The sequence below is a fragment of the Zea mays genome, chromosome 9, assembly GCF_902167145.1.
Source record: "Zea mays cultivar B73 chromosome 9, Zm-B73-REFERENCE-NAM-5.0, whole genome shotgun sequence".
Classification (NCBI taxonomy): domain Eukaryota; kingdom Viridiplantae; phylum Streptophyta; class Magnoliopsida; order Poales; family Poaceae; genus Zea; species Zea mays.
The window spans coordinates 2,463,046-2,535,134 of record NC_050104.1 but is presented as its reverse complement, the minus strand read 5'-3'; the positions used below and the strand labels follow the sequence as shown (position 1 = coordinate 2,535,134).

The following is a 72,089-nucleotide window of genomic DNA, read 5'->3' as shown; positions in this document are numbered from 1 at the left end:
CGGCAGAAGAGCTTCCGAGCGTGAAGACTTGTTCGGTCCGCGGAATCACTTATCCGAACGTGAGTTACTTATCGCAGAAGGTGATGAGTGAAGTATCCGTATCCCGGAGGCGTAGGAGTCCCTCGGCTCGGTCAGCCTTGGCTGCTTACGCGTACTCCGTCGTTCTCAGGATCCACTTTCGAAGTAGTCAAAAAGCACAAAAGACATTCTGGCAGAAAAGATCTTTTTTCGAGGAAAAAATTTCGACGCAGAGGGGGTTCCCCCCTTTTAGCCCCCGAGGGAGGGTCGGACTTTGCTGAGGCAAGGTTGACCCTTCCTTGATGACTAAACTTTGCGTAGGAGCGAGGTATATGAACAACTTGAAAACATCTTAAGGGTAGAAGCGACGTAGCTGTTGGATGTTCCAAGCGTTGCCGTAGACTTCGCCTTGACTGTTGGCCAGCTTGTACGTTCCGGGCTTCAGAACCTTGGCGATGACGAACGGCCCCTCCCAGGGGGGGCGTGAGCTTGTGCCGCCCTCGGGCATCTTGTCGCAGCCGAAGCACCAGGTCGCCCACCTGGAGGTCTCGGGACTGGACCCCTCGGGCGTGGTAGCGTCGCAGGGACTGTTGGTACCGTGCCGAGTGTAGTAAGGCCCTGTCCCGAGCCTCTTCCAGCTGGTCCAGCGAGTCTTCTCGACTAGCTTGGTTGCTTTGGCTGGCATAGGCCCTTGTCCTCGGGGAGCCGTATTCCAGGTCTGTGGGCAAGATGGCCTCGGCCCCGTAGACTAGAAAGAACGGCGTGAAGCCCGTGGCTCGGCTCGGTGTTGTCCTCAGGCTCCTGACCACCGAGGGGAGTTCCTTCATCCATCGCTTGCCGAACTTGTTGAGGTCGTTGTAGATCCGAGGCTTGAGTCCTTGTATAATCATGCCGTTGGCACGCTCTACTTGCCCATTTGACATGGGGTGAGCTACGGCGGCCCAGTCCACCCGGATGTGGTGATCCTCGCAGAAGTCCAGGAACTTTCTGCCGGTGAACTGGGTGCCGTTGTCAGTGATGATGGAGTTCGGGACCCCGAAACGATGGATGATGTTGGTGAAGAACGCCACCGCCTGCTCGGACCTGATGCTGTTTAGGGGTCGGACCTCGATCCACTTGGAGAATTTGTTGATGGCGACCAACAGATGCGTGTAGCCCCCGGGTGCCTTCTGCAAGGGGCCGACGAGGTCCAGACCCCACACAACAAAAGGCCAGGTGATGGGTATCGTCTGCAGAGCCTGAGCGGGCAGGTGGGTCTGCCTTGCGTAGAACTGACACCCTTCGCAGGTGCGGACAATTCTAGTGCCGTCGGCCAGTAGAAACCTTGTCGGAAAGCATTTCCGACAAGGGCTCGAGGTGCTGCGTGATGGCCGCAAGCCCCCGAGTGTATCTCTCGAAGGAGTTCCTGACCTTCGGTGATGGAGATGCATCGCTGGAGGATGCCTGAGGGGCTGCGGTGGTAGAGCTCCTTCCCATCTCCCAGCAAGACGAACGACTTGGCGCGCCGCGCCAACCGCCGAGCTTCGGCTCGATCGAGGGGTAGCTCTCCTTGGTGGAGATATTGCAGGTACGTGGTCTGCCAGTTTTGATCAGGCGTGACCCCGCTTTGCTCCCCTCGACGTGCAGCCTCTCGCCCTCGGGGGCCGAGGGTACCTCGGGCTGAACCGAGGGCGCCTCGGGCCGAGCCGAGGGTGCCTCGGACTGAGCCGAGGGTACCTCGGGCTGGGCTGAGGGTGCCTCGGGCTCGGGCGTGTCGTCGATCTTGACGGAGGGTTGATGCAGGTCTCGGGAGAAGACGTCCGAGGGAACTGCTGTTCGCCCCGAGGCTATTTTAGCCAGCTCGTCCGCAGTCTCGTTGTAGCGCCGGGCGATGTGGTTGAGCTCGAGCCCGTAGAACTTGTCTTCCAGGCGCCGAACCTCATCGCAATAGGCCTCCATCTTCGGGTCGCGGCAGTGGGAGTTCTTCATGACTTGGTCAATGACGAGCTGCGAGTCACCGCGAGCGTCGAGGCGTCGGACCCCTAGCTCGATGGCGATCCGCAACCCGTTGACCAGAGCCTCATACTCGACCACATTGTTGGACGCCGGGAAATGGAGGCGCAGCACATAGCGTATGTGCTTCCTGAGGGGCGAGATGAAGAGTAGGCCTGCGCCGGCTCCTGTCTTCATCAGCGACCCGTCAAAGAACATGGTCCAGAGCTCCGGCTGGATCGGAGCTGTTGGGAGCTGAGTGTCGACCCATTCAGCTACGAAGTCCACCAAGACCTAGGACTTGATGGCCTTCCGAGGGGCGAACGAGATTGTCTCGCCCATGATTTCCACCGCCCACTTTGCAATCCTACTCGAAGTAGTGTCGCAACTTCCGTCGTGTCAGGATCACCGCATACAGCAGCTTCTGAACTTGTGGGTAGTGGATCTTGGTTTCGGACAGTACCTCGCTGACGAAGTAGACTGGCCTCTGAACGGGCAATGCATGCCCCTCTTCTTGCCTCTCGACCACAATCGCGGCGCTAACCACCTGGGTGGTCGTGGCGACGTAGATCAAGAGGGCTTCTCCGGCAGCCGGGGGCACCAAGATAGGCGCCTTCGTGAGAAGCGCCTTCAGGTTCCCGAGAGCTTCCTCGGCCTCAGGGGTCCAAGTGAAGCACTCGGCTTTCCTTAAGAGGCGGTAAAGAGGCAGGCCTCTTTCGCCGAGGCGTGAGATGAAGCGGCTCAGAGCCGCAAGACATCCCATGACCCTCTGTACGCCTTTCAAGTCCTTGATGGGCCCCATGCTGGTGATGGCTGCGATCTTTTCCGGGTTGGCTTCGATGCCTCGCTCGGAGACGATAAACCCCAAGAGCATGCCTCGGAGCACCCCGAAGACACACTTTTTGGGATTGATCTTGACGCCTTTCGCCTTGAGACATCGGAATGTCACTTCAAGGTCGGAAAGGAGGTCGGAGGCTTTCCTCGTCTTGACTATGATGTCATCGACGTAGGCCTCGATCGTCCGGCCAATGTGTTGGCCGAACACATGGTTCATGCACCGCTGGTACGTCGCACCTGCATTCCTCAAGCCGAACGGCATGGTGACATAGCAGTACATGCCGAAGGGCGTGATGAAAGAAGTCGCGAGCTGGTCGGACTCCTTCATCCTGATTTGGTGATACCCTGAGTAGGCATCGAGGAAAGACAGGGTTTCGCACCCAGCAGTGGAATCCACGATTTGATCGATGCGAGGCAGAGGGTAGGGAACCTTCGGACATGCTTTGTTCAGACCAGTGTAGTCTACACACATCCGCCATTTCCCCCCTTTCTTTCTCACAAGCACAGGGTTGGCAAGCCATTCGGGATGGAATACCTCTTTGATGAACCCTGCCGCCATTAGCTTGTGGATCTCCTCGCCTATGGCTCTGCGCTTTTCTTCGTCGAATCGGCGCAGAGGCTGCTTGACGGGTCGGGCTCCGGCTCGGATGTCCAGCGAGTGCTCAGCGACATCCCTCGGTATGCCGGGCATGTCCGAGGGACTCCACGCGAAGACGTTGGCGTTCGCACGGAGAAAGTCGACGAGCACTGCTTCCTATTTGGGACCAAGCTCGGAGCCGATCCGGATCTGCTTGGAGGCGTCGCCGCTGGGGTCGAGGGGGACGGACTTAACCGTCTCCGCGGGCTCGAAGTTGCCGGCATGACGTTTTACGTCTGGCACCTCCTTAGAGAGGCTCTCTAGGTCGGCGATGAGGGCCTCGGACTCGGCGAGGGCCTCGGCGTACTCCACGCACTCCACGTCGCATTCGAACGCGTGTTTGTACGTGGGGCCGACGGTGATGACCCCGTTGGGGCCCGACATCTTGAGCTTCAGGTAGGTGTAGTTGGGGACGGCCATGAACTTCGCGTAGCATGGCCTCCCCAGTACCGCGTGGTAGGTTCCTCGGAACCCGACCACCTCAAACGTCAGGGTCTCCCTTCGGAAGTTGGAGGGTGTTCCGAAGCAGACGGGAAGGTCGAGTTGTCCAAGGGGCTGGACGCGCTTCCCGGGGATGATCCCATGGAAAGGCGCAGCGCCTGCCCGGACCAAGGACAAATCGACACGCAGGAGCCCGAGGGTCTCAGCGTAGATGATGTTGAGGCTGCTGCCTCCGTCCATGAGGACCTTGGTGAGCCTGACGTCACCGATGATGGGGTCGACGACGAGCGGGTATTTCCCCGGGCTCGGCACATGGTCGGGGTGGTCAGCTTGGTCGAAGGTGATGGGCTTGTCGGACCAGTCTAGGTAGACTGGCGCCGCCACCTTCACCGAACAGACCTCCCGGCGCTCTTACTTGCGGTGCCAAGCCGAGGCGTTTGCCGCTTGCCCACTGTAGATCATGAAGCAGTCGCAGACCTCGGGGAACTCTCCTGCCTGGTGATCTTCCTTCTTGTCATCGTCGCGGGCCCTGCCACCCTCCGCGGGTGGCCCGGCCCTGTGGAAGTGGCGCTGAAGCATGACGCACTCCTCAAGGGTGTGCTTGACGGGCCCCTGGTGATAGGGGCACGACTCCTTGAGCATCTTGTCGAAGAGGTTGGCACCTCCGGGGGGTTTCCGAGGGTTCTTGTACTCCGCGGCGGCGACAAGGTCCGCGTCGGCGGCGTCGCGTTTCGCTTGCGACTTCTCCTTGCCCTTCTTCTTGGCGCCGCGCTGAGCTGACGCCTCGTGGGCATCTTCCGATGGCCGGCCCTGGGGCTGCTTGTCCTTCCGGAAGATAGCCTCGACCACCTCCTGGCCGGAGGCAAACTTGGTGGCGATGTCCATCAGCTCGCTCGCCCTGGTGGGCGTCTTGCGACCCAGCTTGCTCACCAGGTCGCGGCAGGTGGTGCCAGCGAGGAACGCGCCGATCACATCCGAGTCGGTGATGTTGGGCAGCTCGGTGCGCTGCTTCGAGAATCGTCGGATGTAGTCCCGGAGAGACTCTCCCGGCTGCTGTCGGCAGCTTCGGAGGTCCCAGGAATTCCCGGGGCGCACGTACGTGCCCTGGAAATTGCCGGCGAAAGCTTGGACTAGGTCGTCCCAGTTGGAGATCTGCCCCAGAGGCAGGTGCTCCAACCAGGCGCGGGCGGTGTCGGAGAGAAACAGGGGGAGGTTGCGGATGATGATGTTGTCGTCGTCCGTTCCACCCAGTTGGCAGGCTAGACGGTAGTCCACGAGCCACAGTTCCGGTCTCGTCTCCCCCGATTACTTTGTGATAGTAGTCGGGGGTCGGAACCGGGTCGGGAACGGTGCCCGTCGTATGGCCCGGCTGAAGGCCTGCGGACCGGGTGGTTCGGGCGAGGGACTCTGATCCTCCCCGCTGTCGTAGCGTCCCCCACGCCTGGGGTGGTAGCCTTGGTGCACCCTCTCGTCGAGGTGGGCCCGACGGTCGTGGGGATGGTGCTCGTTGCCGAGGCGACCCGGGGCCGCAGGCGCTGTGTTGCGCGTGCGCCCGGTGTAGACCGAGGCTTCCCGCATGAATCGGGAAGTCGCGACATGAGGTTCCGAGGGGTACCCCTGCCTTCGGGAGGCGGAGCTCTCGGCCCGTAGGACCGTGGCGCCTTCCAGGAGATTCTTGAGCTCTCCCTGGATTCGCCGCCCCTCGGTGGTTGATGGCTCCGGCATCGCGCGGAGGAGCATTGCTGCTGCAGCCAGGTTTTGGCCAACCCCACTGGATGCGGGTGGCGGCCTGACCCTGACATCGCCGGCGATGCGGTGCTGGAAGCCCTGGGGTAGATGACGTATTTCTCCGGCCGGAGGCTGGCCCGCCCATTCCTGCCCGACGTCCCGGCGGATCGGCTCAAGCGCTCCTGCTCCCTCGTCGAGCCTGGCCTGCACCCCGCGGATTTGCTCGAGCTGTGGGTCATGGCCCCCCGCCTGAACGGGGACCACAGCTAGCTCCCGTGGGATGTCAACGCGAGGCACCGGCCTAGGGAGGTCACCGTCCTCCGGCATGCCGAGATGGTTGCCTTCGGAGGGACCCCCTAGATCGACGTGGAAACATTCGCGGCTTGGGCCGCAGTCCTCGTCACCGAGGCTGCGGCTACCGTCGGAACAGTCGGAAAGGCAGTAATCGCATGCGGTCATGAAGTCCCGCATGGCATTGGGGTTGCCAAGTCCAGAGAAATCCCAACAGAAGTTGGGCTCGTCATCTTCCTCTGACCCAGAGGGCCCGTAGGTCGAGACGTCCGTCAGCCGGTCCCAAGGTGACCGCATACGAAACCCCAGAGGGTTCGGACTCGCCTCTACGAGAGTGTCCGCCAAAGTGAAGCCGCTAGGCGGGTCGAGGCTGAATCCGAAAGGCGTGGGATGGGAATCAGTCGGTACCTCTTGGTCGACAGGCGGTGATGAAGTCACGTCGGGGACTGACTGCACCGTCGTCTCAGGTACGAGGGTGACGTCCAGCAAGCCTTTCGCGAGCGTGCCGACGTCGTCCGTTTGCTCGGAGTTGTCGTGTCGCGGGGAGACGGCGCTCGCCTTCGTCTCAAACGCGAGGTCGATGCCTGACGCGCCCCCCGTTGGGGCACTGGGGCCGTCGACTCGCTCGACAGCCGACGAGGCGCTGCCTCCCGCTCGGCCTTGGTTGCCCCGCCTCCTCCTCCGTTGGCGGGGGAGAGGACGGGGCGAGCTCGAATGTTGTTCTTCCACCACGCGGGGAAGACGTCGTCGATTCCGCCGCCGGCGGGCGGGCTGTCGGACGCCATTATCGCGGTCGTCCAGCGGTGGAAGGAGTATCATGTCGTAGCCGCCGTCGAGGGACATGAACTCAAGGCTCCCGAAACGGAGCACCGCCCCGGGTCGGAGAGGTTGCTGGAGACTGCCCATCTGGAGCTTGACGAGAAGCTGTTCGTCAACACGCAGTAGGCCCCTACCTGGCGCGCCAACTGTCTGTGTTTCGAGACCGGGGGGGACCCTAAGCCAACGAGTGAAATGTCGCCGCGTGCCCCAGCCCAGATGGGTCGGTGCGAGGCCGAGCGCGGAGGGGGGAAGTGAGGTGGCCGGAGATGGGTGTGAGAGAGGTGGAAATCCCGCGGCCTTCGTGTTCGTCCCGCGCCCAGGTCGGGTGCGCTTGCAGTAGGGGGTTACAAGCGTCCACGCGGGAGAGGGAGCGAGCGGTCTCACGCGAGCGCCTGTCTCGTCCTCGTCCCCGCGCGGCCAACCCTCTCTAAGAGGGCCCTGGTCCTTCCTTTTATAGGCGTAAGGAGAGGATCCAGATGTACAATGGGGGGTGTAGCAGAGTGCTACGTGTCTAGCGGAGGAGAGCTAGCGCCCTAAGTACATGCCGTTGTGGCAGCCGAAGAGATTTTGGCACCCAGCTGGTGTGATGTCGTGGCCGTCGGAGGAGCGCTGGAGCCTGGCGGAGGGACAGCTATCGGAGCTGTTGAGTCCTTGCTGACGTCCTCTTGCTTCCGTAAGGGGGCTGAGAGCCGCCATCGTCACAGAGTATGCGGGGTGCCATCATTGCCTATCTGGCGGAGCGAGCCAGATGGGACGCCGGTGTTGTTCCCCGTGGCCCGAGTCAGCTTGGGGTAGGGTGATGATGGCGCCTCCTGTTGACGTGGCTGGTCTGCGCCCTAGGTTGGGCGATGTGGAAGCTCCTCCGAAGCTGAGGTCGAGTCTGTCTTCCGTGGCCGAGGTCGAGTCCGAGCCCCTGGGTCAGGCGAGGCGGAGACCGTCGGCTGAGGCTAGGGCGGAGTCCGAGCCCTGGGGTCGGGTGAAGCGAAGTTCGTCGTCTTCTGGGGCTGAGCCCAAGTCCGAGCCCTGGGTCGGGCGGAGCAGAGTTCGCCGTCTTCTAGGGCTGAGCCCAAGTCCGAGCCCTGGGTCGGACGGAGCGGAGTTTGCCGTCTTCCGGGACTTAGCCCGAGTCCGAGCCCTGGGTCGGGCGGAGCGGAGTTCGCCGTCTTCCGGGACTTAGCCCGAGTCCGAGCCCTGGGTCGGGCGGAGCGGAGTTCTCCGTCTTCCGGGACTTAGCCCGAGTCCGAGCCCTGGGTCGGGCGGAGTGGAGTTCGCCGTCTTCCGGGACTTAGCCCGAGTCCGAGCCCTGGGTCGGGCGGAGCGGAGCTTCCTATGGTGCCTGTGGCCGGGCCTGACTGCCTGTCAGCCTCACTCTGTCAAGTGGCACTGCAGTCGGAGCGGCGCAGGCGGTGCTGTCTTTCTGTCAGGCCGGTCAGTGGAGCGGCGAAGTGACGGCGGTACTTCAGATCTGTCGGCTGAAGGGCGCGCGTCAGGATAAAGGCGTCAGGCCACCTTTGCATTAAATGCTCCTGCGATTTGGTCGGTCGGCGCGGCGATTTGGTCAGGGTTGCTTCTTGGCGAAGACAGGACCTCGGGCGAGCCGGAAATACGTTAGCCGCTGGAGGGGGGCCTCAGGCGAGGCGGAGATCCTCCGTGGTCGGCTGCCCTTGTCCGAGGCTAGGCTGAGGCGTGATCGAGTCCCTCGAATGGACCGATCCCTGACTTAATCGCACCCATCAGGCCTTTGCAGCTTTATGCTGATGGGGGTACCAGCTGAGAATTAGGAGCCTTGAGGGTACCCCTAATTATGGTCCCCGACAAAAAGTATAATCATGAATAAGGTATCTTCATACCCAAAACCACATAAAGCACTAGCAAGTACTACCCAAAAAGTTCAGTGGTAAACAAGGTATAAAGATAATCAAACTAGGGTAACCTATTGGGTCCCATCAAAATTAACCTATCCAGATCATTATGATTAATTAGAACATGAGTGGGTAAAAAGAAGTGATCAAGGGCACAACTTGCCTGACACTTGAGATTCCAGGTACCAACTTGCTCTTCACGTGACACGTGTCCTCACCGCTAGTCGTAGCAATACAAACAAATAGTGTATAGGCAAAATTAACATTACACCAAACATATATGCAGAATATGTTAATAATCTACATATTGAAATAAGATCACAGGAACATGAATTATTAATTTTTGGAGTTATAGAATTTAAGTTATGAATTTTCAAAGGTTACGCGAGTTTTAATCTCGGCCGTGCGCCAATGATCCGAGGGCGCATGGTCATCGCCCCAACTGGGCAGACGCGCATGGCGGCGTCGCTCGGGCCAACGGCGGCGTTCTCACCGGAGATCGGCCAATCGGCGCTGCAGAGGTCCATTTCTTACCCCGACTAGTGCTACGCGCAGTATATAACACGACGAACTACATGGGTAGCCACTTACCGAAGTTAGGGCCGCCCACGCGGGTAGTCACGGCGATGGCGGATCCGTGGTGTAGGAGTTGCCGACGACGAGAGATTCCGGGGCGTCCTGGTCGCTCACGCGCACGGAGAAGCCACGAAATCACTCCGCGCAGCTCCCTTGATTACCCCCACGCACTATCGGGTCGAGATCGCACGGCGCAGAGAGGGGTAGTCGCGGCGGCGGCGATTTGGTATGCGGCAGCAACACACGCGAGAGGGAGAAGCAGGGAAGACGAAGGAATCACGGTTTAAGCTGCCCTATAACAGCTAGGCGAGTCCGTTGGGGTGCGGATCCACGGGATGGAGTACGGGGGCAGCAGCAACGGAAGCCCGAAGCTTACGGCGCTGCGGCGGGCGCGGAGATAGTTGGTGCGCGGGGAAGACGGAGATGTGGTGGTTGAGGGACTGACCAGTGGGTCCCGCGGAGCAGTGGCACCCGCGAAGACGCGTGCGAGACCCTGGCGCTGTCCACCGGGTCCCACAAGTCAGCGTAGAAGGGAGCGGCAGGTCGCCGCGCGCGCGAGGTAAGAGCGGCTGACAAGCGGGGCCTACATGTCGGCGCCGCGGATAGTTAGTGGGCTGCGCAGATCAAAAGGAAATTGGGCCGAATTGGTTGGCTTAGGCCCAATCGAGCACAACACTGTTTTTCTTTTATATTTTCATTTTCCTTTCTCTTTCCTCTTATTTTTGAATCTAAATTTGTGATGAACTTGTACTCAAATTTTTGAGTATATGATTTGAATAAATTATTGTGGAATAAATTTATCTATTTATAAGTTTATTTTTGTATTGCATAGTATTTTCTTTCTTTCTTTCCAAATTCTAGAATTTCTTTTAGATTTTAAATTCCCATTTGGGTCTTAAATATATTTCTTTTCACACTATTCTATGTTGTCACAAAATGCACACAAAATAAAAATACTAGCATGATGCATAATTTGTTTGAGTGCCTTTTATTACTTATTCATTTGTATAAGTGAGGTGTCCACATGAAATGATAAGTAGAGTCAACACACACATAAATTATAGGAAATGTCTTTTCTCCTCTTTTATTATATATATTACAAACTGGGTGTTACAGTTAGGTATAAGAGGAGAATTTAGAGGGAACCGGTGCGCGAGAGAAAAAAGTAGGGGTGAAATCTTGGTGACGTGGTGTGGAGAGAAAGTTAGGGAGAACAATTGTACACTTAATGATCTAGGTATTTGTTTTTTTTTTTGAAAACTGGCAAGAGAATTGCCTGTTATATTAAAAAGAAGGTGAGAGCCAGCGAGGGCTAAAATATACAAGTACATCACACTAGGGAAGGAGACATTAAGTATGGTGACACAAATGTCCCAAAACCAACCCCTCTCCTTCCCCAAAACCTACACCAGCCTTGCTAAGTGTTTTGCTCCTTCTAGAATCCACAGGCGGATTTGCTCCTTAATCATCGCTATAGTCTGTGTCACGGTCTTCTCTTTGTGCTCAAAGATTTGCGAGTTTCTCTCACACCAAATTGTCCAAGACACGAGGATGATGAGGGTTCGCAATCCCTTCACGCTTCTCACTGCGGATGTTGCAAGATTCGACCACCATTGGTGCACCGAATCTACAGGTTGCCAAGAAGAATGGTGGATCTCCGTAATTGCAGCCCAAATACTCAAATCAGCCCAAATATGTCTGGTGAAGCAACATTCAGCAAACAGATGTAGTCCAGATTCTGGGCATGAGGCGCATAGGACACAACGCGGATTATGAGGCCATCCCCTTCTTGCCAACCTGTCTGCTGTCCAAACTCTATTTTGAACAGCAAGCCAACTGAAGAATTTGCACTTTGGTGGCGCCCAAGCTCTCCAAATTATACTATTAAAATTCCTGCATGTGGAGCCATAAAATTGCGCTTGGTAGGCTGACTGAGTTGTGTACTGGGCACTCATAGTAAACTTCCACTTGATAAGGTCGGGGGTATTGTGCATTAAGCGAAGCTGATTTACCTCGCACCATAATTGACAATATTCATGTATGTGCGCGGCAGAAAAATCATTGTGATTAAAATGAAGGTCCTGAATCCATCGGTTGTTTGAGAGAGCCTCATGGATGGATCTATTTTTGTCGTTAGAAATGGAGTAGGTCAAAGGGAAGGTGTCTCTAGGTGTCATACCCCTTAGCCAGACACTTTCCCAGAACAAAGAAGACTTACCATCCCCCACCCTGACTGAGGTTGCTGCTGCAAACAGTCTCCTGTCCAACATATTGCAAGGTATATCTTTCGCCATCCTCTGAGTATTTAACAGTTTGGCCTCCTGCCACAACCATCTGAGGCGTAAGGCCCGCGAGAAAAAACCAAGGTGCAGAATGCCTAAACCACCGTATTGTTCTGGTCTTGCTGCACAGACCCAGTTGACTTTGCATTTACCGCCGGTTAATCTCTCTGAACCAGCCCAAAGAAATTGCTTACGTTTTGAGTCAATGAAATCCAACACCCTTTGGGGCGGTTTTAGGGCTAGGAGCAGATAGGTGACCTGCGAGGTTAGCACTGCATTGACTAGTGTGAGTCGGCCAGCCGCCGAAAGGTTTTTCCCGCTCCATGTACTCAGCTTTGCAGAGACTTTGTCAATCCATGGCTGGAAGTCCACCCGTTTGAGTCTGTTCATGGACAAAGGTAGTCCAAGGTATTTGAGGGGGAAGGAAGTCCTCGAGGCCGGTAGACCAGATAGAACGTCAGAGAGGTTGATGTTGTTACACTGGATTGGCACTACTGTGGACTTGTGGAAATTTGTTTTTAGGCCTGTGGTTTCACCAAAAAGTTCCAGAATCCTTGCGAGCATAGATACCTCACCTTTTGTGGGCGTGACAAATATGACCGCATCATCCGCAAACATCGATATGCGCAGGTCGGGCGAGCGACCACGGAGCTTGGTGAGCATTCCGAATTCAGTTGCTACTTCGAGGAGTCTTTGCAGGGGATCTATTGCAATGACAAAAAGAAGCGGAGATAGGGGGTCGCCTTGCCTTAGGCCTCGCCCGTGCCAGATAGGGGGGTTTGGTACGCCGTTAAGGATGACTCTTGAGGTTGAGGTGGAGAGAATTGCCGCAATCCATTCCCGCCATCTTATAGGGAAGCCTAGGTGCTCAAGGAGGGTGAGGATATACTCCCAACGTATCGAATCAAAGGCTTTTGCTATGTCCAATTTGAACAAGAGTGTTGGGGTCTTGTTTGTATGAAAACAACGTGCCGCAGTACGCACTGCCAAGAAGTTATCATGTATGCTCCTATTCTTGATGAAGGCGCTTTGACAAGTGGAGACGATCGCGTCCATATGGGGCTGAAGTCGTAATGCCAGTATCTTGGAAATAAGCTTTATGAAGGAATGTATTAAGCTTATCGGTCTAAAATCACCCACTTCTTCGGCCCCTTCTTTTTTGGGATTAGGATTACATTAGCGGTGTTGATGAGTGATAAGCTGCCACAACGTAGAGCATGGAAAGCGTTGGTCGCCCTTATGACATCCCCTTTTATTATGCTCCAGCACGTCTTAAAAAATAACCCAGTGAAACCATCAGGTCCCGGCGCCTTGTCAATGGGCAACAGATCAATGGCTCTTTTGATCTCCTCCTCTGAGAATGGAGCAACTAAAGAAGAGAGATCATGGTGTCGTAATCCAAGCGTCGCCCAGTTGAAGTCTATTCTCGGAGCGGGTGGACGACTCAACATATTTTCAAAGTGAGATTGTATTTTCGCGGCCTTGCATTCATGTGTTGTTGTCGAGCCATTTTGGTCTTTGAGGCAATGAATGAAATTTTTTCGACGCCTAGAAGTGATCCTTCGATGAAAAAATCTAGTGTTAGCATCCCCAAATTTTATCAAATTTAGACGGGCAGCCTGTTTTTTCCGCGCACGTTCGATGACCGCAAGGCCCAGAATTCTTTTCTTAAGTCTGCATCTTAGGAGCTCCTCTCCAGGAGAGAGAGCTCTCAGCTCCTGTGCTATGTCAAATCTATGGATTATCTCCAAAGCCATATGAAGTTGCAGCTTAGCATCCGAGATAGTGTTGAAGCTCCACTGTCTGAGGGCCCTTGCTGTAGCCTGCAGTTTGTGATAGAGTTTGTGGAAAGGTTCCTGGTGTGTGCAGTGAGCACACCAGGACCTCGACACCACTTCCATGAATCCTGGGAGCATGGCCCAAAAATTCTCAAATTTAAAAGAGCGCGGGCGTCGGGGGCCAGTTTGGTTAGAGAGCAGCAGTGGACAGTGATCCGAGAGCGAAGAAGATAGGCCGTGCAGCACGTGGCTATGAAAAGCTTGGTCCCATTCAGCATTTGCAAAGACCCTGTCAAGCTTAATAAGGGTTGGGTTTGTACGCTCGTTGCTCCAAGTGAATCTTCTATTTTGCAGGTTAATTTCCTTCAGGTCACAACAGTCTAGCATATCACTGAAACGGCTCATTAGGCTAAGGTTTAGACGCCTCTTATTCTTGTCACTAGCTTTGTAAATTAGATTAAAATCTCCCAAAAGCAGCCACTTAATTCCGGATTGCGGTTTCAGATCTTGAATTTCTTGGAGAAAGGCTGTCTTCATGCTATTGCTTGTAGGCCCATAAACCACAGTTAATAGGAAGGCAGTATGGGACGTTGTTAGCTTGACCTTTCCAGAAATATGGAAATCACCAACTGTAAAATCAGTCAGCTCCACATGGTTGGTATCCCATAGCAATGCAATCCCTCCCCGTGTGCCGCTGGGGCCTCCAGCCGGTTTGCAGAAGAATTTGTCTAGGTGGTGGCCTCCAAGGTGCCAGGCTGTTGTTTGGTCGAAGGAAGACAATTTAGTTTCTTGCAAACAAGCTAAGTGACACCTCGATGAAGTAAGTGTCTCTCGGACCGTGTCCTTCCGAGCCTGGGAATTGAGACCCCTCACATTCCAGCAAAAAACCTTAAGGTCTAAGTCTGTCATTGGAAAAAAAAGAGGTACCCCTTGAATCATAGTTTCCTGCTCTCTCAGCACAGTGACAAGACAGTGTGCATGGAAACCACATATCTGGTGAATGAGGTGCGTCGAGACATTGATGGTGCAGGGAATGCAAAAGGACCATACAAGAGGTGTTCACGCCATACAACAAACACATGCAGTCTGAAGCCTCCGCACACAAGCGAGGTAGGAATTCAAGGCCTAAAGTTAACATGATAGAAGCAAAAGACCCTTAAGCACAGATCACTGGCTCATGCTGCTGACTGCAGCTCCTCAACGCGCAGACTCCCGATGCCATCTTGCAAGTCTGCAACTCCGTCCCCCATCATTGCAATCATAGCATCCTCGAAGCTCTTCTCTGTCGACCCTTCGAGGTTGAAGGCGGACGTTAGGGCTGCAAGTGTCTCCTGTGGCAGAGTCCCCTGGAACATGGTTAGGAATTTTTGTAAGGCGGTCTCAAAGTTATTTGATTCGTCATTTAGCAGCCCGAGCTTTCTACAAAGGTTTCGTTGGGCACGCTGGATTACATGCATAGGACGAGATTTTGCGAGTCGGACGCTGCGTCGTACCATGGTCGTGCTGGCAGGATGAAGTCGACGACGCAGTGCCGGGGTTGCCTTGCTTGCTTCTACTTCAGTGGTTACTGTCTTCCTTGTCTCTTGTATGCCTGCAGTAGTCGTGCTGGGCAGAATCGCCCGCGCGGGCGTCCTAAAAAGGCGCTGCAATATCTTGTCCGCTGCCAGGTCAACAGAACGATGCTCACCATGATCAGTTGCAACATCCAGTAACGGCAATGGAGGGCGGGCATCAGGATGCTGCTGCTGTACGCCTTCTGCACCCCTCTCCAGACTCCTAGGATCAGTTGGAAGAGAGAGGCGCTGCAATATCTTGTCTGCTGCCAGGTCAACAGAACGGCGCTCACCATGATCAGTTGCAGCATCCAGCAACGACGATGGAGGGCGGGCATCAGGGTGCTGCTGCTGTACGCCTTCTGCACCCCTCTCCATACTCCTAGAATCTGTTGGAAAAGAGGTCCAAATTGATTTGAACACATCTTGTATTGGAATCCAGCACCTACCAGCAGAATCATTGTAGCAATTCTCTTTCCTAGATGGGTCAGGGCGCACATCACTCAAATCATTTGCAGGTAAATGCATACCAAGGTTATTTTCGACGTGCTGCGCGGAAGCCTCTTGCAGTTGTGTGGTGCTCACCATTTCTGTGCACAACTTTGGGTCAGCACGCATCCTTGGAGGTTGTGGAGAGGGGTGGTGGCTGTCACCCGTGCCTTCGCTGCTCCCCGGGGCAGTTCGGGTCAAACGACTGGCGCGCATAGGGGATTTAGAACGGCGCTCCACACGTCTCCAGAGGCGACGTACGCGGCTGCGGCCTCGTACCCTGGAGGTGCTGGCAGCAAGCGTCGAAGTCGCGGCATCGCAGCGACCTTCCCGAGCTCGGCGACGACCTGGGTGCTCGACGTCGCGGCGGCGACCATGGCGCGATGACGAGCGGCATCGCTCACTAGGAGCGCGTGAGAGGCTCCTGAAAAACCTGGCGCTCCAGGTGTCCTCCTTGCGGCTCCTACGACCGCGACGTTCACTATCATAGTCATCACCATCCTCATCATCTCGACGGTGGTTGTTGAGGCGACTTGATGGGGGTGGATCGTTGCGGTCCCGTTGTGAACTTTCACCATCCACGATGCCATACTTCCATTCGAAGCGACGAGGAGCGCGCATGCGCCCATCACAACTGGGCTGCTCCTCCACCAGGTCCAGGTGCACAAGGACCCTAAAAGTCAGGCCACGTCGGGGAGCAGGGGCCATGCCATCGCGCGAAGACGCAGATCTGCATGTCAATGTCAACCAGGTTACCTTGGGTATGCGTTGAGGGTCTGTGGTCCAGGCCCACATGTTTAGTGTCCTCGCATCACGACGTTGAAGGGAGTCAGCGTCGATGTAGTGGAGGTCGCAGGAGCTTGCCACCACGCGCTTGGCGATGCTTTCATTCCAAGCGTGAAGTGGAATTCCTTCAAGGCACAAACGGACATGGTACTTGAGGTCGTCGTGGTCACCATGTATTGGCAGTTGCCACTGCCTGACTCAGATGTCGAGATTGCCATGCTGAAAATCTCTACACGCCACTGCTGCATCTCTGTGGTGACGATGGACGAAGGTGATGAAGAAGTCTTCTGGGTAGTGTCTGGCCACCGTGATGTCAATCGGCAGTACAGCAAATCTAGAGCAGAAAGCTTTCTTGATGACGTCGATGCCGATCGCCGGTCTGTCTCGCCCCAGCCATGCCCAGACAGCATGAGAGGCCAGATGATCCAACTCAATGTCCATGTCGCCGCAAGAGTGCGCCACAGCGAAAGACTCCTCTGGGCGTATTGCGGTGCTGCTTCTGAAGGCCATCGTCCAATTGCCAAGAGGCGGGAAGTTGGAATGATCCAAGGGAGGAGGTGCTTGTGGCTGTACTGAGGGTGGTTGTGGAGTTGTGGTCTTGGACGCCTTGGAGTTCTGAGGGCAGTGCCAGCTTTTATGGCCCGAACGGCCACACTTGAAGCATTTCACTGGGTCCCTACACTCAGCTGCACGGTGACCCCGAGCAAGGCAACGAAAGCATTTATCCTGCATGCTTGCCAGTAGCCCGCTGGTTGCTCGAGGGATTTTAAGAGAGGCGCTGGTTGTTGGGCGTCTTGAATGTACCTTTGAATTTGATGTAGGTAATGCTTCACCCGCCGGACGGAGTCTGCGCTAGTAATGAACAGTTGTCCACCTAGAACCGGATTGGTCGGGCAGAGTGGAGGGAATTGAATCCCCGGGAGTAGCAGCGGTATGGTCAGCGTCGTTCACTGCAGGAACATCCTGTCGCCCATATCTGAGGCAGGATTTGGCCGGTGGCGGGGAGTGAATGCTTGCAGGAGAGGATCCCCTTCCTCTGATGAGATCAGCAAAGCGCACGCGCTTGATTGACGACTGTTGATTTGTCGAGCGCAGGATTGTTGCCATCGAAGCAGCCGAACCATTCGTGGCGTGACAAAGGGAGGTGCTGTAGGCGGCTAGGCTATGATGCTCCACGCTGTGAGCATCAGGGTTCAGATCTGCTGAAACGGAGCCTACAAGAAGTTGTAGATCCGCGACGGGACCGCTGTCTGGAAGAGGTGTGGGTTGGCTACCTTGCTTGGATCTTGACTTGCTCACCGCCGGAACAGAGTGGAATACGAGGGACGGAGACGGGGGCAGCTTAGCGGGTGGTGGATGCGGGGTCCTCTTACATACCTGCTCGCCGGGGAGGAAGTCCCGTTTGCTGATGGCGGAGTGGTCGCCAGTGCCGCCGCCGGTAGCAAGCGCCGCCATCCTCTTAGATTAGATTGGAATCTTGACTGGTTGTTCCATAATTCTATCGCTGCCACCGTCGCCCTCGATGTATCTAGGTATTTGTTTGACAGGTCAAACTTCACCGCTGCAAGACACAGTATATTCCTATATAAATACGATATTTGTAATCTATCTCTTCAGGTTGATTATAAACATACCTGGAGATGTTGATGACAATGCGGGAATCCTTTTTCTTGGAATATGTTTCTCCCCAGGTCTCCCAATCCCCTTATCCCTTTTCAGCTATTGCAGAACTTTGAGGTTTTTATATTGATACCCTTTACTTGTACCCTAGTACTCAAATCTACCCTTAGTTTTCATTGTCGATCAGTTTTACCCACATCTCACTTGGTATGCTCAGAAAAATGCCCGCACGCCGTCTCCGTCCCTTTGTCGTTCCTGACAGCTCGGCCCTCGCATGCCGTCTCCGTTCTTTTGCCTGATAGCTCGGCCCGAGTTTGCTGCAAACCATGAGCCGCGGCCAACAATAGTGCAAAAAAGTGTGTTCTGCAACAAAAAGTGCCAAAAACCACGGTCAACAGGCACTGATACAGCGACCTCAAGCTACTGGCAGATGAGATATACCACTAGGCCACAAACAAGTTAGTGAAAAAAGAAACACTAACACACACTATCTATAGGTATAAGACATTGCCCAAACATTTTAAAAGTATATCATTTGTTCATCATACTATTACAGACTTAGGCGTGTTTAAAAGTCATTTACAAGTATTAAATATAGTCTTAATATAAAACTAATTACACAGCTAAATACTAATCACAAGGCAAAAAATTAAGAAAATAACAAATGAGATAAAAAATAGTGAAACTTGGCATGAAGTCATAACTTGGTCCTAGTTGCTTGTGGTAAAACTTTCAGAAGATTATACAAAAGTGAGAATATAGGTGCTTCACAAATGGACAATTCTCGCTATGTTTGGTACCATTCAACTATAACTTCACAGTTTGAACTATATTTCTTACTTTTGTTTAATTTTTTCTTCAAAAGTGTACCATTTGTTCAACTATCTTTTACAAACTAACTTCATGTGAAGATGCCACTTTTTGGTATTATTTACTAATTTCTATGGATTAAATACCTTTCCAAGTGGAAAACATAAATAAATAGCAGATGTGGTCAGAAAATAGTGAAACTTGGCTTGGAGTCACAATGTTGTCCTAGTTGCTTGACATAAAAATCTAGAATATTATACAAAATCATGAATATAGGTGATTTACAAATGGACACATCTTTCACTACGTTTTGTAACATTCAACTATAACTTCACAGTTTGAGCTATATTTCTTACTTTTGTTTACTTTTATGCTTTAAAAGTGTACCATTTATCCATCTAGCCGTTACAAACTTACTTCATGTAAACATGTCCAGTTTTTGGATTATTTACTAATTTCCATACTTTAAATGCCTTCTTAGACTGAATAAATAAATAAATGCCAAATATGGTCAAAAAATAGTGAAACTTGGCATGGAGTCATAATCCGGGCCTAGTTGCTTGGGATAAAAATTTCAGAGGATTATACAAAAGTATGAATATACTAGCTGGATGCCCGTGCGTTGCAACGGGAATATATAATATCAGTATACTACGATAACTTATATACAAAATCTGTGTTATATTGTTATGAGAAAATGTTTCATAATCAATTTGTGATCCTAGCCATACATAAATTTTGTTTTTTAATCTAGTTATTTCACCACTACATTGCAACCATCAGTATCATGCAGACTTCGATATATGCCACGATTTGTAGGGTCTCATCATTGGAGAGCACGAGCACGTTCCACACATGCCGGAAAAATTCCCTCGTACATCGTTAGTCATCAGACACGCACCACCATATGCTCTTGCTTAAACAAAAAGGTAAGTGTGTATGTGTTTGCGAAGAGAATTAAAGGCAGGCCGGCACAAAAGCTACCCTGACGGTGGCGAGGATGACGAACTGGTCACTGTTGTCGATCCTCCTCTGTGTCACCTTCGGCGCCAAGATGACGCCACAATCCTCGATATAGTAGTCGTCGAACGCACGCGACATGACGAGTACTGATGACTCTTGGTTAGGCTGCCAAACGAAGTGCACCCCAGGCTCATCAGCGAGGTAGTACCCCTGGTCGTTGCACCACCGAATGCGCTATTCCACTATATACATCATGTTCGAGGACACTCACACAACGTCAGCAACGTCCATCGTCCTAGCGCACAAGAATTCATGTCCGGCCAGTAGCGACTTACGTGGCAGGTTGGGCTTCAGGTGGACGATGAGCTGGACGGCGTGATGGCGTCGTCGTCGGATGCGGTGTCCAGAACAACCCGAGAGTCGTCGACGTTGGCGACAACCATGAGGCCCCCCTGCTTAACGATGGACAGCGCGGTGCAGCTGCTCTGGACCGCGTCCAAGCGGCGGCTTCGCGGGAGCTTGCCGTACACAGCGGCGCATGCGACCACGTAAGACTGCTTTTAGAGGTCGAACTGACAGTCGTCAAGCTTCTTCTCGTCATCGATGAGCGACGACAACGCGAATGCCTCCTGCTCATGGAGTTTGTTCGGGGTTTGAAGTAGGAAACATGGATTCATGCTTGGCGTTGGTTTATGAAAATGACTCACAAGTCTGATCCATGGAAAAAAATATTACGAAGAAAAAATTTCACACATGCAAAAAAGGGAATTTAAGTATAATGCATTATTCAAACAAAAGAAATAGCATGCAAAGCTCTTCTTTAAATAATATTACCTCCATCCAAAAATATAATTCAAGAATATCGGTGATACTTATCTACTACTACGCATTGTGCAATGGTAGTAAGTGAGCTTGGAGAGAGATGTAGTAGATGTGTTTCCTGTCATAGATGTAGACATAAACACATATAGGTGGGTGCCCGTGCGTTGCAACGGAAACATTTAATATCATGATAACTTATGAACAAATGTGTGTTATACTGTTATGTGAAAATGTTTCGTAATTAATTTGTGATCCTAGCCATACATAAATTTTGTTATTTCAATCTAACTATTTCATCACTACATTGCAACCAACAGTACCGTGCAGACTTCTATACATGATAGTTGAATGCCCGTGCGTTGCAACGGGAATATATAATACCAGTATACTACGATAACTTATATACAAAATATGTGTTATACCGTTATGAGAAAATTTTTCATAATCAATTTGTGATTCTGGCCATACATAAATTTTGTTATTTATAATCTATCTGTTTCACCACTACATTGCAACCATCAGTATCATGCAGACTTTGATATATATCACGATTTGTATGGTCTCATTATTGGAGAGCACGTTTCACACATACCGGAAGAAATTCTCTCGTACATCGTTAGTCATTGGACACGTACCACCATACACTTTTGCTTAAACAAAAAGGTGTGTGTTTGCAAGACTAATGGTCAAACATCGTATAACCACAAAGTTAGAATACTATATTAATATATTAAATAAATTAATCCAATAGACATAGATTAACCCAATTAACATATGATAAATAAATATCTAATTATAAAGTATGAAACATGGTATAATCAATGTTGTTACTGCGTAGTAAATATTCATACGAGACTAACACAACTGGAACGATTCAATTTGGAATTAAAATGGGGAAGTTACGAATTTTCAAAGTTTCTATGTATTTGATATAGGATTAATTAGGAAATCAATTTTATTGTTGTTTTCATGACAAAACAGAGGTATTATGTGATAAAAATAATATTATAGAATTATAGAAATTGGAATGAACTCATTTAGATTTAATATAAAATTTCCATGAATTAAATGGGTTTCTGCAATTATTTGTAAACTAAAAATCAATTTCTAAACTCCTTTTCCCTACTTTCTTTATTTCCTGGACTGTGTCCCAAATTCTAGAAAGATCAGGGGCCAAGATATAAATATTTTTCTAAACTCAGTGAGCATACAGAGTGGACGGTGGGTTAAACACAAAAGACGTTTTATTTGAAGTTGTACACAATTCAACATGAGTCATGTTGGCTAGAGGGTGGAAGGCTAGACATTCTGCTCAATAGATCTAAGGTTCGATCCCTAAGCAGTGGACGGCTGAGATCGCAGAATGGCAGAACACAAAAAGACAGACTACTATTGCTAACTTAATAAGTAGTAGATATATATATATATATATATATATATATATATATATATATATATATGTTATTTATCACCTTAGGTGATGATCATCCACCCACCTTTAAATGGCTTATAAAAATCACGAATGGCTAATAAATATTTGTTAAATTATTCTAGAGTGGGTGATCATCAACTGGGAGGACGAATAGCATTATGGATTTGTAAAGTGACCATACCATTTGGGCAATGGATTTGAATTGCGGTGGCGAGCATATACGTACGTGCTAGCGACGAGATGGAGGAAGACGACAGATCGGCGGGCGATGATTATTTGATGGATGCACAATATTTTGACCAGATGCATGGCTCCATGGAATGTATCACCGGGAGGCGCGCGTGTCGGCCGTCGTCGGCCCTTGCACTTGCACCGTGTGTCCGTGTGTGCGGCGGCGCGCCGTCCGTCCGCCGGTCCGGGCAACCAGCAGCAAAGGCTGCAACCTGCAGAGAAGCAAAGAGGAGGTCGATCGATCTCGCTGTACCCTTGTGGCGGACGTCCAGTGCAAGTGCAGGTCGACGCAAGGGTGAGAAGTGAGATCGATCGAGGAGGTCGACGCACAGACGCCTGCAAAGATCCGATTCCAATCATTGGGTCAGGATGGCGTTGATGTGATCGGCCAGTGATCCCCACAGGCTAGGTTGGGCCAGTGCAATCATTGATCCATGATATCCTAGTCGGCACGGACGTACTTGTGGGTCCAGGTGATGAGCTGCCTGATGCCGTACGTAGCTTTGAGACTGACTGACTGACAGATCTCAGTTACACGCAGAAAGGACCGGCCGTACGTGTGGATATGAGCCCTGATCGAACCCGTGCAACGACAACGGGAGATTCGATCTCGATCGAACGATAGGATGGAATGGATAGGTATAGCTTCCATTGCTCAAGTGGCAAGAGGCAGATCTTGTATGTTGCCGACACCTGATGCCGCTATTCTGTGGAGTACATTGGTCCTAGTAAGGTACTACAATATATAGTTGAACCAAATGTATATCTATACTAGCTGAGTGCCCGTGCGTTGCAACTTAATACATTTGGTATCCTATCCATACATAAATTGTATAGACAAACCAAGTCGCATCAACCCAAATCTAGAAGTACCCAGGAAATCCGATGCCATTTTCTAGTCATTAGAGTAACACCAATATCATTAAGCATGCAAAAATCAAAATACAGAAAGTCATCAGCACAAGGAGTAACTTGATAATGTTACAGGTGTCCCAGATTAATGACTCTAAATAGAAATTATTAACAAGGGGAAAAGGATGGTTCAAGAATATATCTGGAGATCAGAACAAGAACCAACAAAATACAATCCTATGTCCACACTAATTGTCTCATTTCATGAGATTTTAAAAAAAAACTGAATGTGGACATAGCAAAGAAAAACCATATACAATGCACATATTAATAGATCAGACATGTGAGGTAGTTATGTTAAGTATTAGCAATACATAAAACAACTCATTACTGTAGTATGGACAGTATCACATTGCCTACATATTAAATCAAATATTCAGCTATATCAGTGAGACCGAACGCTTCATAGAAGGTCGGTTGTAGTTAACATGCCAAGATTAAAGTCGGTACGTAAGCCGCTGTTGCTGGACAACGACCGGACCATACATATGCCAGGTATGGAATGAAACCTCTATATAATCTAGATTGTAATCCAGAGCCATATATATACACCTGTACGAAAGCACCATGGGTATCAACGATGTAGCGATAGAGCTCACCGTTACGGGCCCTGTTTGTCTGGGCAGAGATCCAGCGGAACTGCCTGAACAATTTGTGGGTCTTGATGAGTTCATGCATCTTCTCTATCTCCGCGATCTCTTCCCTGTCCTTGGACTTCTTGACATCATTGTACCCGGCAACGACAACAAGGTTTGCCAGCTCCCTCAGCTTAGCGCACTTAGCAAAAGCTTCGACCAGCCCTGTTATGTCCTTCACCCTGTCGAGTCTTGCCATGGAGAAGAGGATGGGCTTTGACCGGTCATCCAGATGCCCACTGCGAATTAGTGATAACAATATCATCAGCAGAAATTTCCAAGCTCGAATCGAATTAGAAGAGAATACTGCGAAGGACGTCCATGTCACAACCCAAAAGGCCTCAAAGGACCAGGCAGGATAGCAGAAAGTACTCACATGTGTTCATCGTTTTGCTCCGGGTCATAAATCAAATTTTCGATTGAACCATGGAGAGGTGAGTCGCTTGGCCTTCTCGGTATGTGGAAAGTATATGGACATGTCAGCTCCAGGAGAGACTATATTGAACTTTGGATCGAAGACATCGATCCCATGGACAACTCGGAGTAAAGGCAATATGACTCTCATACTGTCCAACAATATTTTTGCTGAGAAAAAAATTAGAATAAGTATATATATGAGCGTCTTGTAGAAAATTAAGAATAGCTATTATCCATATGTGATCACAGTCCATGCAAGATTAATGCATGAAAAAGCATGGATTGCATGTTACCATAATTACAATCAATACAGTAACTTAACATCAGAACAGTATATGCATGAGCGAGGTAAACATGATTCAGTGTGCATGCAAATTAATTGGTGAATGCTAAGTCCCAGAAGAAATCTACAGTGGCCAACAAGACGGAAACAGAATAAAAACCTTCCAGCAATTTCTTGGTATGTGCTGGTGATGATAAAATCAGCATTGTTCATAGCAATTATATCAGTAGTGAACTGACAGGAGAAATGGTACTTCTCATCAAAATTCTTCCAAAATATGTCTGAATCTGGATACTTAGTCTTTTCCAGAGCATGAGCAATGTTGCACTGCAAGGACCATGCATATATGGTTAGTAACGAAACAAATGTAAGACCTCAAGTATGATTAACAGGGCATACATGGGTAATTCCCATCTTGTAAGATAGCAACGATGCCACAAGATTTCCATCACTGTAGTTTCCAATTATGAAGTCTGGAGTACCTTGTAATTCAGCAGCAATTTCACCAGCAGCATCCTATATAAAAAAGGAAAATACAGCTTTTGTCAAATGGGGAAGACCATTGAAGTAGAAAATGTCATATAAAAAAAGAACCGGTACACAGAAAATTTGCATATAAGAAATCAACACTTGCAAAGGCAGAAATGTTGCTTTTTCATGCAACTCTACTGGAAATAATTTGGATTCTTACCTTTTGAGTGTTGGACCTTTTCTTAATATGTACTCTCTCCATTACAAGTTGTAAGTTGTCTTGCTTTCTAGGTATATAATTTTCACTGAGTTACATAGTAAAACTACAAATCTAGAAAAAAAAACTGAATTACAATTTGAAATTGAGGGGGTATCAAATATCGTCTCCTAACTAACTATTCACAGATTTTACATTGTACCATGAAGTCATAAGGTACTTTCCTCAGATTTTTTTCATTAAAAGAAGCTCAGCAAATGTTTCCAGATATGGCCACACATCAAATCTTGATATCCATTTCTTAAGTATCCCGTTTTCATTTCTGAAGGGAACTCGTAAAATGTAAGTATGTTGTGTTCCACTAATTCTCTCAAGCCGTTGATTGCATGATGTTCCTTTTGCATCTGGTATCAGCCGAGTAACCTAAAACAAATAAGTAAATAATTAAATGAGCCTTGCTAGGGTCTGATACCCCATAAAAAGTAATATCTCGAACAAATCGTGGCCATTGATTTTTGAAAATTATGAACCAAAATAACTAAGAGACCACAAAAGCAAATACCAATAAAATAAAAACAAATCCCCTAATTTTAGGTGGACGGCATCCCATCTCACTGGAAACCTAGGCCAGTTTGTGCACGCGCTTCCATGCATGTGACCAGAAAAGAACATCGTCTGTGCAACTACTCTGCTTGTTAGCTGGTGTTTGGTTCCCTAGACTGAAGTTTAGTTGATGTCATATCAAATGTTTGAATATTAATTTTATATATTAAATATATGTTTAATAAATATGTCTTCTATTTTAGTCTTCATCTGTGTAATTAGATTTATAATCAGACTGGAGTTTAGTTCGTGTCATATCAAATTACCGACACTTAGGTTTAGATATATGCTATTTCAAGATATAAATTGAAAATACCAATAAATTGAAAATTGTTAATAGCGGTTAACCAGGGTGTTTCGGATTCGCAGTACCATGTGATGTACACATCAAAATAGATAAAGGTAACCCCATAATTAAACTTACCATGCAATCGCTCGAATAGTGATCCATTTGAAACATACTCGAAGACCATCATCCAGATGAAGGGTTTTCATCTTCACAATAACCCACAAGGTTCATAAGATTTTTATGGTTTACACTCGATAAGGCTTCAACCTAGAAAGCAAGGCATAACCATCCTGAAAACTCAATATCTTACAGACTGGAAATAGAATGAAATAGAATGATCAATTTTATACCTTATTCATGAAATGTGCTTCAGCTATAACGAACCACAATGCACAGCTCATCTAGCAGTTCAGGAGCTGGTTTGATTTGTGCCCAAAAGAAGTACGTACATGAAAATCTAAGAAAAATAAACATTATATAGACTGGAACACATACTTTTAGTTCTTCAAAGTCCCTATTTGCTTCCATCAAGCCCTCTAAGGCTTTGATTGCTTTTGTAAGCTCCTACCACCAGTCTCCTCTTGCAATTTGTCCAAGTTAGTTACATATTTCAGGTCTTCTGACTTACCATTTGCTTCTCGTGATATGTAAACCATGGCCCTTTCCATTACCTCATTAAATATCCACTAACTGACTTCCTTTAACAGATGAAGATATTTGGAGATCAACCGAACAATATCCTCCATGTGTGCTACATTATACTAAAATAATTGTAGCATAAAAGGCGTAAGTAATATCAAAGTGTCTCCAATGAAAATGGTTATGCTAGCTCAACTAAGATAATATGGATCAAACCTGACCATCACCAGCATCAGTGAGCCTCATGCTTGCTGAGAAAAAAAATACTCATTATTGCCATTGCTCTCTCTAGCATTAAGTTAACGACCCATCCTATAGTAGTTAGATTAGATATGTTACAGGTTGACGAGTAAAGGATGACATGACTATACTCGAGTAGATAAGGTTAGCAAAATCATAAGTACAACAACCATTTGTGGAAGTAAACTTACCTAGTTCCTTTATAATATGGAAGATGGACCCCTCGCCTTCATGTCCAATTAGGTGACTTAGATAATGTCAAGGACCAATTGTGTAAAACTGGATGCTAGGTGTAATTGACCATATAATTCTTAGATAGCCCCCTTCTTTTTTTGACATAAGATGGTCCCCTTCTTCTATTAGCAGTGCTTTGACAAGATGTATAGCAAGTAGATATGAGAAATCACCCACATTTGCCTCTGACAAATAGAACTGCCAAATGCGCTGGTAAATAGAACCATTAAGCAGTCCATCCTCTACCTGCAAATGTTCCCCTGAAAGAGGATGACTTGGACATTTGAAGCTTCTCTGATCAATGCTTTTTTGTCACTAAACATACGCTCAACCAAGCCCTGAATGTAAAGAACAACAATATTTCCAAACAATCAAATATAACCAAAATAATTAATATTCCATAATGCCCCTATATTGATTATACCCAATGTAAAGAATTGCTTAGCATATTGAGCCATCAGTTGTTTATGTATAGCTTGGGTTTGACAGTGCAGAATTCAGGAACCAAAAACTGCAAAGGAGAGAAAACGGGGAAGGACCTGAGAGGACCTGCAGACGGGGCAGGACGCGCTCCGGCTCAGCCAGGCGTCGAGGCACGCGACGTGGAAGCCGTGCCTGCACTCGGGCATCACGCGCAGCGTCTCGCCGTCCCTGTACTCGCTGAGGCAGATGGAGCACATGGCGTCAGCCTCGGCGGCCTTGCTGGAGAAGGCGACCTTGGGGTAGGAAGCGATGGCGGCCGCGTCGAGCCCGACGGGGGAGCAGGCCGCGGCGGCGGAGGAGGAGGGGTAAGCGTCGTCTTCGGGGGACTCGGACCCCTCCGCGACGAAGAGCACGCGCGGGACGGTGATGGAGAGGTGGCCAGAGCTGGACGCCGTGGTGACTGCTTCCCCGGCCCAGTAGTCCCCGCCGCGGCCGAAGCAGAAGTAGAAAGCCAGCAGGAAGGAGGCAAACAGGATGAGGAAGCCGAGCGCGATGGCGATGGAGTAGCCGAGGCCCAGGTTGGAGAGCTGAGGTCGTGCCGTCGTGGAGCTGACCGAGGGGCGGCCGGAACGGACGGTTGAGCGCTCCATCGTGCGGACGGAGGAAGAAACGACTGCTGTGCGCGCGACCATGGGCCGCCCAAACCTAATTGGAGTATGGGCCGCACCAAAAAAGCAGCCCAAAACGCCTGCACTGCTGTATTGTTGTATTGTCTTGCAAAACTTTAGTACCATATTGGCTAGTAAAGGAGACATGGAGCGGCTTATAAGCTTTGGCGCGGTGGCTGAACTGATTAGTTTCAAATGGTGGCTGAACTGGTGGTCAGTTTCAACTCGCGCATGCATAAGAATTTTTGCTGGACACCTGCGTGTACGACCTGTGGGGGCAGAACCAGAGCCATGGCAGAACAGGTCAAAGGCAGAACAAGTCAATGGCAGACTACTATTGCTTACTTAATAAGTAGTAGAGATGTGCTTTGCAAATGGACACACTTCTCGCTAAATTTCATAGCATTCAACTATAACTTCATAGTTTTTTGGTTCAAAATTGTACTATATGTTCATCACGTTGTTACAAACTTACTTCATGTGAAGATGCCACATTTTGGTGTAGTCACGATTTAGTCCTAGATGATTGAGATAAAAAATTTAGTCGAATATGCAGTAAAAGATGAGGCAAAAAATTCTAGTTTTTTACACGTTGTAAAAAAAGATGTATCACATGACGGTGACAGAAATCGAACCCAGCAACCTCACTGTCACTTTTCCTCAAATTAAAACACACCATTACACTACATAATAGCTATAGAATATCGAAGCGACTTGTGTTTTTTAACAAGAAACTTCTGTTGAACGAGTTCGAACTCTGCGCCTTCTCAGTTCCCTGATGCAGAGTCACAGGCTCACAGCTAGCTCGATGATACAATTGTAGAAACAAGTATCCAGCAAGCTTCAGTCATAGTGGTGCTCCAAGTCAATTCTGATGCATTGTGCTAAGAACCATTACGACAAGCAGTCAATATTACAAGGTAGAAACACATTGTCTTGTTTCAGATAGCATTTGCTGATGAATTTATCGTCAGATACAGAGGAGGACCAAATCGGCACGGATTGGCACTCAATTGAACTCACTGCCACTCAAGCTAGGACATGGGGGCTCCCAGGGATGAACGTGCAGTCGAAGACATCTCCAGGAAGGCACCGCGACAGCGACGATAAACGTCGCGCACCTGGCTTTGGGACGGAAGCAGGCGACGAGGATGGCCGACGATGTCAGCAACTCAGAGTACCGGTATGCTGATGGATCTTACAGAAATGGAGAAAATGGAGGGGTAGAACGAAGAAGAATAATAAGGGTTAGTTTGGATACTCTAGTAATAAGAGGGGTTCAAGTGGATTGAGATGTATTGCAGAAGTTTTTAACTTATTAGGGATTTATACACTTTCTAATCCCTCCAAACCACTTCAATACTAAGTGTAGAAGAGTGTAAATTGATGTATTGATAGGAGATGGGGTACACATATTTATAGGGACTCAACCCTAACCCTAACCCTAACCCTAATGGGCCGGCAGCCCAACAGTGGTGTCGGCCCACACACTCTCACACACACACTGTCTAACATTCCCCCCGCAGTCGCAACGGGGGCACCACACACGATGAGACTGGAGTAGAGGCCGAAGGTAGGAGCCAACGGGTTGAAATCCCCCCGCAGTCACAGCGTCGTGATGGTGCGAATGTTGCGGCTAGAGTAGAGACCGTTGTATGCTCCAAGAAGACGGTAGCCCCTAGATGCCGAGGTAGCCGAAGTTGAGGTGGTCGCGGTCGGAAGACGCGCAGCAAAAGCCTGATGTTCGGGAGGGGTCGACGTTCGAGCGTCAACGATCGGTAGGGCGACACAGCAAAAGGGCACCGGCAGGCCGACCTTTCTGCGTCTTCGATCATCCGGGCCTCAACGAGCCCCGCTAGGGAGGTCGACGGCAGTGCACGCGTCTGCGCCGGTCATGGTGTCCGCGCCCACGGCAGAAAAGAAGGGGAATGTCGGATCCGATCGGGAAGGCCACGACAGCGACGGATCCGGACGGGAAGACGCGATCCAGCCAAAGGGACGGCGGATCGAGCCGGAAAGGTCGCAGCAACGTGGATCTAGCCGGGATGGCCGCGGCAGCGACGGATCCAACGAAGGCGATGAAGGGGTGGGCGGCGGGGCGGGTCCAGCCGGGCAGGGGCCTGCGCCGGACCTGGCAAGGGGTGTTGGCAGCACCGGCGACGGGAGAAGTTCGAAGGGTGGTGCTACATGGTGCTGCTGGTCGAGGTGATCGTCACTAGGGAGAGAACACCGGCGCGTGCCGGCAGGCTCGCGAATCTAGCGACGCAGACACAGGGACGCGCGGATCCGGTGGCGGCGGCTTGGGAGGCCGGGGAAGGGGAGGGTCGCGCCCACGGCAGTGAGGCGGCATGCGTGCAGCCACGGCAGGCCTGCAGCCAGGGAAGGGGAGGGGCTGGCCGAAAGGGGAGGGCCTGGCCGACATGAGGGAAAGGGGAGGGCAGCGGACCGACGGCGGCGGCTTGGGGGGCGCCACGCCAGGGAGGGTCGCCGGCAGGGGCCGCGTAGCAGGGGGCACCGAGCCAGGGAGGGTGTGGGCGGCTCCGGCGACCGACGGTGGAAGAAGGAGCGCTCCCCGTCGGCGGCGGCTCCGGATCCCCTTAGTGCGGCGGCGGCGGTCGCGTAGGAGAGGTGGTCGGCGTCCATGGGGGCAGGAGCTCGCCGGCGGGAGGAGGTGAGGGGAGAGAACAGAGGGGCTGCTCTGGCGCGCCATGGGGAAGACCGCGCCCATTGGGGAAGGCCGCGCTGTCGTCGGATCCACGGATCCACGCGACGGCTCGACGCGCCTGCACCGCGCCCAGGTGAGGGGCCGCCAGTGCCTGATCCAGCGAGGAGGGCGGGGGAGCACGTGCTTGCGCCGCCGAGCCACGCCTCTAGGGGCAGGGTGCTTGCGCCCTTGCCGCCGCCGCCTAGAGATTGAAGGCGGACGGGGTGGGGGTGCGGCTGCCTGCCCAGCGAGACAGCAGTGGCGGCTGGGAGGAAGGAGGCCGCCCCCGGGAGGGAAGGTTGGGCCTCCCGGGGGCAGCGATAGCAGGCGGCGGCTGTAGTGTGAGGAGAGGAGGAAGAAACCCTAACCTAGTCTGATACCATGTAGAAGAGTGTAAATTGATGTATTGATAGGAGATGGGGTACACATATTTATAGGGACTCAACCCTAACCCTAACCATAATGGGCCGGCAGCCCAACAGTGGTGCCGGCCCACACACTCTCACACACACACTGTCTAACACTAAGTACCCAAACTAGGCCTAAGTGGAGAAGTAGAGACTTGGGGAGGAAGATGAACGAAGGTTCAGAGTGCAGAATACAAAAGACGGGTCATTTCTCTCCCCTTTTCGACTGTCCTCGTCCACTACTTAAGGTATACTCCTATTACAAGGCCGAAGCCTATCAGATAGCCCATTCGGAACCCATGACTCGGACATTTGGCTTGCGTAGACGCCGGCCCATCTTCCTTCCAGCTTACCCTCAAATGGCAGTGTACTAACATTCCCCTCTCCTTGAGATGCAGCTTGCCCTCAAGCTGTTGTGCGCATCACCACCGGGATCCCAAATCATGACAAAGAAATTGCCTTGGCTCACGAGCAATAGTACTGAGACTCACCTTGACGCTTTTGGCCGGATCCCTGGATTCTTGTTCTTTAGGTAAGGCAGCATTGTTGGCTTCAGTAGTAAAGGAAAGATCCAGCTTGTCAATGATATAAGAGCTGTTGTAGCAGCTTCACAGACAAAAACACTTATCTTGTGAAGCCGTCAGAAGCAGTTGTTGTACTAGCAATGGATCGATTGAGTGAACCATATGCCTTAAAGATGTCTGCACAAGTCATTAGTGCAGTTTTGCATACAACACTTCTTGGATCCTTCACAGATTTCGGGATAAGAGGAACTAGAGTCTCCATAAGCTCCTGCAATCGTTCCAGGTCTGGTGACTTGTCTCGGCTAGCAAGTAGGAAGCGTAGAATGCTAGGATCCCCTTCATTTACATCATCCTCGCCCACCATCTGTTCATTTTCAACTTCTATTTCTTTACACTTCATAATCAGCTCTTCAACAGTGTGCATTATAAGCATAACTGCGTTCTCTGCTTGCACCTGTCCTGGTATTATCTTGCACAAGAAATCAACCTTCCAATATGGCAAAAGATCTGTAGAATGAAGCTCTGATTCTTTGAGTGCAGTATAAACATCATCAATGACAGGGCTATCTATTGTGAGGGAATCCAACAGACAGTTGAACAATGACAAACCAATCTCAACCAATGTCTGCTGAGAACGTGTAGGTGGAGGCTAGGGCTGGAAAAAAAGCTCGAGCTCGACGAGCTGGCTCGGGCTCGCAGCAGCTCGGCTCGGCTCGACGCTCCGAGCGAGCCCGAGCCGAGCCTGTTTTTCTGGCTCGTGAAAAGAGCGAGTCAGCTCGGCTCGGCTCGGTGCAGCTCGCGAGCTGGCTCGTGGCTCGACCCAACAACAATTTGTTACATAAAATCTTAATTAGCATATAATATTAATACCGAGTAGACAATTAATTTATGTTATTTGAGATTACTATACAAAAATAATCTATTTTATACATAATATTAGTGATATATCTATTTTACTAATTTAAAATATGTTAATTAAAATATTTTTAAGATTTTATATTATAATTTAGAGAGCAGATTTAATTTTATGCCTAGGCTCGTTGGCTCGGCGAGCCGGCTCGCGAGCCAGGAGCGAGCCGAGCCGAGCCGCTTTTTCGAGCTCGTGAGATGGGCGAGCTGAGCCGAGCTCGGCTCGTTACATGAGCGAGCCGCAGCGAGCCGAGCCGAGCCGAGTTTCCACCCCTAGTGGAGGCCATGGTGGTATTTGCTTGTCACACCCGGCTTTAAGGAACAAAGCTAGGTGCATCTCATACATGCGCCAAGAAGACAACATATATAATAACAGAGTGTATAGAGATAAATGTCACAATAATCAGAGTATTTATTACATAGCGGAAGACTTATTACAAAATAAAAGAATAAATATAAAACGAACTAAGGATCGTTGGCGCCAATGTCAACTGAGAAACGCCACCTAGATCAGATCATACTCCTCGCCTTGTGGCTCCTCCTGAACCACCGTTCTTCTCCTGTGGGGGGGTGTGAGACAGCAAGGGTGAGCTCACACATGATCATCGCTCAACAAGTTGTGGGGAATAATGTGACATGAACTCACCAAAGGTGGGAGGGAGCTCATGGAGTGTAAGGCTTATCAAAGAGAATGGTTAAAGCTGAACATTGCTTTTAATGTTGGTCAAACTTTTATTAGCAATTACTAGATGTAAGTAAATACCAAACCTTAATAAAATAATAAAACAAAGTTAATAATAAACCCATGCATATGCAAATGACAAAATTGAATTTAAGTTCCATAATTTAATCATCAGAGAGTCCTGAGCTACTCATGACCGTGAGCTCGGCTAGTATAGCAGTTTTACACTCTGCAGAGGTTGTACCCTTTACCCACAAGTCATGTTACCCATCTGCCAAGGGGTCGCGACTCCCATACACCTCTACCTAGGAAGCGCGGCAGGGCAACACTACGAGGCCTTTACAAAGTTCCAATAGCTTCCGAAAACCCGCTATAGTTTATAGGAAGCTCCAATGCAGGGTTCTTGCCTGACCGCCATCGCAGCAAAATCAACCAAGGACCTCCCTACACTGACCACTCCCCTACTGCCCTTGCCCCTTTCGGGTAAGGTAGTCTTACACTAGCTTTCCTAATTAGTCAGCTAAGGGTGTCCCATTAAACCCTTGTGGTGGCACGTGTTTCTCAAGTTAAACTCTATGTTCCAATTAACATTAATGATCTTGACATGAACATAAATGGAATAACAAAAGATTGGAACATAGATATAATAAATGATTATCCCAAAACCATGTAAAGCAATAGCAAAACTACCCAAGTGATTCAGGGGTAAACAACGTAATGAGATAAACAATCTAGGGTGACCTATCGGGTCCCATCAAAATTAACCTATGCATGAATAAATGGTATTAAAGAACATTATTGGGTAAAAAGTGGTCAAGGGCACAACTTGCCTTCAATGAGCTCCTGCTCAGCTACTTCTATCTGTTGGTCACCAGAATCCTCAGTCACAGGTTCGTCTACTCGCCACAATACAAACAAGCACAATATATAAAGAAAATTAACATCACACCAAACATGTAAACAAAATACACAGTAATAATCTACACATTAAAATGAAATCCTAGGAACAGGAACCATAAATTTTGGAGTTATAGATTTTAAGTTATGAATTTTCAAATGTTTTATATGCTTGGAATAGGATTAAATGAGAAATTATTTTTATTACTGTTGTCATGACAAAACAGAGACTCTAAAGGATACAGAATGAAATTACAAAATTTTAGAAACTGGAATGGGTCAATTTGGACTTCAAATGAATTTTCTAGGAATTTTACAAGTTTCTGTAATTAATTTCATACTAAAAATCATTTTCCTTAATCATTTATCCCTTTTTACTGACTTCTGGACTGAGCGCATAAAAACAGAGAAATGCAGGGGTCTCGGTGCAATAATCTCAAGACTCAGACTGCGCCTACCCTGGACCGCGGGTTTATTAACAGATATTCCAGGGGCTCTTTACAAAACTGACCACGACCTTGTGACATGGGGCGCTCGGGACCATTGCATCTATGATCAACGGACACGAATACACCCCAAACCGGTATGTTTCAGTGGCTAATCAAGACCATTCATTCCCCAGATGCGTGGCTAGGATTTAATAGGTCGAAGGGGTATTCCTGGTTTTAATCTCACACGTGCATCCGGGATCCAACGACGCAGGGCGTTTCTTCTATCCCAGGCGAGTTATGGCGAGCCGCGGTCTCCGCACGGCGACAGTGCCGCCGGAGCTACACTTGTTCCCCACCCAGTGTGCCCCCTATTCTACCGACGTCTGGTTCACATAGAGGGGAAGAGGGTGAACATGGTGAGAGCTTCCTTACCCCGGATTAATGGCGCGGAGGACTTTGGCCACGGCGTGGTGCGGATCTGTCCACACGCCCATCTCCGGTGAGCAATTGACGCGCCACTGGGGAAAACACTTCGCCGAGAACCACCCCAACAACGCGTGGGTATCACCTGCGGTTCCCCAAGACCGCCCACCAAAAGCTTCGCACCGCGGCGGCCCCTGATGCTCCCAAACCGAGGCCCAAGCAGCAGCACAGGCACTCCGAGTTCGCGGCGGCCACCACGGCATCGAAGCAGGCGCGCATGCCCTCCTCGTAATCGCACATGGACGCATCCACGACCCCCAGTAGCAGCCAAACGATGGCGGGCGCGGAGGACAATGATGGCCGCCAGTAGAGCCCCGCGGTGGCGGCAACAGAGGCGACTGTGCACCAGAGGACGCGCGGTGCCGGGGTCATGGCGGATCCACTCTCCCTCTCCACCTGATTCTCCCTCTCCGGCGAGGATCTCTGCTCCCCGAGGTATCCGCGGCGGCTTCCAGTTGGCGCGGACGGAGGTGGAGCATCGGGACCCGATCTATAGGGAGGAGTCCCCAGGTTGGTGCGAGGTACGCGAAATCCATGGAGTTTCGTTGCCGCAAGCTTCGGTCCAGAGTTAACGACGGGAATAGAGATAGTCCTGGCCAACGGGACCCACAGCGCAGAGTAGGTAAGCGCACGCAGGTGGGCTGGTGGCGGCATACGGTAATTGGGCCGAGGAGAGTGGGTTTGGGCCCAACCGCAGGGTTTATTTCTTTTTTGTTTTTTTTCCTGATTTCTTCTTTATTCCTAATTCATTTGAATTTAAATTTTGAATTCCACTTAAGTGCAAATTCAAGTTCATGTTAACTATGCAATTTAGTCACACCATCATGTGGTGAAGTTATTCAATTTTAATATTATTTTATATTGAATAATATTTCTTTCTTTACATTTTTATTCCCAAATTCTAAGATTTGAATTAGGTTTTAATCTTCAATTCACATCATTAATGTAACCTTATTAATATTTTATTTATTATTAAATGCACAAACAATTAAATTCCAGCATGATGCACAATTTAATGGCTTTTATTAATCCTTTGTTTTTAAATTAGGTGTTCACTTGTGATAGTAAGTAGATACAACACACACATATAGATAAAGGAAAATAACTTTTCTCCTTTTATATTATATCTACAAATTGGGTATTACATTGCTTCACATCTTCCTAACCATAACCGAATGATAGATCTAAACTGCAATATGGCGTCATGGTGTCATTGGGCCATGTGTACTTGTTCTCAAGAGGGGGCGGCCAAGGTCCTGTGTCAACCTCAGTAGCAGATAATAGTCGTAATATTACTAAACACTGATTAGTCATTCCCACCAACACATCAGGAGCCTCATGAACATCATTTGCATAGCGCAATAGAACAACAATAGTATTGCCAGGAATGCCCCTTCCATCAGATCCTGACATGACAACTATGAATCTATCAGTTGTTGGTTCTGGTCCAACGTGAGCTCCTGGGTAGCTTGTCTTTAACAGATGCTTAATGAATGTTGTTTTTCCTGTTGAATACTGACCCAAGAGCATAACCATTGGCTTTGCTTCAAAATCACTGTTTGTCAATAATGGGTGAGCAAAATCATTATATCTGTAGGCGACTTCCAAAGGCTTCAGTTTTTCAACATAGAATCTTTGAAGCCATCAATTACAGAGGTAACAACATTCAGAGGCATCTGCACCTTCTGTGCTGATTTTGAACCAAACCAGTGATATATGGAAGGTGCTTGGGCCTAAGTGGTGCCATTGTCATCTGGGTGAACTCTCTTCACAACCGCCTTGGAGCTACCCAGTAGCTCATCAACACCTTCCATCACAGGAGGATACAAGGTGCTCAGGTCTTCACATTTCAGAATGTCTTGTGTGATCTCGTTCCCTGCTTGGGCCAGAGACATGAGCTGCATTGCTGTGACGAACTCAGCGGATCCGAGGTACCCTTGCTGCTTAGCATCCGCGATCGCCCATACCTGCTTGAGATCAGCGCGTGAAAGCGTGGACATGGCGAAGAAGCTGGCGGCATCGGCTTGCGCTGCTTGCTCAATTCCATCCTTTCTGTAGAGGGCGCCATGGAAATAGTGCAATGTCGACCGGTCTTCATATCCAGCGGTCCTCCGCCACTCAGGTCGCACGGCGAGAAACTCGAGGAGCCTCCGCTGCAGTGCGCGGTCCTCACTTGTGGGCGAGATGTTGGCCAGGTGTTCTGTCGAGCACTTGGTGGGCGAGTTGATGGATACATCCGGAAGAGGACGCACACCATGAAGAAGAGCGCGACGCGGTACACCCAGGAGGGGACCTCTGAGAGCACCTAGAGGGGGGGTGAATAGGTGATCCTGTAAAAATTCAACAACTAATAGCCACAAAACTTGGTTAAGTGTTAGTATGGCTAAGTAGCGAGCTTTTGCGAACACAAGTATCAAGGAAAAACAATCACAAAAGACACGCGGGTTTATCCCGTGGTTCGGCAAGTATAACACTTGCCTACCTCCATGTTGTGGTGTCCCAATGGACGAGGGTTGCACTCAACCCCTTTCAAGTGATCCAATGATCAACTTGAATACCACGACTTTTCTTTGCTTATCACTTTTCCCGTTCGTGAGGAATCTCCACAAGTTGGAGTCTCTCGCCCTTACAATAAAGATCACGGTGAAAGCACAAGAGTAAGGGTGGGAAGTAACACACACAAATCCGCAGCAATACGCACACACACAAGCCAAGACTTGAGCTCGAATGAAGCACAACGAGTTCACTACTAGAACAGAGCTCAAATCACTAACAAAGTCAATCAAGTGCGCGGAGACGAAGTGTGGGACTTAGAATGCTCAAAGTATGCTTGGGGTAACTCCTCCATGCGCCTAGGGGTCCCTTTTATAGCCCCAAGGCAGCTAGGAGCCGTTGGAGGCATTCTTGGAAGGCCAATCTTGCCTTCTATCGGGTGGCACACCGGACAGTCCGGTGTGCCACCGAACAACCACTGTTCATGTCCGATGCGCGATTTCCTTCCATTCCTGGCGCAGCCGACCGTTGCAACTTCGGGCTGGTTGGCGCACCAGACACTGTCCGTTGCACACCGGACAGTCCGGTGCCCCCTATCGACCGTTGGAGCGGGCCACGCGTCGCCCGCGGATTTGGCGGCCGACCGTTGCGTTGGCGGCCGTTGGCTCACCGGACAGTCCGGTGCACCACCGGACAGTCCGGTGAATTATAGCCATACGCCGCTAAAGTTTCCCAAGAGTGGCCAGTTCGCCGGAGACCAGCCTGGCGCACCGGACACTGCCCGGTGCACCACCGGACACTGTCCGGTGCACCACCGGACAGTCCGTTGTGCCAGACTGTGCTGAGTCTTGGCTGCACACAGGCACTCTCTTCCAATCTTTTTCTTTTCCTGTTTCTAGCACTTAGGTAACTTCATTAGTACCCAAAACAAATGTACTAAGTCTAGAAACATACCTTCTTGTTGATTTGCACTTCATTCATCATTTGGCATATAATAACCCAATTAATATGTGTTGGACACTTAATCACCAAAGTATACTAGAAATGGCCCAAGGGCACATTTCCCTTTCAATCTCCCCCTTTTTAGTGATTTATGCCAACACATCAAAAAGCAACAAATAGAAGTGCAACATCAATGCAATTGAGAACAAAAATAGTCTTTGACAAGATTTGGCATATTTGGATCGTTCTTTGCCACCACTTGGTTTGTTTTTGCAAATCAAAATCATTTTCCTATCTCTAAGTCAAACACACTTGTTTGGGCATAAAGAAAGATAATCCAAGAGTAAAAATGATTAAGAGCCAAAAACTCCCCCTTTTTCCCATAATCAAACATTCTCCCCAGAAGAGACCAAAATAAGAGTATTTTGACAAATCAAAAGTTCTAACTCTACTATTTTCAAAATTCTTAAGTGGTAGCTGATCCATTTGCTTTGGCCTTAATTTCTCCCCCTTTGGCATTAAGCACCAAAACAGGATCATTCTTGGCCCCTGAACCCCATTGCCTTACCAAAATTGTCAATTAGGAGCAAAAAGGCAATAAGAGCGTAGATATGAACTTGGAGTTAATACCGGAGTGCAGTGGAAGTCTTTGCATGGTACAAGTTCACACTTCCCTTTCAATTCACCTTTGAGGCTACATTAAGTAAACTCAACACAAATGTTAGTCTCAAAGAGTCAAGTTGTAGCACTTCTCCCCCTAAATATGTGCATCATTCACACATGGACTTGTAAGGTCCGGGGATCCCTTGCACAACTTGAGCACCATAAATAACCAATAAATCTCATAAATGCATTAAGTAACTTGATCAATGGCATAAAACACATGTATGCTATAAATCAATCCAAGTTACGCGAATCTAAGACATTTAGCTCACTACGCAGCCTGCAAAAGGTTTTCTCATCTAAAGGCTTGGTAAAGATATCGGCTAGCTGGTTCTCGGTGCTAATATAGAACACTTCGATATCTCCCTTTTGCTGGTGGTCTCTCAGGAAGTGATGCCGGATGTCTATGTGCTTAGTGCGGCTGTGTTCAACGGGATTATCTACCATGCGAATTGCACTCTCATTGTCACATAGGAGTGGGACTTTGCTCAAATTGTAGCCAAAGTCCCGGAGGGTTGGCCTCATCCAAAGTAGTTGCGCGCAACACTGTCCTGCGTCAACGTACTCGGCCTCAGCGGTGGATACGGCAACGGAGGTTTGTTTCTTAGAACTCCAAGACACCAGGGACCTTCCTAGGAATTGGTACGTCCCTGATGTACTCTTCCTATCAACCTTGCATCCAGCATAATCGAAGTCTGAATATCCAATCAAGTCAAAGGTAGACCCCTTTGGATACCAGATCCCGAAGCAAGGCGTAGCAACTAAATATCTAAGAATTCGCTTAACGGCCACAAGTTGACACTCCCTTTGATCGGATTGAAAACTAGCACACATGCATACACTAAGCATAATATCCGGTCTACTAGCACATAAATAAAGCAAGGATCCTATCATAGACCGGTATGCCTTTTAATCAACGGACTTACCTCCTTTGTTAAGGTCGATATGTCCATCGGTTCCCATTGGTGTCTTCACGAGCTTGGCGTCCTTCATCCCAAACCGCTTGAGAAGATCTTGAGTGTACTTCGTTTGGGAGATGAAGGTGTCGTCCTTTAGTTGCTTCACTTGGAACCCAAGGAAGTAGTTCAACTCGCCCATCATCGACATCTCAAATTTCTGTGTCATCACCCTGCTAAACTGCTCACAAGACTTTTGGTTAGTAGAACCAAATATTATGTCATCAACATAAATTTAGCACACAAATAGGTCACCATCACAAGTCTTAGTGAAAAGAGTTGGATCGGCTTTCCCAACCTTGAAAGCATTAGCAATTAGAAAATTTCTAAGGCATTCATACCATGCTCTTGGGGCTTGCTTACGTCCATAGAGCGCCTTAGAGAGCTTACACACATGGTCGGGGTACCGTTCATCCTCAAAGCCAGGGGGTTGCTCCACATACACCTCCTCCTTGATTGGCCCGTTGAGGAAAGCGCTCTTCACATCCATTTGGAACAACCTGAAAGAGTGGTGAGCGGCATAGGCTAACAAAATGCGAATAGACTCTAGCCTAGCCACAGGAGCAAAAGTCTCCTCAAAATCCAAACCTGCGACTTGGGCATAACCTTTTGCCACAAGTCGAGCCTTGTTCCTTGTTACCACCCCGTGCTCGTCTTGCTTGTTGCGGAACACCCACTTGGTTCCCACAACGTTTTACTTGGGACGTGGCACTAGGCTCCAAACTTCATTCCTCTTGAAGTTGTTGAGCTCTTCCTGCATGGCCAACACCCAGTCCGGATCTTGCAAGGCCTCTTCTACCCTAAAAGGCTCAATAGAAGAGACAAACGAGTAATGCTCACAAAAGTTAGGTAGTCTTGAGCGAGTAGTTACTCCCTTGCTTATATCCCCTAGAATCTGGTCGACGGGATGATTCCTTTGAATCGTTGCTCGGACTTGAGTTGGAGGGGCCCGTGGTGCTTCTTCCTCCATAACTTGATCTTCTTGTGCTCCCCATTGATCACACGCCTCCTCTTGAAGAACCTGTTCATCATCTTGAGTTGGGGGGTGCACCATTGTTGAAGAAGAAGGTTGATCTTGCTCTTGTTGTTCCTGTGGTCGCACGTCTCCAATCGTCATGGTGCGAGTTGCGTCCGTTGGAACGTCATCTTCATATACATCATCAAGATCAACTTGCTCTCTTGGAGAGCCATTAGTTTCATCAAATACAACGTCGCTAGAGACTTCAACCAAACCCGATGATTTGTTGAAGACTCTATACGCCTTTGTATTTGAGTCATAACCTAGCAAAAACCCTTCTACAACTTCGGGAGCAAATTTAGAGTTTCTACCTTTCTTCACTAGAATGTAACATTTACTCCCAAATACACGAAAGTATGAGACATTGGGTTTGTTACCAGTCAGAAGTTCATACAAGGTCTTCTTGAGGAGGCGATGAAGGTAGAGCCAGTTTATGGCGTGGCAAGCTGTGTTCACAGCTTCCGACCAAAACCGCTCGGGCGTCTTGAATTCTCCAAGCAGCGTCCTGTTCTTCCTCTCTACCACACCGTTTTGCTATGGTGTGTAGGGAGCGGAGAACTCGTGCTTGATTCCTTTCTCCTCAAGGTACTCCTCCACTTGAAAATTCTTGAACTCGGACCCGTTGTCGCTTCTAATCTTTTTCACTTTGAGCTCAAATTCGTTTTGAGCTTGCCTTATAAAGCGCTTGAGGGTCCCTTGGGTTTCTGATTTATCCTGTAAAAAGAATACCCAAGTGAAGCGGGAAAAATCATCAACAACAACAAGACCATACTTACTTCCCCCGATGCTAAGGTAGGCGACGGGTCCGAAGAGGTCCATATGTAGTAGCTCCACTGGTCTTGATGTCGTCATCACATTTTTGTTGTGATGAGTGCTTCCCACTTGTTTTCCTGCCTGACACGCTGCACAAGGTCTATCTTTTTCGAAGCATACATTGGTTAGTCCTAACACATGATCTCCGTTTAGAAGTTTGTGAAGGTTCTTCATCCCAACATGTGCTAGACGACGATGCTACAGCCAGCCCATACTAGTCTTAGCGATTAAGCATGCATCTAGATCGGCCTCCTCTTTCGAAAAATCAACTAAGTAGAGTTTGCCATCTAGTACACCCTTAAACGCTAATGAACCATCACTCCTTCTAATGACAGATACATCAACATTTGTAAACAAACAATTGTATCCCATGTGGCATAATTGACTAACAGACAGGAGATTATAGCCTAGCGACTCTACTAAAAATACATTAGAGATAGAGTGCTCATTTGTGATGGCTATCTTGCCCAAGCCTTTGACCTTGCCTTGGTTCCCATCTCCAAAGATAATCGTATCCTAGGAATCCTTGTTCTTGACGTAGGAGGTGAACATCTTCTTCTCCCCCGTCATGTGGTTTGTGCATCCACTGTCGATAATCCAGCTTGAGCCCTCGGATGCATAAACCTGCAAGACAATTTACGCTTGGGTTTTAGGTACCCAACTCTTGTTGGGTCCTACAAGGTTAGTCACAATATCCTTTGGGACCCAAATGCATGTCTTGTCTCGCTTACATTTGGCCCCCAACTTCCTAGCAACCACTTTCTTATTTTTACATGAAACTACAAAATCAGTGTTGCAGGCATAAAAAACAGTAGCAGATTCATTATGCATTTTCCTAGGCACATGATGAATAACATTTCCCTTCCTAGGCCTACTTCTACCATGCACAAAAGTATAACTTGAAGCAATCATAGCATGTGAATCATAATCATCATAACTCCTGTTATAATGAGCATTCCTAGAAAATTTTCTATCATAAATGAACGCATGATTCCTTTGAATGCTACTAGCCATAGGGGCCTTCCCTTTCTCCTTGTTGAGAGTGGGAGCCCTTTGGCTTGTTAAGTTCTTGGCTTCCTTCCGAAAGCCAAGCCCATCCTTAATTGAGGGGTGTCTACCAACCGTGTAGGCATCCCTAGCAAATTTTAACTTATCAAAGTCACTTTTGCAAGTCTTAAGTTTAGCATTAAGACTTGCCACTTCATCATTCAATTTTATAATAGCAATGAGATGTTCATTACAAGCATTAAAATCAAAGTCCTTACATCTATTACAAATTACAACATGTTCTACACATGAACTAGATTTATTAGCTACTTCTAGCTTATTATTTAAATCATCATTCAAAATCTTTAAACAAGAGATTGATTCATGGCACACGGATAATTCAGAGGATAACAATTCATTTCTTTTAGTTTCTAAAACAAGAGACTTTTGTGCACTAACAAGTTTATCATGCTCTTCATACAATATATCCTCTTGCTTTTCTAAAAGTCTATCCTTTTTGTTTAAAGCATCAATTAACTCATTAATTTTATCTACTTTTGATCTATCTAAACCCTTAAATAATTCAGTATAGTCTACTTCATCATCACTAGATTCATCATCGCTTGAAGTAGTATACTTAGGGGTTTCACGAACGTTTACCTTTTTCTCCTTTGCCATGAGGCAGGTGTGGCGTTCGTTGGGGAAGAGATTGGACTTGTTGAAGGCTGAGGCAGCGAGTCCTTCGTCGTCGAAATCGGAAGATGAGCAGTCCGAGTCCCATTCCTTTCCAATGTGTGCCTCGCCCTTTGCCTTCCTATAGCTCTTTTTCTTCTCTTTCTTCCCGCCCTTTCCTTGTTCCTGGTCACTAGAGTTATCGGGACAATTTGCTATAAAATGACCAGTCTTACCACACTTGAAGCAGGAGCGCTTTCTCTTTGCTTTGTTCTTGTTAGGGTACTCCTTGCGTCCTTTCAATGCGGTCTTGAAGCGCTTTATGATTAGGGCCATCTCATCCTCGTTTAGCCTGGCCGCCTCAACTTGTGCCACCTTGCTAGGTAGCGCCTCCCTGCTGCTTGTTGCTTTGAGAGCAACGGGTTGAGGCTCGTAGACGAGTAGAGGGCCATTGAGAGCATCATCCACGTATCACGCTTCCTTTACCATCATCCTCCCGCTCACAAACTTCCCAAGAATCTCCTCGGTAGTCATCTTTGTGTACCTGGGATTTTCACGAATGAGGTTCACAAGATGAGGATCAATAACAGTGAAGGACCTGAGCATAAGTCGGACGACATCGTGGTCCGTCTATCTCGTGCTTCCATAGCTCCTGATCTTGTTGACCTGGGTCTTGAGCCTGTTGTACGTTTGCGTTGGCTCCTCTCCCCTGATCATGGCAAACCTTCCTAGCTCACCTTCCACCAACTCCATTTTGGTGATCATGGTGGCGTCGTTCCCCTCATGCGATATCTTGAGGGTGTCCCATATTTGCTTGGCGTTGTCCAAGCCGCTCACCTTGTTGTACTCGTCCCTGCACAAGGATGCTAGCACAACAGTGGTAGCTTGTGCATTCTTATGGATTTGCTCATTGATAAACACGGGGTTTTCGGTACTGTCGAATTGCATTCCATTTTCTACTATTTCCCATATACTAGGATGGAGAGAAAATAAGTGACTACGCATTTTGTGACTCCAAAAAGCATAGTCCTCTCCATCAAAGTGTGGAGGTTTACCAAGAGGAATGGAAAGCAAATGAGCATTGGAATTATAAGGAATACAAGAATAATCAAATGAAAATTTTGAGTTAACCGGTTTCTTTTTCTCGTCGTAGTCGTTGTCTCTTGGGGAAGAAAAAGACTCGTCGCTGTCGTAGTAGACGATCTTCTTGATGCGCCTCTTCTTCTTCCCGTCCTTCTTCTTATGACTCGAGCTAGAGTCAGTGGGCTTGTCGTCCCTTGGCTTGTTGAGGAAGGACTCCTTCTCCTTGTCGTTGACCACCATCCCCTTTCCCTTAGAATCCATCTCTTTGGGCGATTAGTCCCTTTTGTGAAGAGAACGACTCCGATACCAATTGAGAGCACCTAGAGGGGGGTGAATAGGTGATCCTGTAAAATTCAACAACTAATAGCCACGAAACTTGGTTAAGCGTTAGTATGACTAAGTAGAGAGCTTTTGCGAATACAAGTATCAAGGAAAAACAATCACAAAAGACACGCGGGTTTATCCTGTGGTTCGGCAAGTATAACACTTGCCTACCTCCACGTTGTGGCGTCCCAATGGACGAGGGTTGCACTCAACCCCTTTCAAGTGATCCAATGATCAACTTGAATACCACGGCTTTTCTTTACTTATCACTTTTCCCGTTCGCGAGGAATCTCCACAAGTTGGAGTCTCTCGCCCTTACAATAAAGATCACGGTGAAAGCACAAGAGTAAGGGTGGGAAGCAACACACACAAATCTGCGGCAATACGCACACACACAAGCCAAGACTTGAGCTCGAATGAAGCACAACGAGTTCACTACTAGAACAGAGCTCAAATCACTAACAAAGTCAATCAAGTGCGCGGAGACGGAGTGTGGGACTTAGAATGCTCAAAGTATGCTTGGGTAACTCTTCCATGCGCCTAGGGGTCCCTTTTATAGCCCTAAGGCAGCTAGGAGCCGTTGGAGACATTCTTGGATGGCTAATCTTACCTTCTGTCGGGTGGCGCACCGGACAGTCCGGTGTGCCACCGGACAACCACTGTTCATGTCTGGTGCGCGATTTCCTTCCATTCCTGGCGCAACCGATCGTTGCAACTTTGGGCTGGTTGGCGCACCGGACACTGTCCGGTGCCCCCTATCGACCGTTGGAGCAGGCCACGCGTCGCCCGCGGATTTGGCGACCGACTGTTGCGCTGGCGGCCGTTGGCTCACCGGACAGTCCGGTGCACCACCAGATAGTCCGGTGAATTATAGCCGTACGCCACCAAAGTTTCTCGAGAGTGACCAGTTTGCCGGAGACCAGCCTAGCGCACCGGACACTGTCCGGTGCACCACCGGACAGTCCGTTGTGCCAGACTGTGCTGAGTCTTGGCTGCACACAGGCACTCTCTTCCAATCTTTTTCTTTTCCTGTTTCTAGCACTTAGGTAACTTCATTAGTACCCAAAACAAATGTACTAAGTCTAGAAACATACCTTCTTGTTGATTTGCACTTCATTCATCATTTGGCATATAATAACCCACTTAATATGTGTTGGACACTTAATCACCAAAATTGTAACAACCTAAAATTATATTCCTGGTAAATTTGGAAAGATTTCTCAAGATATTAAATTCTTGTGTTTTGAAGCAAGGTAATCGATGAAAAGAACCTCTAGGGACTTAAATAATTAAACATTAAATCTTATGCTTTAAACTATTCTCTAAATAATTATACGAAAGTGTTGTCTCATGAAGATTTCATGGTAATAAACATTTAAATCTTGAAATAAGTTATTACTAACTCTATTTAATAATACAAGAAGGGTACTTAATTATTTAATTGTATGATTCATTCTTTATGTGTTGAAGCATGTTTATTTAGAGAAATAGGAATAATAAATAAATATACTTTGCATCATATTGGAATTTTGAATGTGCATTTAGAATTTGTTTAAATTTAAATTTGAATTTGAACTTTATGAACTCAGCCAAAAATAAGAAAGTAAAAAAAAAAAACAGAAAAGGAGACTCATACCTGTGCGGGCCAAATTTCCCTGGCCCAACTAACCTAAACCCTAGGCCCATCAGCGCCCGCCAGCTCCGCTGCTGCCGCCACTCTTATCCTTCTCGCGTTCCGCTCGCGGCGCTTACGCGTGGGGCCGCATGGTCAGCTCCTTCTTCTCCGCCGCGTCGTTCGTAACAGAAACGCGCGTATCTCTGTCTACCTCGGTACCGGTGGCGCGGAATCCGTGCGGATCGAACGAACTCGGCCTGGAAGGGCGCGGTTCTCCCGCCAGCTCTTGCGGAATCCGCGGCGCTATAAATCCCGAGCCCTGCTCCCTCGCCCGACCCTGTGAACGAACGCCGAGGTCCACCGTGGTCACAAGAACAGAGGAGAGAGAAATCACGGGAGGAAACCCAACGCCGCGCGCCGTTGGAAGACCTCACAGCCGCCGCGTAGCCACTTGCCCTCACCTTCGTCCAGTGCCCGATTGACGCCGCCATCGTGTGCTCGCCAAGAGGGTTAGTAGCCGCCGTGATCCATATTGCTGAGCGAATCCATGGGAGAGAGATGGAACAGAGAGGTTGCCGCCACCATTGATCTGCGTCCTCCTCGTTGCTCTGGCCTCGACGACGGGTCCTGGGGCATCGCCGGTGTTCACCGCTTCCGTACGTGGTTTTCCCGGGTGCGTTTGGCATGCGTTGCTGGCGTAATTCGTCGCCGGCGTTCGAAGAATTGCCGCCACCGTGGGCGGACGACTTCGCAACATAAAATCCGGTAAGAAACCCCCTCACACGTTCGTTGTTGGCTTCTTAACGGGTAGCCTTGATTCGATTTGGGGCCGAATCGCTGGCCGGTCGGGTTGCCCAGTTGCTGTCAACGGCGCCGCCGTGGGCACACAGTGGCACCGCCCGGAGTCGTCGTGGGAGGAAGAAACCCGGCCAGCCGTTGGATCATGGGCATGTGGCCACGATTAGATATGGATGCCGGTTCGCCCAGTTTGGTTATGAGCCATTTGATCTCGATCGGGCGATTCTGGGCGGGTTGGAGTATTTTAAATCCGCGTCGTCGGTCGTCGATCGGACGGATGTGATCGCGTACCGGTTCGTTGGGGGCAGATCTAATCTGGACCGTCGCTATCTGATCTCGCGGCTCAGAATTAACCATACCCCTTCGTCGTAGGCGTTTTACACAAGAGACCCTGAGAAGTATAAGAATCAACCCGCCGTCCACCTCGGGTCAGGGTTGAGTCTGGTAGATTTTGCGAATTAAACCTCGAGCTTCTTAGTAAATGACGCGCAGTCCAGATAACAGAGAAACTAGATAATTAATATTAGAAATTGATTTGTAGTATAAAAATAAATCTTAAAACTTGTTTAATTCATATTTAATTCATTTTAACTCCAAATTGATTCATTTCAGTGGCATTAATTTTGTTTTAATATCGTTTATCACTTAGTACCTTTGTTTAACCATGAAACTTGAATTAAAATTGCTCAATTGAATTAATCTATTCTAGGTGCTAATTGATTTCGGAAATTCATAACTCAATATCCGTAGCTCCGAATTTAGTGGTTCTTGTTTCTACGATCTCGTAGTATCGCGTAGATCGTTATTACGCAGTTTGTTCTTATGTTTGGTGTGATGTTAATTTTGCCTATACACTACTTGTTTGTATTGCTACGACTAGCGTGAGGACACGTGTCACCTGAAGAGCAAGTTGGTACCTGGAATCTCAAGTGCCAGGCAAGTTGTGCCCTTGATCACTTCTTTTTACCCAGCCATGTTCTGATTAATCATAATGATCTGCATAGGTTAATTTTGATGGGACCCAATAGGTTACCCTAGTTTGTCTATCTTTATACCTTGTTTACCACTGAACTTTTTGGGTAGTACTTGCTAGTGCTTTATGTGGTTTGGGTATGAAGATACATTATTCATGATCACACTTTTATTATCTGTTTATTATCACTGTTCATGATAAGATCATTATGTTAATTGGAACATGGAGAACCACCCGGGAAAACAGTGCTACCACAAGGGTTTAATGGGACGCCCTTGGCCGATTTATTAGGAAAGCTAGTGGAAGACTACCTTACCCGAAAGGGGCAAGGGCAGTAGGGGAGTGGTCAGTGTAGGGAGGCCCTCGGGAGGATTTTGCTGTGATGGCGGTCCTGCAAGGGATTCCTGGGAAGGCCCTCGGGAGGATTTTGCTGTGATGGCGGTCCTGCAAGGGATTCCTGGGGAGGCCCTCGGGAGGATTTTGCTGTGATGGCGGTCCTGCAAGGGATTCCTGCATTGGAGCTTCCTATAAACTGTAGCGGGTTTTCTGAAGCTAGTGGAACTTTGTAAAGGCCTCGTAGTGTTACCCTGCCTCGCCTCCTCGGTAGAGGTGTATGGGAAGTCGCGATCCCTTGGCAGATGGGTAACATGACTTGTGGGTAAAGATGCGCAACCTCTGCAGAGTGTAAAACTGGTATACTAGCCGTGCTCACGGTCATGAGCGGCTCGGACACTCACATGATTAATCTATGGAACTTAAATTCAATTTGTCATATGCATTGCATCGCAGGTGATGTTGTTACTTCTGTTCTACTATTTAATTGGGTTGGTATTTACTTATACTTAGTAATGGCTAATAAAAATTTGACCAACTTTAAAAGCAATGCTCAGCTTCAGCCATCCTCTTTGGTAAGCCTTACACTTCACATGAGCTCCCACCTTTGGCGAGTTCATACACATTATTCCCCACAACTTGCTGAGCGATGAACGTATGTGAGCTCACTCTTGCTGTCTCACACCCCCCCCACAGGTCAGGAGCAGGTACCACAGGATGAGGCGCGTGGAGGATGCTGTGATGAGTTCGTGAGTGGTCTAGGCCGTCGTCTCCCAGTCAACTTTGGGTTGCTGGACCGTTGTCTCCTTATAATGTAATTATTTATTTTGTATAGAACTCCTGTTATATATAAAGATGTGACATTCGATCCTGTGCCACTTTACATCATATGTGTGAGACTTGGTCCCAGCATACCTGGTGTTTATGTTAGCGCCCGGGTTTTGGACCCCTAAAATCCGGGTGTTACAGAAGTGGTATCAGAGGAATGTTGACTGTAGGACGGAACCTAGATAGAACTGGACACCCCTTACTTACTTACCTTTGCTACTCTGATTCTTTTCTAAACTTTTCTTAATCTTTTCTCATCTATTTCTGCTTTACTCTGATTATTCTCACCTTTCCCTTTCTAAAGACAAATGTGGATTTCACACTTTGAAATCTAGTGAACTTTAGGATAGGAGACCTCATCTTAGGGACAAAATCAAAACTATTTTTGTAAGTATCTATATGCTTGAATGCTTGTTCTTATGATACTTGTTTGATTTGGATCTTTGATTGAGTGTGATGAGTTGTGGAGTAATGTCCACAATTACATCTGCATATACATATAGGAAAAAAAATGCTCATCAAAATAACTAGACAAACTAGATTATCCCTCATTAAAGTATCTAGCCTAACAATATCCATCTCATCTTAAAAGACTCTATCCTACACTCATAGATCCATCTTATCTTAAAATACCCTCTCTTATCTTAATAGATCCATCTTATCTCAAAAGATTCTAACATATCCTAATGATATTTATCCTACCCTAGTAAATCTTTATAACTTAAACTTGTTTAATCTAGTCATACCAACCTAATCTAGACTTTATCTAATCTAGTATGATCTAATCTAGAGTGAGTTACTTAATGCTGGTACAAGGAATAGGGCCATACTCCTAATTCACCTAAACCTAAATTGGTGGCTTAGGCCAATCCGATCAATACACAAACAACCTAACCTATATATTTTGATAGGTTGCCTAAACTATTTATTTCACAACAAAATATTCTAACCTGCCCAACTAACCTACATATTCCTAAAGATTTGTACCTAGCCAACCTAACAAAGCAACTAGACCCCTGTTTGGCTATAGCACACTCATCCTATGCCATCTACCTATTAGCTAAATGTTCTTATCTACAAGCTATTCTAACTATATGTCGGTAGCTCGGATGATGATGTCAAGACCAAAGATCAAAGGTGATCAACCTCGTCAAATCAAGGAAAGATAAGATTCAAGCCAGATTTTGAAAGGAATCAAGATCCATAATCTTGATGGAGTCTTTCCTTACCTTACTCTTTCGTACCCAAACCCATCCATACTTTAAAGACATCTTATTATACTACATAATAAAGTGGATATACATACCCATGCTTTCATAACCACTATCTAAATAACATGAAACTTCTTAATTCTTAAACTAATTAGAAGTTAAAGGCTAAATTATAAATAGAGCTTTTTACATCCCTGTCCTTACAAATCTCGAGGACGAGATTTCTATTAAGGGGGGTAGAATTTGTAACAACCTAAAATTATATTCCTGGTAAATTTGGAAAGATTTCTCAAGATATTAAATTCTTGTGTTTTGAAGCAAGGTAATCGATGAAAAGAACCTCTAGGGACTTAAATAATTAAACATTAAATCTTATGCTTTAAACTATTCTCTAAATAATTATACGAAAGTGTTGTCTCATGAAGATTTCATGGTAATAAACATTTAAATCTTGAAATAAGTTATTACTAACTCTATTTAATAATACAAGAAGGGTACTTAATTATTTAATTGTATGATTCATTCTTTATGTGTTGAAGCATGTTTATTTAGAGAAATAGGAATAATAAATAAATATACTTTGCATCATATTGGAATTTTGAATGTGCATTTAGAATTTGTTTAAATTTAAATTTGAATTTGAACTTTATGAACTCAGCCAAAAATAAGAAAGTAAAAAAAAAAAACAGAAAAGGAGACTCATACCTGTGCGGGCCAAATTTCCCTGGCCCAACTAACCTAAACCCTAGGCCCATCAGCGCCCGCCAGCTCCGCTGCTGCCGCCACTCTTATCCTTCTCGCGTTCCGCTCGCGGCGCTTACGCGTGGGGCCGCATGGTCAGCTCCTTCTTCTCCGCCGCGTCGTTCGTAACAGAAACGCGCGTATCTCTGTCTACCTCGGTACCGGTGGCGCGGAATCCGTGCGGATCGAACGAACTCGGCCTGGAAGGGCGCGGTTCTCCCGCCAGCTCTTGCGGAATCCGCGGCGCTATAAATCCCGAGCCCTGCTCCCTCGCCCGACCCTGTGAACGAACGCCGAGGTCCACCGTGGTCACAAGAACAGAGGAGAGAGAAATCACGGGAGGAAACCCAACGCCGCGCGCCGTTGGAAGACCTCACAGCCGCCGCGTAGCCACTTGCCCTCACCTTCGTCCAGTGCCCGATTGACGCCGCCATCGTGTGCTCGCCAAGAGGGTTAGTAGCCGCCGTGATCCATATTGCTGAGCGAATCCATGGGAGAGAGATGGAACAGAGAGGTTGCCGCCACCATTGATCTGCGTCCTCCTCGTTGCTCTGGCCTCGACGACGGGTCCTGGGGCATCGCCGGTGTTCACCGCTTCCGTACGTGGTTTTCCCGGGTGCGTTTGGCATGCGTTGCTGGCGTAATTCGTCGCCGGCGTTCGAAGAATTGCCGCCACCGTGGGCGGACGACTTCGCAACATAAAATCCGGTAAGAAACCCCCTCACACGTTCGTTGTTGGCTTCTTAACGGGTAGCCTTGATTCGATTTGGGGCCGAATCGCTGGCCGGTCGGGTTGCCCAGTTGCTGTCAACGGCGCCGCCGTGGGCACACAGTGGCACCGCCCGGAGTCGTCGTGGGAGGAAGAAACCCGGCCAGCCGTTGGATCATGGGCATGTGGCCACGATTAGATATGGATGCCGGTTCGCCCAGTTTGGTTATGAGCCATTTGATCTCGATCGGGCGATTCTGGGCGGGTTGGAGTATTTTAAATCCGCGTCGTCGGTCGTCGATCGGACGGATGTGATCGCGTACCGGTTCGTTGGGGGCAGATCTAATCTGGACCGTCGCTATCTGATCTCGCGGCTCAGAATTAACCATACCCCTTCGTCGTAGGCGTTTTACACAAGAGACCCTGAGAAGTATAAGAATCAACCCGCCGTCCACCTCGGGTCAGGGTTGAGTCTGGTAGATTTTGCGAATTAAACCTCGAGCTTCTTAGTAAATGACGCGCAGTCCAGATAACAGAGAAACTAGATAATTAATATTAGAAATTGATTTGTAGTATAAAAATAAATCTTAAAACTTGTTTAATTCATATTTAATTCATTTTAACTCCAAATTGATTCATTTCAGTGGCATTAATTTTGTTTTAATATCGTTTATCACTTAGTACCTTTGTTTAACCATGAAACTTGAATTAAAATTGCTCAATTGAATTAATCTATTCTAGGTGCTAATTGATTTCGGAAATTCATAACTCAATATCCGTAGCTCCGAATTTAGTGGTTCTTGTTTCTACGATCTCGTAGTATCGCGTAGATCGTTATTACGCAGTTTGTTCTTATGTTTGGTGTGATGTTAATTTTGCCTATACACTACTTGTTTGTATTGCTACGACTAGCGTGAGGACACGTGTCACCTGAAGAGCAAGTTGGTACCTGGAATCTCAAGTGCCAGGCAAGTTGTGCCCTTGATCACTTCTTTTTACCCAGCCATGTTCTGATTAATCATAATGATCTGCATAGGTTAATTTTGATGGGACCCAATAGGTTACCCTAGTTTGTCTATCTTTATACCTTGTTTACCACTGAACTTTTTGGGTAGTACTTGCTAGTGCTTTATGTGGTTTGGGTATGAAGATACATTATTCATGATCACACTTTTATTATCTGTTTATTATCACTGTTCATGATAAGATCATTATGTTAATTGGAACATGGAGAACCACCCGGGAAAACAGTGCTACCACAAGGGTTTAATGGGACGCCCTTGGCCGATTTATTAGGAAAGCTAGTGGAAGACTACCTTACCCGAAAGGGGCAAGGGCAGTAGGGGAGTGGTCAGTGTAGGGAGGCCCTCGGGAGGATTTTGCTGTGATGGCGGTCCTGCAAGGGATTCCTGGGAAGGCCCTCGGGAGGATTTTGCTGTGATGGCGGTCCTGCAAGGGATTCCTGGGGAGGCCCTCGGGAGGATTTTGCTGTGATGGCGGTCCTGCAAGGGATTCCTGCATTGGAGCTTCCTATAAACTGTAGCGGGTTTTCTGAAGCTAGTGGAACTTTGTAAAGGCCTCGTAGTGTTACCCTGCCTCGCCTCCTCGGTAGAGGTGTATGGGAAGTCGCGATCCCTTGGCAGATGGGTAACATGACTTGTGGGTAAAGATGCGCAACCTCTGCAGAGTGTAAAACTGGTATACTAGCCGTGCTCACGGTCATGAGCGGCTCGGACACTCACATGATTAATCTATGGAACTTAAATTCAATTTGTCATATGCATTGCATCGCAGGTGATGTTGTTACTTCTGTTCTACTATTTAATTGGGTTGGTATTTACTTATACTTAGTAATGGCTAATAAAAATTTGACCAACTTTAAAAGCAATGCTCAGCTTCAGCCATCCTCTTTGGTAAGCCTTACACTTCACATGAGCTCCCACCTTTGGCGAGTTCATACACATTATTCCCCACAACTTGCTGAGCGATGAACGTATGTGAGCTCACTCTTGCTGTCTCACACCCCCCCCACAGGTCAGGAGCAGGTACCACAGGATGAGGCGCGTGGAGGATGCTGTGATGAGTTCGTGAGTGGTCTAGGCCGTCGTCTCCCAGTCAACTTTGGGTTGCTGGACCGTTGTCTCCTTATAATGTAATTATTTATTTTGTATAGAACTCCTGTTATATATAAAGATGTGACATTCGATCCTGTGCCACTTTACATCATATGTGTGAGACTTGGTCCCAGCATACCTGGTGTTTATGTTAGCGCCCGGGTTTTGGACCCCTAAAATCCGGGTGTTACAAAAATATACTAGAAATGACCCAAGGGCACATTTCCCTTTCAACCTCGACAGCGCAGGCTGCAATGGCCCACCACCATGAGTACGCGGCGACGGCGGTGGCAGCAGCGCGGTACCCGTAGGCCTGGTACGCGGCCTCGGCTACTGCGTAGGGGAGCACGAAGCCGGTGCGAACGTGGAGGGAGCGTGTGAGCTGCGCGGCGTAGCCTGTCTGCACGTCCTCAGAGTTGCGGTGGAGCCTGTTGAGGTAGAACAGGCGGCGGAGGTTTCCCGTGTGATGGAGGAGCGCGCACGCACGCGTTGCTGGTCACCTTCTGCGCCTCATCGAACAGCTCCGTCGTCGATGATCTCGGTGTTGGCAGCGTCATCGCCCTCGAAGAGTCCACCCCAGTTGTCGGTGATGACGGGCTCCCTTCAAAAACCCTATATTAAATTAAATGGGATTATACATGACCTAAGAGCGCCGACGTGCTATGGTATCATTGTGTCCTATAGCATGGCCAAGATCAAATTCACAACCTTAAGGGTGTGTTTGGTTTGAGGAATGAATTGATCTATCTTCTTCTTACTCCTTATTTTTTTATTTGGTTTGTGGAATAGAATAAGTTGATCCATCACCACCACATTCAACATAAGCTAATAATTATTATATACATGAGAAGTGTATTGATTCTACCAAAATTAATAAAATGAACTTATGATGCATCACCTTATTAAGCATAGGGTGACTCCACAAACCAAACACACCATAAGTTTCCCACTGCTGGGAGCTATATAGCTCATCTGCTCACAGTAATATATTAATATATGTATTCTATGTATATAGTAAGACCACATATTTTTATGCTAAAATGTCTTACAACTTGAAACGAAGGAAATACAATTTATTGCAAAGACTTTCGTACATACGTCTTGCTAACTGTACTACTATGGCACACTCCTGATTATTTCCTTCAAAACTAATCCTTGAGATGACAGCAAGTTGTTGAACTACTAATGCACGTCACTGATTATTCTAGTGTTGCCTTACGTAGTACTGTCCATCTAATCTAACTAGTTTCCAAATCTTTCTGGCGCCCGGACCCCGCCAAAAGGAACACAAAAAAACGCCGCGAAGATCCGATTCTATGATGAACTGAAGCAAGAAAAAGAGGGAACACGAGGAATCCCTAACGTTTCCCCCGCTTCGTCGGCGGCCCGCGTACGCGAGCGAACGCGGGTCGCCATCATCGTCATCGTCATCGTCCTCGTCCACGCCGCGCGCCCCTCGTTCAACTCCAGCGTTCAACGGTCAATGTTCAAACTCCGCGACCCAGTCTGCAAAGCAGAAAACAATGCCATTCGGCATCCGCCACACGCCGCACACGCACAGGTCTTCTTGCCTTTCGCTCTCCGCCTCTCCCTCCCCGCAAGGCCCGCAACCTATATATCCTCTCTCCTCCCCCATTTGCCTCATCGCACTATCTCTCTCCGCTCCCCTTCACGGTCAGCTCAGCACAAAGGACTCACTTTCATCGGCTCAACGTTCTCGGCAAGTTGCGGCAGCCGACACAGCATCAACCAGAGCACGCTTCTACCGGCCGAAAACAATGGTTCTGGCCATGTCCCGCGCAGCGAGGGCCGCGTCCAGGCTGGTGCCCGAGATACCCATGCTGAGGCGGAGCAGCAAGCAGGCCGCCGCCGCAGCGGAGGAGGTGGCGGTGCCGGCGCAGTTCGTGTGCCCGATCTCTCTGGACCTGATGCGGGACCCGGTGACGGCGCCCACCGGGATCACGTACGACCGGGAGAGCGTGGAGGGCTGGCTGGCGCGCGGGAACGCCAGGTGCCCCGTCACGGGACGGCCCCTGCGGCTCGCCGACCTGGTCCCCAACCACGCCACGCGCCGGATGATCCAGGACTGGTGCGTCGCCAACCGCGCCAGCGGCGTCGAGCTGGTGCGCACGCCCAAGGTGCCGCTCAGTGACGCCGCCGCCGCCGAAGCGGTGGCCACGGTGTCGGCCGCCGCGAGGCGCGGGGACGCGGCCGCGTGCGGTGCGGCCGCGGCCAGGGCCAGGGCGCTAGGCAAGGAGAGCGACCGCAACCGGCGCTCCCTCGTGGCGGCCGGTGCCGCGCGCGCGCTGGCCGCCGCGTTCGGGCGCCTCGCCGGCGAGCGCGCCGGCGCGCTGGGCGACGTCCTGGCCGCGCTCACCGTGTTCTTCCCGCTCGACGACGAGGCCCGCCGCTGCATTGCCTCCCCGGCGTCGCTCAAGTCCCTCGTCTCCGCCATGTCCCACGGCGAGCTCCCAGCGCGGGCCGGCGCCGCCGTCGTGCTCCGCGAGGTCGCGTCGTCGGCAGACGCGCACACCCTCGAGGCCGTCCTGAGGACCCCGGGCATGTGCGACGCGCTCGTCGACCTCGTCCGGAACCCCGTCTCCACGCAGGCCACCAAGGCCGCGCTCGTCACGGCCTACTACCTCGCCGCCGCCTCCGACCGCGCGGCGGCGCGCCTCGCGGAGTGCGGCGCGGTGTCGGTTCTCGTGGAGGCCCTCGTCGACGCCGACAAGGGCACGAGCGAGAAGGCGCTGGCCGCGCTGGACGGTGTGCTGTGCGCCGACGCCGGCCTCGCGGCCGCGCGCGCGCACGCGCTGGCCGTGCCCGTGCTCGTCAAGAAGATGTTCCGCGTGTCCGACATGGCCACGGATTTCGCCGTGTCGGCGCTCTGGCGCCTCTGCCGCGCGGGCGACGCCGCTGCCGCCGCGTGCCGCGCCGAGGCGCTCCGCGTGGGAGCGTTCCAGAAACTGCTGCTGCTGCTGCAGGTCGGCTGCGGCGGCGTCACCAAGGAGCGCGCCAGCGAGCTGCTCAAGATGCTCAACGGCTCCAAAGGCAGCGTCGAGTGCGTCGAGACCGTCGACTTCAAGGGACTCAAGAGGCCATTTTGATCGGCCGAGGGACGAAACGAGATTTCTTTTCTTTTTTGTGAAGATTTGGTTCGACGTTTAGATCAGAAGTGTGGATAGCTGATACATACAGATACAGGCTGCTTAATTAGTTTTAGGAGAAAATTTTGACGCTGTAACTGCACAGTCACATACATACATACATACATACAAAGAGAACAACACAGAGAAATTAACATAGTTTTTCTTTTGACATATATGATCGACTTTTGTGCAGTTTTTGCAGCCTTTATGAAATAATTTCATTGCTTGAACATTTAAGTCTGCTCTGAAACGAGGGACGTTAAGGAAACATTAGAAAGAGAGCAGAAGAATTTGACCGTAAGCAATAACATATTCAGGTAAAACCTGTCGTCCCACGTCTGTTGCTGCAGTCTAGCTGTCAGGCAGTGGATTGCCATGTTTCAGATTCGTGCAAGAAGACACCGACTGAACACGCCTTCGTGTTAGATGACCTGCTCGTTTCTTCATAAACAAACCGAAAGAAACGACTCAACCACCTTGTTGTCGATCCCGGCAGCAAATGCCATCTACCATGCATGTGCTCTTGTTCCATTGGTCCAGCAAGCATGTTCCCACTCCGATCCCACAAGATCAAATATATTGACTTATATTAGGTTTGTCCATGTTTAGGTTGATCAAGCAGAAAAGTAGACGAAGCAGATCGATGATGTAGATTCATTCGTCAGACAAATCGTCGTCGAACGGCTTTTGGATGGCAACGGTTCGGAGATATTTGCTCGTCCTCTCTAAGTGCACACCAAGGAAAAGGATCAGTGAAGACAAGGCAAATCAATCGCCACAGCACGGCTCTCCAAAGCATGAAAAAGGAAAAATGGAAGAGAATTTTCGTGTGTATGGAAACCTCGCGCGCGGCTGCCCTTAAGGAAACGTTTCCCTTTAACTCGCCCATGCATTAACTAGCAGTCGGCCAATTAATCACCATAATGGGAATAAAATATATATTAATTCTCAAATACAAAATAGTCAAAAAAAAGATTAGTGAAGGATGGCTAGAACTGTCACGTCACGGTAAGTCACAATTCACGTGAAAAATATACGGATACGCACGTGTGCTCTCTGCTCTGTTATTTTATCTATATTCAAACATAAGAATAAGTGTAACTATAAAAGTTGGTCTATACCAATTTAAACTCGCAATATGAAACCACTTTGCTTTGGAATTTCAGGCCACCCAAATTCCAACGTGGAGTACTCCGATCCAATGGGTCGACGAGTCGTCGCCGTCCGTGATTATTGGTGGCTCGCCGTCGGATGGGAATGGGGGCGACGGATCGGCGGCGCTCGAGTCGTCGCCGCGGCCGCCGTCCGTCGTGCACGGCAGGAACGTTCAAACTCCGTCGACCGGCCCGCCGAACCCCGTTCCGTCCAAGGTTGGGTTCAATGGCAAGGCTCTCAAGTGTGCCAGGCAACGGACGGAAGCAAATTAATATTACGACACTGACAGGCGTGACGCCGCTATTGGTAGACCGGCCGTAGACCAGTGGTAGAGCACGTACGTATATTACTTTACTTTTCCCTCGGTGCAAAACCAAATGGACCGGCAACGCTGACCTCGGTTGCCTTCTCGCCTGCACTTGCGTTTACGGGGTTGCTATCGGTGCTGCGTGGAGATCACCAATTGCGGCAAAGGTTTTCGGGGGCGGTGTGTTTAGCGTGTGGGCCGGGGAGAATTTTAGTGTCTATCGCATGAAACTTTATGGCGAATAATCTTTATGCCGCGTTTGAAATGAATTGAGTAAGAGCAAGTATGCGGATTACAATAATAGATGTCACGTTAGATTTAGAATGATATGAAAAAAAAAAGAAATAGAGAGAAAAAGTTAGCTACTCACTAGTAGTCAGCTGCTAAGAGTGGCACAATAAATAAAAAAGAAAATCCTAAAAGATCCGGAATGTATTTTTAGCCGCAAGCAAATTGTTTGCCAATCGAAACATGAAAATGTTAGCTGCTCACATTAATTTGGAAGGCCTAGAAATTACCACGACATAGGACACCGCTATAAGCTAGTAGACCATTGACAGCTTTATGCGTGATTCTGCTAATTGAGATAGCTAGTAGGCTAGCTAGCATCTATTCTAAATGTTGAGAATGGAATGTGTTAAAGTTTATATCTAAGGTTGAGCAAGATTAGCAAGCATAAAAAGAACGACGATGACCAAAAAGAATAATCAAGTGCTCCACATGAAAAAAAGAACAAAAGCAAAGTACAAGGACTACATGCAAAAGTATAAGCTCATTCAAAACACAATAGGGTGCATGATCGATTTTAAGATAGGTAGCCATACTATCAAGAGGTGATAACTAGATAACTCAATGATCTAGTGCCACTCGGTGTTGGCGGGGCGATGACAGGGGGGCAATGTCCCCATAATGCTCCCCTAATTCTATAGGGATTGTTAGTTTCTTTAGCTAATTCTCATGTAAACGATACAAAAAAAATTCTTCTAACAACCCCCCTAATCTAATTTAGCCCCCCCCCTAATCTTAGATCCTGGCTTCGCCCCTGGGTGTTGGAATCATATGCATTGCATATAAGTGTAAGTGACACACGTGGGAGCAAGGAAAAATATTTATTGAAAATACTTTAGAAAATGATAACTATATTATGTTTGGCAAAACACTTGAGAGTTCACATGCTTCAGAAATGATGAGAAAAATGCTCGTAGTGCATATTTTCAGTAGGCACCGAACATGTTCGGTGTGTTTGGTGCATGATGCACCAAATATGACACCATGCTAGGTACGAAGTCGGCATGTATTTACTTTACAATTTTCATCCAAACGCATTGGTGTCTGGTGTGCACTGGTTATGGTGAACTAGACATGTTCAGTGAGGCGCCAGATGGCCCACTAGACCTATATAGGACACTAAGACAGCATGTCAAATGCGCACTTCTGCTCTATAGTGCCCCAGATGTGTTCGATGTAGCATAGGAGACCACATTAGACATGGCACTTAGAGATCTTGTAAAATTGCACAGATCGACTCAATGCTTGCAAGACGTGTCTAGTGGTATGTCCAACGAGTTCATCAGAGAAATACATTCCGCTCACTTTTATCTTGTAGTTCATCATTTGGGTGGGACTGGAGCACCCATAGTGCAGTTCATAGGGTTATTGCATCTTGTGACACTAGTTGAGTGACTTGGTCTGGTTACGCTCATATTACTCTTAGTGATTATTGTCACCTAGGTGGCCTAGAGTTCTTGCCCCCACATGCATGATGCCAATCACAAGGGCAAGAACATTCTCATCCCAAGAGACGACAATGACGTAGGAAGAACGATATCAACATGATATGCCCTGATAATGTAAGCACTAGGACTACCCCTTCTTATAGTTTTGGTAGAGCAAGGGGATGCATCAGACACCAACCATCGACGACTGCCTCAAGTCCGTCAGTTCATGTCGTCATCAATACTGAGTGTTGGTCTTTTAGTGGCTTGGGCCCACACCAGCATGCCACTGGGAGCCAATTCGAGAGGTTCCACCACCTAGTAGATATTCTAGAGAGTGAGGAAGGAGGCGCAACACAACAACAATCACCAACCATGGTGGTGCCCCGATGGCCTCTCACAATCGTAGAAGCGCTGGGTATAACGACTGTAGAGCCTAGAGCATGTGGAGGAGAGGTATATCTGCTTTCCTAGGAAGGTCAACATGATCATGGATGCTCTACGTCATCAACATGTGGAACCGCCACACCAACCTAAGCTCATGGTGTGGTAATAAAGGACACAACAAGATGCCCATGAAGAATCGACACAATCAATGGACATCAACATGGTGTTCATTCTGCCAAATAGCTTCCATGTTTAGCTAAAGGAGACACTAGTCTCAAAAAATGGGATCTAGCAAGTTCATGCGATCGGTCGCAAAGAGTATATTCATGTAGTACAGACAAAAATAATGATCCCAGCGATCTACATAAAGTTAATGCATGAGGCTAGTTCATTGAACTAACCATAAAAAAAGAGGACAATCAACTCAAGGGAGTTGATCGATGCAACTAGCATGAGCTGATCTACATGATCATGTCAGAATTTGATGTTTTATTTGTTGTTGTGCTTATGCAGAGTGACTCATCGACCACTACATGCACATCATCCCTGGCTGACAGGTCAAGCCAGATGGACGCCTAGAACCTGAGTGCCTCTAGTACTAAGAGGTGGTCGAAGCTGCATCAAGGAGAGACAACCGCAGCGACAGCATATCTCTTGGCTCGGGGTGTGCATCCGCCCTGACAACCGCCCGCTGGTTTCCCGCGATGACAATTATGAAACATGGGTGTTTCACGATGAGAAATACACCACAGTTGTAGCAGAAGAGGAGATAGTAATAACACGATCGTCGATAGGATGGATGAGATGCTTGAAGATATGCAACCAAAATTCAACCTAAACATTGCGGATGAGCTGATATTGGAGGTTAAGAAGTTCCTCAGGTTCCTTAAAGCTTTATAAGAGCCATTACACAAAACACGAAAGTGACTTACTTGCTTCTCTGCCCTGCCTCATGGCTATTAAGTCTATTTTTTCTCCAACAATTGTTAAAACGAGTTAATAAAAATATTTGGGGATGTTCTTCCGAAGCCCCATAAGTTACCCAAAGTCATGTACCAATTCAAGAAGCTACTCTAAGGGCTTGGTATGCATTACCATGAGATTGATGTCGGTCTATATAACTACATGCTTTTTTGGAAGGAGCTCAAGAAAGAAAACAAGTGCATGAATTATGCCAAAACAAGGTATATCGAGGTTGTAAATTATGACGGTGAAATAGTGATAACAGAGGTTGCTCATAGGCCTCTATTTACAGTGCTAAGGCCCACCTACCGAAAATAACTCTTCTATTTTCGACAGCTCTACTCGTCGAAAATAAAGGCTGCTAGGATTATTGTCGACAATCGCTTTAAATCCGCAAAAAAAATGACTATTTTATGGCAACTACCGAAAATAACCCTTATTTTTGGCTAGAGACTTCAGACGAATTAGTGCCACAAAAAATAACTCTAACGTCACCGAAAATAAACTAATTTCAGAAGAAAAGGCTGATTTTCGACTTCCTCCTCCGACTGTTAAAAATCGTGTGTTTTCTGTAGTGTTTGCCATAATTTGAATTCTCTATTGTATGTGTTCGGTGGCCTCATATAGTATTTTCATCTAATGCCTTGTTTGAATATGTATGTATTTATCTTCATTATTATTTGAAACATGTATCAATCTTAATTCATGTGTTAAAACAGTTTATATAAAGTTTAAATTAAATTTCACTACAAACCACTTGAACAAATATAGATTAAAAAATTTCGCAACAAACAACTTCAACACATATAAGTTAAAGTGGATACATAAACATCCAAACCAAGGCTAAATGAGAAACCGCATTATGCATCGTTCGAAATTATTGAGTTCAATATGAATTAATTGATACCATATATAGATTAAAACCACATTATGAATGTGTGATGGTTGTAAACACAAAACTTTGATATATAAATGTATGACACAATTTAATTACATATCGCTTTCAATATGGATTTCAATATATATATATATATATATATATATATATATATATATATATATATATATATATATATATATATATATATATATATATATATATATATATATATATATATATATATATATATATATATATATATATATATATATATATATAAGATTCAGTAAAAATTATTGGCATCTAGCACTGGATGTGCAAATGATTCTAGAACCGTCAATATAGAGATTATGTGTACTAGTATAAAATGAATAAGTTGTCTTAAATTTCTCAATTAGAAGATAAAAGAGTACTCGGGGTGTAAAACGCGCGGTGGATAAATCATAAATCATACTACTGATTGGAGGAGCTTTCGCGACTGGTCGGCAGTGGTAGACTTGATTTGCTAGCTAGCTGGTCGTTCCTTAGTAACCGGGAACTGGGAACTTAGCCACGTTCCTCGTTCCGGGAACGTTCGTTCCGTTCCAGGAACATGGGAACAATCTCGTTCCAGTAGTGTTAAATCCTAGTTTTAGTAGCGTACCGCGTACCACGTTCCCGTTCCTCGATCCCATCGATCCGGGAACCTGGTTACTAAGGGTCGTTCATATTGCTTCGCACTGTTCTGTTGGTAGGTTATGGACGTCTAGACAAGCGAAAGGCACCCCTGATTGGAGGAGCTTTCGCGAGTGCTGACTGATTCATCCATCGCCATCTCCGGTTTATGGAGCGCGGCCGGTAGCAGACATATCACACTTGTGCATGTCCACCTCATTGAATCATGGCACGTAGCGGCACTCAATTCTCCGTTATGACTTTTATATAAGCTTGAAATTTGGGTCAACTTTCCTTTAGAGTTTGTTCGATTTAAGATGGATCGAGAGAGATTAGAGGGCTTTATATAGAAGAGGATTTGATCCACTTCAATCTCCCTCAATGTACCTCTAACCAAACAAGGCTTTAATTTATTCGTTGCTTCGCCAATATATAGGATTAGAGTCGTATTAAAACCAGAAGAAATATAAACCCAAATTACATTAAACTTCTTTAAAAATAATAATGAATTGTAAAGAAAAGATTTTTCAACTTATGTTGATAATAAAAAATTTAGGACCTAATAAGTTCAAAATATGAATTAAAAAGTTTAGATTCATGTTTTCGTGAGACATGGGATGCAACAAATAGCCACCATTGCTTAAGCTCAGGTTTCATCTTAATACACATTGAATCTATATGCAGGGGAACTAGATATGACCATGAAAAAAACATATACATCAATAATTGAAAACCTTATTACAGCTGAATGGAGATTACATAGACTATTTACATGAGTAATATCATATAAAATAAGCAAATAAAAACATGTGAAATCATATAAGGGCTTGTTCGGTTAGCTCTCAATCCATGTGGATTGAGTGGGTTTAAATCCCAAGTAAGTCAAAGTTCTTCTAAATTTTTTTCCAATCTCATCCAATCCATGTATTATAAGAATAACCGAACAAGCCCTAATAAATTATATCAGATATGTGTAGGTATTAGACATCAACATTTAATACTCATATATAGTCATTTTAGGGTGTGAGATCATCCGTTAAGGTGACAAATAGCATCTCTTATATATATATATATATATATATATATATATATATATATATATATATATATATATATATATATATATATATATATATATATATATATATATATTAAGAGCTCTAGGCTTCCAATAACTAGAGTAAGCCCAGGTTGGACGGTGCAATCCGGTCGAGCCAGATCCGGACGTCTATAAAACAGGACCTGGAGTGCTAGGGTTCAGTTTTTTACGCTTCACACCGATTCATTAGCGACGCTGCGTGCGACGACGGCGGTTGCCCCAGAGCATGCGTGGCGGTGGACCCCTAGCCGGTGGCCGTAGCTCCATGATCTCGACGCACGGTGGCGGAGGTTCCTCGATCTGGAGTAGTGGCGGCGGTTCCCAGGTCGGTGGCGGCGGCTCCCTGATCCAGAGGGCAAGCGACAGCGGGGGCCCTTGTGCGGGCAAACGGCGGCGTCCCCGAGGCCCCAAGGAGGCGGCACGTCCAAGGCCGGCGAGCAAGCGGCGCCTGTCGATGTGCGAGTAGCGATGGCAACGCATGAGGCGCGATGTTCGAGCGAGCGGCGTCACAGAAGGCGCGAGATGCGCGCAGCGATGATCGCGCGTGACATCCTCCGATCCGGCGCAATTTGGACGGTCCGAGTGACGACCTACATTTGTGCTTGTGTCATCGACGACGTCCTCCAACCACTACCTCCTTCGATTCGTGTTTTCTTGTCGATTATTATGTTTTATGCCTACCACATGTATTATTTACGCTAAAAAATGTACGAATTTATGCTTAAACACGGAGTTCGTATATCAGTTTACTTCATGCACATTGGAAAGGTGAGAGCACCTAGAGGGGGGTGAATAGGTGATCCTGTAAAATCAAACACTAAATTCCCACAAACTTGATTGTAAAGATATTAGTGCGAGTTAATCAAGTCTATGAGGCGAGCTCTTAGAACACAGACAATCAAAGAGAAAGCACACAAGAGACACACGATTTTTATCCCGTGGTTCGGCCAAGTAATACTTGCCTACTTCCATGTTGTGGCGTCCTAATGGACGAGTGTTGCACTCAACCCCTTTCAAGCGATCCAATGATCAACTTGAATACCACGACTTTCTTCCTTAGTCTTTCTCCCGTTTGCGAGGAATCTCCACAACTTGGAGCCTCTCTCCCTTACAATGATGATCACAAAAGAAGCACAGAAGTAAGGGAGGGGAGAGCAACACACACAAGACTCAAATCCACAGCACAACCACACACACAAGTCACAAATTGAGCTCGAAGTACAACACACGGAGTTCGCAACTCAAATGGAGCTCAAATCGCTAACACAAAGAATCAAATGCGTGGAGTCGGAGTCTGGGAGTCTTAGAATGTTTCTTGTAAGCTTGTGTATCTCCTCCATGCGCCTAAGGGTCCCTTTTATAGCCCCAAGGCAGGTAGGAGCCGTTGGAGGCCAACTTGGAAGACCAAACTTGCCTTCTGTCGGGTGGTGCACCGGACAGTCCGGTGCACCACCGGACAGTCACTGTAGCTATCTGGTGCGCGATCTCCTTCCTTTTCTGGCGCATCCGACCGTTGGTCCTCGGGGTCGGTTGGCGCACCGGACACTGTCCGGTGCACACCGGACAGTCCTGTGTGCCCAATCCAACCGTTGCTGCGGGCCACGCGTCGCCCGCAGATTGCGCGGCCGACCGTTGGCGCTCGCGATCGTTGGCTCACCGGACAGTCCGGTGCACCACCGGACAGTCTGGTGAATTATAGCTGTACGGCGCTGTCGAATCCCGAGAGCGGCGAGTTCACGCGGACCAGCCTGGCGCACCGGACACTGTCCGGTGTGCCAGACCGAGCTGAGGATTGGCTGCATAGAGCCAAGCTTTTCCCTTTTCCTTTCTTCTTCTTTAGTCACTGTTTCTAGCACTTGGATAACCATGTTAGTACATAAAACAATTCACCAAGTCTAGAAACATACTTTTTCCCTTGATTTGCACTTCTCACTTTATTTGGCACATTAGAACTTAATTAAATGTGTTAGGCACTTAATCACCAAAATATTATAGAAATTGCCCAAGGGTACATTTCCCTTTCAAAAGGCAATTCCTTGATTTATGCTGTTCGTAATTTGCGCGCAAGCAATGGAAACTCCCACGATTTTACCATAATTTTTGTATCTCTATAAAAAATAGAAACTGCATGCATGCGGTTGCCATGTTTTTCGGATCTGTCATAAAAATAGGATCGTAATAACAACCTACTAGAGCTATCAACCTCTCACATTAACTCAGTATTTTACGCTTATAATTGAGGGATTTTATGCTCAAAACTTAAGGTTTTTACGCTCCACCCGAAGATGCGTTCACCAGTGAACAACATGCCAGATTTTTTACGCAGTGTAACGAATTGCATAAATACCTTCACCGTATAGTATAATTTGTATCAGTATATATCATAAACTAGTTCTAATGCATTTAGCTGCATGGCTGTTGGAGGGATCCTATATTTATGAAGAAAATAAAACATTAAATGCGATTTTTTGTTTCTATGCATGCAATTCATTTTCTTTCATTGCATATTCTTTCCATCATAAATTCGTGTGCATGCAGCTGGTAATAGATTTTTACGCAGTATACCGAATTGCATAATTATCTACACAATGTAGCATATTTAGTATCAGTATATATCATAAAATGGTCATTACGAGTCTAGCTGCATGGCTGTTGCAGCGATCCTAAATTTATGGAGAAAATAAAGCATTTAAAATAGAAACCGCCACACATATCTTTCCTAAATTTACGCGCATGCAAGTGAACGTGTTTGACTCATGATGCATTTTGCCATAATTTTTGGATCTGTATAAAAATAGAAACCGCATGCATGCGACTGCCATATTTTTCGGATCTGCCATAAAAATAGGATCATAATAACAACCTAGTAGAGCTATCAACCTCTCACATTGCCTCGGTATTTACGCTTATAATTGAGGGATTTTTTATGCTCAAAACTTAAGGTTTTTACGCTCTAACCCGGAGATGCGTCCACCAGTGAACAACATGCCAAATTTTTTACGCAGTGTATCGAATTGCATAAATACCTACACCGTATAGTATAATTTGTATCAGTATATATCATAAACTAGTTCTAATGTGTTTAGCTGCATGACTGTTGGATGGATCCTATATTTATGGAGGAAATGAAACATTAAATATGATTTTTTTTCTATGCGTGCAATTCATTTCCTTTCATTGCACATTCTTTCCATCATAAATTCGTGCGCATGCAGCTGGTAACAGATTTTTATGCAGTATACCGAATTGCATAATTATCTACACAGTGTAGCATATTTAGTATCAGTATATATCATAAAATGGTCCTTACGAGTCTAGTTGTATGGCTGTTGCAGCGATCCTAACTTTATGGAGGAAATAAAGCATTTAAAAACAGAAACCGTCACACATATTGTTGGGGACCATAATTAGGGGTACCCTCAAGGCTCCTAATTCTCAGCTGGTAACCCCCATCAGCACAAAGCTGCAAAGGCCTGATGGGTGCGATTAAGTCAGGGATCGGTCCATTTGAGGGACGCGATCACGCCTCGCCCGAGCCCAGCCTCGTGCAAGGGCAGCCGACCCCGGATGATCTCCGTCTCACCCGAGGCCCCCCTCCAGCGACGAACATGCTTCCGGCTTGCCCGAGGCCCTGTCTTCGCCGAGAAGCAACCCTGACCAAATCGCCGCACCGACCGACCAAATCGCAGGAGCATTTAATGCAAAGGTGGCCTGACACCTTTAACCTGACGCGCGCCCTTCAGTCGACAGAGCCGAAGTGACCGCCGTCACTTCGCCGCTCCACTGACCGACCAGACAGAAGGACAGCGCCGCCTGCGCCGCACCGGCTGCAGTGCCACTAGACAGAGTGAGGCTGACAGGCAGTCAGGCCCGGCCTCAGGCACCATTGGAAACTCCGCTCCGCCCGACCCAGGGCTCGGACTCGGGCTAAGCCCCTGAAGACGGCGAACTCCGCTCCGCCCGACCCAGGGCTCGGACTTGGGCTAAGCCCTTGAAGACGACGAACTCCGTTCCGCCCGACCCAGGGCTCGGACTTGGGCTAAGCCCCTGAAGACGGCGAACTCCGCTCCGCCCGACCCAGGGCTCGGACTTGGGCTAAGCCCCGGAAGACAGCGAACTCCGCACCGCCCGACCCAGGGCTCGGACTTGGGCTCAGCCCCGGAAGACGACGAACACCGCTTCGCCCGACCCCAGGGCTCGGACTCAGCCCTGGCCTCAGCCGACGGTCTCCGCCTCGCCCGACCCAGGGGCTCGGACTCGACCACGGCCACGGAAGACAGACTCGACCTCAACCTCGGAGGAGCCTCCACATCGCCCAACCTAGGGCGCAGACCGACCACGTCGACAGGAGGCGTCATCATTACCCTACCCCAAGCTGACTCTGGCTATGGGGAACAAGACCGGCGTCCCATCTGGCTCGCTCCGCCAGATAGGCAATGATGGCGCCCCGCACGCTCCCTGACGACGGCGGCTCTCAGCCCCCTTACGGAAGCAAGAGGACGTCAGCAAGGACTCGACAGCCCCGACAGCTGTCCTTCCTCCAGGCTCCAGCGCTCCTCCGACGGCCACGACATCACACGAACCGGGTGCCAAAACCTCTCCGGCTGCCACGACGGCATGTACTTAGGGCGCTAGCTCCCCTCCGCTAGACACGTAGCACTCCGCTACACCCCCCATTGTACACCTGGATCCTCTCCTTACGCCTATAAAAGGAAGGACCAGGGCCCTCTTACAGAAGGTTGGCCGCGCGGGGACGAGGACGAGACAGGCGCTCGCGTGAGGCCGCTCGCTCCCTCTCCCGCGTGGACGCTTGTAACCCCCTACTGCAAGCGCACCCGACCTGGGCGCGGGACGAACACGAAGGCCGCGAGATTTCCACCTCTCTCACGCCTGTCTCCGGCCACCTTTCTCCCCCCTTCGCGCTCGGCCTCGCGCCGACCCATCTGGGCTGGGGCACGCGGCGACATTTCACTCGTCGGCCCAGGGACCCCCCGGTCTCGAAACGCCGACAGTTGGCGCGCCAGGTAGGGGCCTGCTGCGTGTTGACGAACAGCTTCCCGTCAAGCTCCAGATGGGTAGTCTCCAGCAACCTCTCCGGCCCGGGACGGTGCTCCGTTTCGGGAGTCTTGAGTTCATGTCCCTCGACGACAGCTACGACATGATACTCCTTCCACCGCCGTGCGACAGCGACAATGGCGGCCGACAGCCCGCCCGCCGGCGGTGGAATCGACGACGTCTTCCCCGCGTGGTGGAAGAACAACATTCGAGCTCACCCCGTCCTCTCCCCCGCCGACGGAGGAGGAGGCGGGGCAACCAAGGCCAAGCAGGAGGCAGCGCCTCGTCGGATGTCGAGCGAGTCGACGGCGCCAGCGCCCCAACGGGGGGCGCGTCGGGCATCGACCTCGCGTTTGAGACGAAGACGAGCGCCGTCTCCCCGCGACACGCCAATTCCGAGCAAACGGACGACGCCAGCACGCTCGCGAAAGGCTTGCTGGACGTCACCCTCGTACCTGAGACGACGGTGCAGTCAGTCCCCGACGTGACTTCATCACCGCCCGTCGACCAAGAGGTACCGACCGATTCCCATCTCACGCCTTTCGGATTCAGCCTCGACCCGCCAAGCAGCTTCGCTTTGGCGGACGCTCTCGTAGAGGCGAGTCCAAACCCTCTGGGGTTTCGTGTGCGGTCGCCCTGGGACCGGCTGACGGACGTCTCGACCTACGGGCCCTCGGGGTCCGAGGAAGATGACGAGCCCGATGTCTGTTGGGATTTCTCTGGACTTGGCGACCCCAGTGCCATGCAGGACTTCATGACCGCATGCGACTACCGCCTTTCCGACTGTTCCAACGGTAGCCGCAGCCTCGGTGACGAGGACTGCGGCCCAAGCCGCGAATGTTTCCACGTCGATCTAGGGGGTCCCTCTGAAGGCAACCATCTCGGTATGCCGGAGGACGGTGATCTCCCTAGCCCAGTGCCTCGCGTTGACATCCTGCGGGAGCTAGCTGTGGTCCCCGTTCAGGGGGGGGCCATGACCCACAGCTCGAGCAAATCCGCGGGGTGCAGGCCAGGCTCGACAAGGGAGCAGGAGCGCTTGAGCCGATCCGCCGGGACGTCGGGCAGGAATGGGCGGGCCAACCTCCGGCCGGAGAAATGCGTCATCTACCCCAGGGCTTCCAGCACCACATCGCCGACGATGCCAGGATGAGGCCGCCACCCGCTTCCAGTGGGGTCGGCCAGAACCTGGCTGCAGCAGCAGTGCTTCTCCGTGCGATGCCGGAGCCATCAACCACCGAGGGGTGGCGAATCCAGGGAGAGCTCAAGAATCTCCTGGTAGGCGCCGCGGTCCGACGGGCCGAGAGCTCCGCCTCCCGAAGGCAGGGGTACCCCTCGGAACATCGCGCCGCGACTTTCCGATTCATGCGGGAAGCCTCGGTCCAAACCGGGCGCACGCGCAACACAGCGCCTACGGCCCCGGGTCGCCTCGGCAACGAGCACCATCACCACGACCGTCGGGCCCACCTCGACGAGAGGGTGCGCCGAGGCTACCACCCCAGGCGTGGAGGACGCTACGACAGCGGGGAGGATCGGAGCCCCTCGCCCGAACCACCCGGTCCGTAGGCCTTCATCCGGGCCATACGACGGGCGCCGTTCCCGACCCGGTTCCGACCCCCGACTACTATCACAAAGTACTCGGGGGAGACGAGATCGGAGCTGTGGCTCGCGGACTACCGGCTGGCCTGCCAACTGGGTGGAACGGACGATGACAACCTCATCATCCGCAACCTTCCCCTGTTCCTCTCCGACACCGCTCGCGCCTGGTTGGAGCACCTGCCTCCGGGGCAGATCTCCAACTGGGACGACCTGGTCCAAGCATTCGCCGGCAATTTCCAGGGTACGTACGTGCGCCCCGAAAATTCCTGGGACCTCCGAAGCTGCCGACAGCAGCCGGGAGAGTCTCTCCGGGACTACATCCGGCGATTCTCGAAGCAGCGCACCGAGCTGCCCAACATCACCGATTCAGATGTCATCGGCGCGTTCCTCGCCGGCACCACCTGCCGTGACCTGGTGAGCAAGCTGGGTCGCAAGACCCCCACCAGGGCGAGCGAGCTGATGGACATCGCCACCAAGTTCGCCTCTGGCCAGGAGGCGGTCGAGGCTATCTTCTGGAAGGACAAGCAGCCCCAGGGCCGCCCACCGGAAGATGCCCCCGAGGCGTCAACTCAGCGCGGCGCCAAGAAGAAGGGCAAGAAGAAGTAGCAAGCGAAACGCGCCGCCGCCGATGTGGACCTTGTCGCCGCCGCCGAGTACAAGAACCCTCGGAAACCCCCCGGAGGTGCCAACCTCTTCGACAAGATGCTCAAGGAGCCGTGCCCCTATCACCAGGGGCCCGTCAAGCACACCCTTGAGGAGTGCGCCATGCTTCGGCGTCACTTCCACAGGGCCAGGCCACCCGCGGAGGGTGGCAGGGCTCGCGACGACGACAAGAAGGCAGA

The 72,089-nt window shown here is 48.7% G+C and overlaps 2 protein-coding genes and 1 pseudogene across 2 annotated transcripts; 1 reads left to right on the top strand and 2 right to left on the bottom strand.

Annotated features, from left to right (window-relative positions):
- Positions 1-23,266: 23,266 nt before the first annotated feature.
- LOC103639657 (sucrose synthase 4-like) lies at positions 23,267-24,926 on the bottom strand (annotated as a pseudogene).
- Positions 24,927-27,383: 2,457 nt separating this feature from the next.
- Positions 27,384-28,285, bottom strand: LOC103639656 (RING-H2 finger protein ATL67). The gene has a single exon (XM_008662399.2). It carries the CDS (start codon positions 28,212-28,214, stop codon positions 27,384-27,386), a length of 831 nt encoding a protein of 276 aa, XP_008660621.2. The 5' UTR covers positions 28,215-28,285.
- Positions 28,286-54,776: 26,491 nt separating this feature from the next.
- Positions 54,777-57,663, top strand: LOC103637786 (U-box domain-containing protein 21). The gene has a single exon (XM_008660839.4). It carries the CDS (start codon positions 55,811-55,813, stop codon positions 57,392-57,394), a length of 1,584 nt encoding a protein of 527 aa, XP_008659061.4. The 5' UTR covers positions 54,777-55,810; the 3' UTR covers positions 57,395-57,663.
- Positions 57,664-72,089: the final 14,426 nt, after the last annotated feature.

Bases quoted from the DNA above. Each gene is read 5' to 3' on its own strand.
- LOC103639656 (XM_008662399.2), bottom strand. From the start codon at position 28,214: ATGCATGCGCGAGTTGAAACTGACCACCAGTTCAGCCACCATTTGAAA.
- LOC103637786 (XM_008660839.4), top strand. From the start codon at position 55,811: ATGCCATTCGGCATCCGCCACACGCCGCACACGCACAGGTCTTCTTGC.